Raw genomic sequence first — 70178 nt, 5'->3', positions numbered from 1 at the left:
CGTTGACTGTTCGGTCGCAGCGTGGTCACGTTTAGTGTTACTTGCCATGCTTCGTTCAGTTGTCACCCTGGACTGCAAACGTGAAGGGTAGTCCGCAAAGACTGACGGTACCGCGTCCTTCTTGAGTCGCCACTTTTCTCCTTCTATTAAGTCTTTTGGTTGAAAATGGCCAAATACAAGCTCATGTAGTTTGAGGCTGTGTTAGGCGAGCAATTATCCCGCCTAATTACTGCAAGCCACCTCTCTCGTACACCAGCAGCAGCTGGTATTTTGTCGAATGACAGCCTAACAGTCTTTTTCTTTGCGTTCTGTTTTCACAGTGGTACACAACAGAATGACATACTGGGGCATGGGGAGTGCGTGGTTGCAAAAGCCTGAAATAGAAAATAAAACACGAGTACTATCAAATTCGAATGCAAGTATTGCATCGGCAGCATGGCCAGACAGATTGCATGCGGAATACGTACCTGTGAAAGCCTGCAAAAAGTGTGAGTGCAATTAAACTCAGATGCAAACACGAACTCGTGAGCTTTGTAATATGCGCGGCCGTTCAACACCAGCTTCCCTTATTCTACTCACACAGCACCGCCATGCGGCAGCCAGAGTTCTTCAATCATACGAGTTGCGGAAATCCCCATAGGCCCCGTGTATCAAGTTCTGGACACCCCATTGACTGAAATCCTGGGGTTGTGCTAATTGTCACGTCATCTGTTGACCAAAAAATAAACTAATAAACCGTTGCGACAACGCCAGTGCTGCATGCGGCATTGAGTAGCTTGCGAGAAGCGCAGGCAGGGGCCGGCGCCACGGCGCTCTAGTGTTTTGTATCGCAGCTCCCAGATGGTGCGGCAATCTGCAGGCCCCCGCAGAATCGGCCACGGGCATGTCCGGGTTTCGGAACACAGTTTTGCAACTGGTATGATTGAAGAACTCTGGCAGCAGCGGCGAGTGGCGGTGCAGTCGGCGCTCGACGACCCGATGGAGCGTTCACCAAGGAACTGAAAAAATGAGGAGGTGCTGGTTAAACCAAACTTTTGGCAGACGCTTTTGGCAGAGTGAGGTGCTCTGCCAAAAGATCTTGCCACTCTCATCGGCCCACTCAAGGCTGGTGAAGAGGGGAATCAACAAAGTCGCAATCCACAATTCACTGTATAGATTGTGCCTACATGAGATCGAAATGGCCTTTGAACGCCAATTGCAATGGCTGTTGCAAGCAGGTTATTCGAGGTGCCTCTTGGTAGCTGTAGTAGAGGACAGGCTAAATGAAGCACATAAAAAAAAAAGGCCCGAAAAAACTGAAATCAACAAATCAAAGCCGGCTGTCATTCCATATATGTGCACAGGGTGTCCCATAGACTGAAGGAGGCGGCAGGCAGGTCAGGCATTTTGGTTATTTTCTCGGCTCCAGCCAAGCTGAACGCCTTATACAGAAAGGTCAACTGGGCTGACCCTCGGTTGACCTTTCAATGTTTCTGGGAATTCATTGTATTGTGGGCATTTATTAGGCACTTCATTATCTGTACATGATCATCATCACATGGGGTTCTTCATCACTTGTGGGAACTCATCTTGCACGTGATCTGCATCCTGACCATGATTGGTTCAGGGCCTAATGAAGTTTAGAGTAGCTGTTGTTTCACAGTATTAATGAGCAGTGATATAAAAAAATGCTGGTTGACGACGAGTGGAAGGACCTCGGTAATGAGAAGCAACATATTGTGATGGCATATGCACATTTAGGCCAGTACGACGGACATCTTGACCCTGCGTTATGGTGCCTTCAACCAAGTGTGGCTTCTTATCTTACACTGTGTCATTGCAGAACTGGAAAACGGGGCACGTTGAAGATCGATAATAAAGAAGTACACGGGGAATCTCTAGGTCTCCTTGTGATGCTGAACACAAAGGGTGACATCTTTATTGGTGAGTCCTTTCCTCGTGACAGGGGGACTTGTCAAATCAACAGGCTCTTTCCTAACAGGAGGTGCCCCTGAACCAAGAAAAATGACTGCAGAACGATACCATAAGGGCTTCACTGGCTCCATAATGAATGTGCAAATCCAGGATTCTGGTGTCCTGAACCTCTACGATGACTCAATCAGCTCAGCGAATGCTGACCAATGTGAAGAGTAAGATTTAATCTTATATTTATTACATGTTTGCTAACTCATAGCTCTGGAATACCAATACGAAGCCAACATTATTGTGTGTGGTTGGTTAGCAAAAAAAAAATTAAGTATACTGTTGCAGTTTGAAAATCTAGGCTCTGAATGCAGGAATGATTGTGAATTAGAGCATTATAAGTACATCTGAAAAGTACGCTAGTTGTGCCTGTTAAAAATATATGTTATGTCATGATTTTGCATTGATTACAATCATCTGGCCTGAATTGTGAAAAATGACACTTGCCCACGAATTGATGACATTCTTGCTTGTCTTGACGGTGCCAAATACTTTGACCAGTGGACCTTCTGTCCGGCTATCGACAAATTTCTTTGGATGAGCAAGACCAAGAAAAGACTGTGTTCTTCATTCCCAAGTGCCTATAACAATGTAAGGTTGTGCTGTTTGGTCTATGGTACTCTCCACACACCTAAGTTCTGCCATGGCTGTAATTACACGCGATCCTGGAGAACTCCTACAGCAGGATTTACATATGCCTAGTAATATTGTGGGTATAATGTTCACTATGAACAATATGCATAGCTGTCTTTCCCGTGACCTAACGATGATACTGGCATAAACAAGGCAGAATTATACAACTCTGACACTTCAGGACATTTTTGTCGAATCCTAAGCAATATACAGGGTGTTTCAGCTAAAAAGCACCAATAAAAAGACATATGTAGGCGATATGCAGCTCGAATTGGTGCAGTATTATTCTGAGCCATATAGAGCACGTCAGGATACTTTTTCCAATCCTCCAAGCTTGGTAATTAACAAAGATTGCCTAATGAACTTTTTAAATAGTACCTCTAGTGAAATATCTTCAGTGCGAAAGTTGTAGCTCTTGTTGAGAAACGTCGGATTTTTTTAATCTGTGCTAGGATAACCCCCCTGCTTAATTCTTTGCCAGTCTTTCTTTAAAGCGCGCGAATTTTAAAAAGTACCACGTGACTGCCGTCTAACGTGTGGTGCTTTTAGTGCCCTCAAATGTGAGTTGAATTAATTATCAAAACCTGCTCCACGCACAGAGGTCGATTGAACGGGCTGTCGGTGACTGTGGCATGGACGTTAAGCCAAGAGAGAGGCGTAGTGTTTTCAGAAAAAAAATTACTAAATGAAAAAGTGGCCGCCATGTGCAAATGCCTTATACGAGACCTTAGGCAGCTTATGGTGCAGCGTAGGCATTTTTTTCCTTTCCTTTCGCACCAATGAAGGAACACATTGGAAGGAGCGAGGGTGACAGCGTGATGAAGGAGCGAGATAAAAGATTCACTCACACATGGCGGTTGCTTTTTCGTCGAAGGCTTTTCTTTCTTTCTTTCTATGTTTTTTTTTTTTTTGAGACAGTTCGTCCCTGCCATCACTTAACGTCCATCGCAGTAACCGATAGCCTGTTCAATTGACCTCCATGCGGAGCAGCCTTTGATAATTCATTCAACTTAGAATTGAGGGCACTAAAAGCACCGCATGTTAAGTGGCAGTCACGTGGTATTTTTTAAAATTCGTGCATTTTAAAGGCTGGAAAATATTAAGCAGGGGAATTATCTTAGCACAGATTAAAAATTTCAATGTTTCTGAGCGAGCGCTGCAACTTCAGTAGTGAAGATTTTTCACTAGAGCTACTAATTAAAAAGTTAATTAAGCAACCTGTGTTAATTACCAAGCTTGGCAGACTGGAAAAAATATCCTGACGTGCTCTATATAGCTCAGAACAACACTGCGTCAATTCGAGACGCATAGCACCTATGTTTGTTTTTTTAATACTTGGTGCCTTTTAGCAGAAACACCCTGTATGTACCGAAAAGAAGGTTGTCTTGTCATGAATAGAGACATAAAAAGTGTGTTGCCTACTGCCCATGCAACTCGCTGGCTCCTCTCAGCTGGGCCCTGTCCATCACTTTTTCTTTCTTATTCTTCTTGCACTCATGGTATGCTTTCAAAATAAGCACCTGACAGAGGTTTCTGGGAGTGGCGACAGGACAAGCGAGGCATGTTACCAACCTCCGTTTCCCTATTTAATATTAGGATATGTCTAGATGGGTGTGGCACCGTTTGTTTGTGAATAGCTCGTGGTTATTAACAATAGCTTGGTGGCCGGAGCCTGCTCAGTGGCCATCGTGACTGCTATAATGTTACCGCTGGTATCACATAAACATCAAAAGCCACCATGGAGAGCAAGCTGCTTATGCAAGGTTGCAGGTTTCCTGCTGCATACAGTGGAGAAAATATTTTGCTTGTGTGTTCCCGAGGCAGCAATGCTTATAGATAAAAAATGTTTTCTAGTTATGTTGCAGTGCCCCTTTGATTGGAAATTCATTTTATCACAGAAGGTATTTTTTAGTATACTTGAAAATTCAGGATCTGCGGTTTAAAGCGTGAAATGTATTCCTTCTTTTCAGGCATGTGGGAAGTGGAGACTACTTCATGCACTTTGGGACAAGCAACAAGTGACCTTCTGCAAAGCAGCTATTTTCCCAGCCTTTCCATTAGCACTATTTTTTTCTCAGTCATCACACTAGAGCAAGACTGCTTTATTCAGTCAAGGGAAAAGAAAGCCCATTTTTCCTGGCCTAGAAACTAGGCATCATTTAGTGATGTCTTTTATTTTGCTTGCTTGATTTCTGCACGTGTGTTTTCTTCTTACCAAGGAGCCATTTTTGCAAAGGCAGTCTATTTTCTTATCATGTCATTCACTCTAGTCTCCTGTATTTATCAGTGCCACTTTGTTTTGGAGCAAGCAGCATTGTGTGTGTGATCATCCTTTTGTCCTGAAGTGGATGATAGTGCGCTGCAAGATCCAAGAAGAAAGGTTGCTTCTTACTCTCCATTCTGAGAGCAGCCTTGGAATCTGTGCTTCATCTATGCATTTCAGTGTTAGCGCACATGGAGTGTGTTTAGTTCACTCATCACAGAATCATTGCTTCTTCATTTTGTGTCACAGAACCTTCTTTTTTTGCAAGATAAGCACACAGCCAGTGTATCAACATTCTCGTTTGGCAGCAATACGACTCCCTGTTATTACGTAAACTGGCATGTGGGCTCAAGGGCATTTGCAGCCATGTCTCAAACTGTTTTCAGCAGCATGGTGTGACCACAATTTGCTTTTGTGCATAGCAGTTGTGCCAAATTTTTGTTTGCATGAAGGCATTTCCAAACCGGTGAATTCCTTCTTCAGCCTCATCCTTTAACACTTCTTTGCTTCATTCTCTTACTTACAAGATGAAAGAAAAACAATCGTAGCTTTGTGTACGACACCAGCACGTGACCCGGTTCAGAGCAAGTGCCAACGTGGGTACAGTCAGAATGTATAAAATGGCTTATTTATGATGACATACTTTTCTACTTTTTTTATGCAAGCCTGCAGTATGTAGTATGCGTGGATAGAATGCAATCAATCAAAGGCAGCAAATGTCTTGTCTTGGTTCGTGACACACAATTTAAGTGTAAGCTAATTTCACCACTAAATTGTACCATTCAGCTGCAGTCAAGGTTCTCATTTTCTGTCTGTCTTTTGAATGGTCAGTGTCACTTGTTTTTTATTTAGTATGGGATTGAGTATTCTGATATGACAAGTGATTCAGGTAAAATATTACTATGAGTGTGTACATATTCAGGGTGTTGACTGCAGCTTTGGTGGTGCGGCCACTGCCATTTACAACTATCAAATTTTGTTCTTTTTTTGTTTCAATGTGCTACGCTGCTTATTTCTAGGTGTCAGCAGCAGCTGCACTTACTTTGTTGCGCCTAGTTTCACTGCTCCAAAATTGCAATAAAGCTGATGTTTGTTAATGTTTGAGTTGGTGCAGTGTCAATCACAAACCCCGTCCTGTGCACATGTTCACCATCGTGAAATGTCATGCACATGACAAGAAGTTCACTCGTGCCATACTCTTTGGGGAATTTTACTGTTGAAACAGTTGCAACCTCTACACTTCGTTTGCTGTAGTCATTTTCAAATCATGGTTGAGCCACCTCATCATTCCCAGCCGCACACTTACCATAAGGTGAAGAAAAAATCCACGCAGAATTTCCTTTGGTAGCTTTCTAAGTGATGTGCAAGTGTAGAGTTTTGTTGCTGGTTGCAGCTGTCACTAGAACGCTGTTTTTGGGTGGCATCAGTAGGGCATCTTTCATCTCCCTTCCAGCATTTACCGGCATCTGGAACGGCCACCTCAGAAGGCGCATTACACGACCATTAAATTCTTGATAAATATAAATTCTCCTTCGGAGCGCTGTTATTCCTCTACCAGGAAATTCAACAAAGCCTTCATCGAAATTGTTCTCTTTGAACATTTGTTTTGTATCGCAGGTGCAACACATTCATACGGTTCAGATATATTCATATTCTGCAAACCTGGTTGTGTAGCTTAGTAATTAAGACAGTCGCCTTCAGAGCACGAGGGCCTGGGTTCAAACCCAGCCAAGCCATGAAAATTCATTGTTTTACAGCAAAAGCTGTTATGTGATCACAACAACAGCCAATTGTGGTGGCATAGTTGTCCGGCGCCACCGGACAACTATGCCACCACAATTGGCTGTTGTCGCCATCGCACACAAGGAGAAAAAAATATCTGGAATCGAGCGGGATTTTAGCCCAGGCCCTCTGCATGGCAGTCAAGTATTCTACCACAGAGCCACGTCGTTGCTTGGAACTCCTTAGAAAAAAAGACTAGGCAAGGGCAAATAGTAAATTTGAGGTTCGAAGCGAATAGTGATTTGGTCGAATAATTTCGAATCGAATAGTTCGAATAGTACTCGCCACATATTATTAAAAAAAATTGAGCATTTCCTTCATGACCCTTGCACAATATTTTTAAGAATTGGAACTAGGTATGAGTGAATGTCACTTTTGGTTTGAAATGAAGTGGAAGAAACCTTGAATGGGGTATCAAAATTTGAATAGCAATAGGGTGCGAGGTATAAGTGGTACAATACGTTACAAGTTAAAAATTACTATACTTAGCGCATATAAGCCCATATAACATGCTGTTAAATTAAAAAAAATATGTACACTTAACCTTGAAGTGTGGCTTCGCGGCAGTGCAGATTTCCCCTGGCAGGGTGGTTTCACGGTACAGCAACCAGACGCTGCAGTGAAACCACCTTTACAGGGGGTTATGTGCTGTCGTATACATGTATTCGTTCATTTCGAGAAATTTCGAATAATATAAATCTGTATCGAAGCGAATTCGAATACTTTAATATTCGTTCGAATATTCGAAACGTCCGAATATTCGCCCATCCCTAAAAAAGACGTCATGTCTTTTTTACAGGCGTCATGTCGGGCAAGGAATCACATTAACAGATGCAATATAACATGGCATAAGAGTAAAATAACAACCAGGCATCACACAATGCAAGTTGTGTAACGAGTGGGTGGTTTAAAGCTTCTCACCCACAACAAATGGCTCAGCCACAATTTTTCATCTTCAGCCACAGCATCAACAAAGTGCACACAATGCCTTACAGATGTGTAGTGGGTACTTCCCTACTTTGCAAAATTATGATGATTTATGGCCTAGTGGGTACATGGATACTCGACTTGTAGTAGTTACCACAAGGGGGTTTACAATCGGCTCTAGAAACGCCGCTCCTCCAGCTTTCGCTGCGACTGTGCTGTGTGTGCCGGCAGGCCTGGTGTTTTTATTCGTTTATTTCTTCATTATGATGATCGTCTAATGTGACAGATGGACAGTTTTTTGCAAATTCTAGCTGCCACCACCACCAATGCATTGCATATGCTGCAGTCAATCAAAGCTCCAACAAACCTGTTTATATAGCACCAATAAATAATTATAGACCAACTGTTGCATAGGCATATTTAAAGCACACAGACATACTAATAGCCAAGTGTGCAGTACTCAGCATGTTGGGGCATACTCGCAACCTAAGGAAAACATATGGAGGGCAATAAACAAATTTTTGTGCAATATAAAGGTACCTTTTTCTATGTGACATTGTACCCTTCAGAACAGGAAGCATAGTGCAGCATTCATTCTAGACAATTTGTACAAGACCCAAGTGTGCACTGGACTAAGAATTCTATGTTGAAGCTTGGCACATTGACCTTGCAGAAGCTCAGTTCAGTTTATTTACCTTAAGGGCCTCCCGAAGGAGACATTATATAAGGGCAGGTTTACAAATTTGTTTCACATTGATTAATTACATGATGTTGAAACAAGGACAGGCGGGTAATGGTGGCAATGTCAGCAGGAAGGCCGTTCTATTCTTTGGCAGTTCGTGGGATGAACGAGCTCTGGGCGTATTGGGTATTGTCACTAATAACGTGTGGAATAGCAGTCCATAATTAAAGTTTGGTTAAAGCCAAGAATGCAGGAAAAGAGTGGGCCCTCCAATGAAGTGAGGCATGCCTACCGTATTGTTCCAGTTTAATTCAATAAGTAGTTCCGTTGTGAAGGCTAACAGCCCAAGTTCAGCAACACTGAACACAATGTGCATTCACCGCTGAAATTGCCACATGAGGGAACAAAGATCACAGAACAAATGGTAGTTGGGAAAAAAAAGGCAATGAGAGGGAAGCGCTGACGGCTGAGCCTGTTATACATTTCATTGTTAGTTCTGAGAAGCGCTAGGCGATGAGACAGCAACGTACAATACATGACTAACAAGATTTTATTGAAGGAATGTATATATAAGAGAAATTGATCCACAAACAGGGTGGTCAGATGCAGCTGAACTCGAGGCACTGCAGAATAATAATAATAATAATAAAGTGTGAAATGCTGGACTTTTTTGAAGATTTTCCTATCTCGTGGGATGTGGGACAAAGCCCACAATACATGACAGTCCCGCAAGTCTGTGGTCACCCTAGGAAGTAGTAAAATAGAGGGGGCAACATAAAAGTGGACAAAAGAAAAAACTGCATGGGAAATGCCATAATACACACAATGAATGATAAGCAGGGCAGTATTATTGGCAACGTTCGATAACAAAGTGAAGGTGGAAAAAGGACTTATATTTTGAGCTGCACAGTTTGCAGATCAGTCATCCATTCTTGATTAAAATCAGAGTCAAAACAGATACTGAAGTTCCATGCGTGACTATTGAAGTTAGAAGGGTCCTACAAGACACGTCCCGCAGAATAGTGGCTGGAGAAGATGGTATAACAGGTGATTTGATCAAGGATGGAGGGGATTTTATATTGAGGAACCTTACGACTCTACACACAAAACTGTAGCGATCAATAGTAGAAATGCCAACATTATATTAATACACAAGGGTGACGTAAAATGCATGATTAAAGCAGCGCTAAAACATGACGTAGAACAGAGTGTACAGGACAAGCGCTGTCTCGCAACTGAAATATTCATTTTGAAAAATACATACAGGAAAACAAAGCCGAGCATGGCAGACATGCGCACAAGTAAGCAAGTCAAAGATGTCACTTAACAGCACATGTGCGCATAAGAAAATCAAGCATGTCACTCAACATTACACGTGCCACGCAGATATGCAAACTCCTTGTCTGTTAAAGATATTGACGCATGGCTCACGCATCATGTATGTCTTTTTTTCTAAATAAGTCTTTCAGTTGCGAGACAGCGCTCGTCCTGTGCACTCTGTTCTACGTCTTCGTGTTTTAGCGCTGCTTTAATCATGCAAGTATTCCAACTAGCCAAACTTTCCATTCTACTGCAGATGTAAAATTACTGAAGCATTATAGACCTGCGAGCTTAGTTTAAGCATTATGCAAAGTAATTATGAAGGTAATTTTAACCCTTTCAATGCCACCTATGAAGAACTGCCTGTAAATGCATCAACTCGACACAATTTTATTTCAAAGCACTCAATATTATATTGCAACAAAAATTCCGTAATACATTAATTTATGTGTTATAGTAATCACTCCTAATTACTTTGTAATTAAATATCTATTTATTCTGAAGCCATTCATGCTCTGTTTTCGCACAAATAGAACGAAATCTCAGGCTAGAAATATAGAGCAAATTCGGTGTCTGTTATGTCTTGGTTGAACAAAGAAAAATTATACTTTTGACGTGGGTTGCGGAAAGCGGCACGTCGAACGACTCGTCGAATATGGTGGTGCCTTCAGGAAAGTGATCATATGCAACAGTACACTGAAAAATGAAGTTAAATGAAGACAAATTTATTATGCAGGAGGTTCAATTCATCCAAAGCTCAAATGTATCTTGCCCTTTCTTTGCCCCTAATCGATACAAATAGCAAAGACAAGTGGTGCACACAATTGTGTTCATAGCGTCTCAAAGGGTTAAATAGGGTGAGAGATCACTTTTTTAGTGCACTGAACGAACAAGGATGGGAAAGAACAACGGAGACACATTTACCGTACTTGTTCAGTGTGCTAAGAAGGTGAACATGAATTACCAACATGCCCAAGCATAAGTGACAGCTTCATTTTAGCACTAAAAAGGATGAACACATGAGAAATGACAGGACAGAGAGCAAGCTAGTTTCTGGATGGGTACCCTACGATAGATCACAGCTTTGTGATCAATCAGGTAATTGAAAAATCTGCTGAGTGTAGCAAATCCACAAACCCCTTGATATGAAAAGGTCAGTGGCGTAGTCAGGGGAGGGGGGGCGTTCAACCCCCTTCCTAAAATTTTCAATTTTGCATGTGTATATAGCGCACACATACAAACACATGCACAAATGTACATAAAGTATGGTTGAGCCCCCCCCCACCCAAAGAAAATTTCTGGCTATGCTACTGGAAAAGGCATTCAACTCGGTAGATATACCAGCAATCTTGGAGGCATTGCGTCATCAAGGAATACTTGAGATCTCAGCAAACACCTGCGAAGGTCACCACAGCTACCTTGCTTCCCTACAAGAGAAGCACAAAAATAGTGATTGAGGCCTGGCAAGGAAACACAATCTCTCCATTGTTGTTCACTGCTCGCTTAGAAAAGGTATTCATTGTTTAGACTAGATTGGAAAGAACTAGGAATAGTTATTAACAGAGAATATCTGGACAACTTATGGTTCCCAGATGATATTGTGCTCTACAGCAATAGTGGTGACAAGTTGCAACAAGCGATTGAGGAACTTGACAGGGAAAATGTTCAAGTGGTCTTGAAGATAAATATGCAGAAAATAAACATAATGCTCAATAGCCCGGCAATAGAAGAATTCATGATTTGCAACGCGTGCCTCTAAAATCTGTGCAGGTGTATGCATACCTAGGTCAGTTACTAACAGGACAGCCTGCTTATGAAAAGGAAATTCACAGTGCATGCGGACGGCATTTTCAAATCGTGACCAACAACTTAGCGCTATCTTTAAAGTGAAAAGTGCACAATTGTAGTGCTCTGGCAGTACAACAATACGCTAATTCTACCCTTGTTCATTAAAAAACTGAATAATTTGAACTCGCTCTCTAGTCCTGCCAAGCATACGCATTATATATATAATGACATCCGACTCTTGTTAATACAGACCATTCTTGGAGCACACTGAGATCGTTACCCATATGTAAACTCAATCACATGAAAGAGGGAAGAGCAAACAACATTAATCTTGCAGCATACATATTTGACGTGCTTAACTTTCTGCACAGGGGAGGAGTGCTGGTTCTTATCATTGACCCACCTTTCAACTACTGGACAAATTGAACTTGATTGGCAAGGAGCAGAAAAAAAAAAACACTTTCACACTGTACTGACTTGAAGCCATGGGACAAATTATGTGCAGAGGCCATGACTACCAAGTTGTTATTTCCCAGTTTCATGAGCTTCCTTTTCTTCCCTGGCCTTCACCCAGCTGTGAAAAGTCAAAAAGAGGTCAGGGGTTGGGATCTCTGGTGCCAAACATCACACTGTGACTGCTCTGTGAAGGAACTTGCAAGATTTGCAGCTTGTGCAATAGTTTTATGCAAAATAAGAACAGGGCTTGCAGATTCATTCAATAAATAAAAGTGTGCTGTTGTGGTCGCACTTGTTTATTGTTTACTTGATACCCTCGATAACGTGACATTTGGTTATTTCGGACATTTTTTTTTGGTCCCGCAAAATTCAAATAGTTTTTCCTGTGCTAAAATATGGGATACAAACAAAGAAACTCTAGAAGAGGTTAAGGACTATGCAGTGTGATATGGAATGGAAAATTAAAGGCATAACAATAAAAGATGGCAAGGCAGCAGATTGGATCAGAACTAATGGGTGTAGCCAATATTCTAGCGGAAATTTAGAGAAAAAATGGAGCTGGGCAGGCCACGAATTGCATAGGACAGATAATCGATGGTCAGTATACCAAGGAATGAAAAGCACAGCCAAGGATGGCAGAAAGTTGGGTGGGATGAGGAAATTTGAAAACAGGCACAAAATGGAATCGGTTCAAGCAAGACAGGGTCAAGTGGAGACGATTGGGGGAGGCCTTCATCTTGCAGCAGGCTGATGATGACGAGCGAGAAGAGCCAGTTTGCATCTATTCGTTGCAGCCACAGTGCAGCAATATATAAAATTCTACCAGCCATATGTTTGCTCGCTCTGGCTTCAAGAACTCATTTTTCTCTGCCACTCCTACAAACTCAAATGAGTGTCAATGAAAAACATTTACAAAAGGTACTCATAGCTACTTAGTGTTACACAAGGCAAAAACAAGTTTGCTCGCTAGCACGCACACGCACATACTTGTACAAGGCACCCTGTGCTGGGAAAAAGAACCCTAATGCAATATATGCATACTTATATGAAGCATACTTATACGAAGAATGACATGTTTGTTTTCAACGTTTCAGCTGGTGTCCAGCCTTCAACAGGGAAAGGCTTTCAAATGTGTCAGATGCCGATAATTTCCCTAACAAAGGTCAGACCTCTGCTAAAATGACGGAAATACACTCTTCATTCTTCACAAGTTTGTCTGCTTCATATGAGAACTTGCCGAACAATCCAGGAAGGTGTTCAAATAAGCATAAATATGTAGACACACGCACACACTCCAACTCAAGGGTCCCATTGTCCATTACCAATTCTTGCTTCGTTACCCGACCACCTTGCATTATTTTTGTCTTCTGTATATTCATCTCCAAGCCTATTTGACACTCTTTTTGTGTAAATCTTTAATGACTTTTTGCAGTCCATCACCATCATTGCTTAAAAATTTGCTAAAGTATTCTCCATTAATCTTTATTCCCATTTATTCTTCGTCTAGCACTTCTTCCAGACAAGCATTGAATGAGAATGGTAAGGCTGTGTCTCCTTGACAGACCCCTTCCTTGAACGGTGTTTGTCTATCTGGGACAAATATTAACAGGGGAGCCTACTCTTTAGAGGAAACACACCGAAGGATGGGATGATGCACGTGCTGTAGCCATTCTTATCTCATGACGGGTAACTTACCTCGGTCACTAAAGTGAAAAGTGCACAATCATTGTATTTTGCCAGTTCCAACATATGGGGCAAAAACCTGGAGAATAACAAAGATACTCAAAAAGAAGCTAAGGGCCACCCAGTGTGCAATGAAATGAAAATGATAGACGTAACTCTAAGAGAAGGAAGCCAGCAGAGTGGATCAGAAACAAAGAGGGGTAGCCGTGTCCTAGCTAACATTAAGAGGAAAAAAATGGACTTGGCTAGGCGACGTCGTGAGGTCAGTTAGAACGTCAGAATGGATGCCACGAGATGGGAAGTATGGCCGAGGATGGCAAAGAGTTGGGTGAAGCAAGAAATGAAGAAATCTGGAGGCATAAAATGGAATCGACTCGCTCAGAACAAGGTTGGTTGGAGGTCACTGGAAGTAGCCTTAGCCCTGCATTGGACATAAGATGATGACTATATATAAATGAGAGTGAAACTGGCTGTCACAAGGGCTGTTTTGTAGCAATGCCTTCTGCTTGATACTATGCACCTTATAGGCCACCATTCATGGCCAGCTGATTCTGCTGACATGAGCAGAACATCGCCGACTACAGACAAAGTGCAAAAAGACATTAGCATGGGAAAAGGCATCGCTACTGAATAGTGGCCAAATGTAGCGCTTTGAGGATATGAAAGATGCTTATTTCGGCAATTCATAACGTAGCGCAGCTCAGTGTCACTGGGTAGGTGAAGGATAGCGAAAGATGAGAGCAAGAAAAGAGTGGTCACCATCTCATGATGCGAGTACCCACAACACAGAGTGCCGGGCCTAGGTACCTCTGTCCCCATTTAGAAAAACAGTGGGTGCCCAGCAGCACATGGAATCAAACCCAGTGCCTCCTGCATTAGAGGTGGATGCTTATTGCAGATCTGTGCAAAACTACAAGGTGCCAACATTTCTTTACTCTCGTCTCATCAGATACGTTACACAACAAAGTGCCTCGCACTACTTATCATCAGATGTAAGCGTGTCCAGTAAAAGTTTCTCCACCTTTCCCCTTCCAGAGAGAGCACGTGCCTTCCCTTGAAACTTCCGTGCTTTAAGAAACCTTTGCCATCTAGCAGCTCGCACACCTTGGGCCCAATGGTAGCCACTATGTTTTCTGGGCCAGAAACCAGAAACTGTCCACTGCCCTTCTCATCACCACAAGTCAAGAATAGCAAGACACTTTTGTCTGCCAGCTCGTTCGCAAATATTGCCATGAACTCGGCGTCTGCTTCTCGTCTATGAAATGTGTGGAATGTCCGGAAGCGGTTCCTGCTGCTTCAGAAGTTTTGCTTCAGCAACGGCTAAGTCCCGCAGTGCAGTGAGTGAGTTTTTGTTGGCGAGCTTCAGAGATTTGTTCAGTTTCTCAATCATCGATGCGTGATCATCAGGGCCACATTTTAACGTGGAAGTTATCGCTTTCCTCTCTCGAAACTGTTTTGTCCAGGTACCCCAAGATTCTGTTTCCGACTAGAAAGTAAAGGTTGTTTTTCCCTGCTTGCCTTTTTCCGTGTACAGCAACTTGATCATTTGTAGATGAGCCAGGTTGGAGACGTGGGTCCCACAACACGTGTTCGCGTCCACACCTTCAATGGTCACCACTCGAATTACATCTCCTTCTCCGTCAGGCAGCTTCAACCGGGTTCGAACCGACTGCAGCGTTTCGGAGCCAGGCTCGTAAGATTAACATGAACCGGGAGGCCCTGCCTTATTTTTTCGTTCACTAGCGACTCCAGATTCTGCAGGTCTTCATTCTTAATTCCCTTGGAGCGTCTAGTTCAATGAAGCTCATTTCTTCACCCAAGTTCCACGACGTCGTCAGAAAGCCGAATTCTTGTTCAGCCAGCGCAAGTGATCAGGTGTTGGCCGGAATGTTGCTGCATGTGGTCATAACGACGTTTCCAGTCCACGCTCATCTCCACCTCGGTGCCAACCGCAATGGCCGAGCACACGACATGGACCGCTTCGCCGGCTCTCCGGAAGACACGCAACACAGGCACATCGCCACCAGTCCACGGTCGTCGGGCTGCCCTCCTCCCTCGGGAAACAGCACGTGTCTTCAAACACCACTTCATAGACATCCTGCGCGGACTCCTCAACAACTGGGTTGCAGGTAACTACCCTTGTTTTCAGGCTCCTAAGGTAGCTGTCCTTTTGACATGCGAAGATCATTATGAAAGACAGTTTGTTCAGTAACCTACAGTTATAACGGTTAAACCACCTTCACCTTAAGCATAGGTGATCAACATGTGTATCTCCCTATCACAATCAACTCCTCAAATCACAATCCGATTTGCGAATACTGCAGGTACTGCAGGCCCAGACCGTCCTCCCAACCTCCTTGTCACTGGATGTATAGGGACTCGCGTGAATGGCTGTGATCAGTGACACAGGACCACGACCTCCTCTAAAGGTCGTGCACAGGACACAACATAGCCAAACATTAGCAATGATGGCTATGAGCACGACCTATGAGCGTACGTAGAGTTACAGTAACTCTAAGCGTACGGTAACCTGTGCGCCACCAAGCGCAAAAAGAAAATAACTTTTTTTTTTTGTCTTAACTAATGCCTTGAGGGTAGACCTCAGGTACTCAAAATTTAAAACGGCCTTATAGTTGACTACGCTCTTGGATAGCTTTGTCTTGCGCATAAGCTGAAGCTTTGGCTAAAGACGTCAGAATAAGCGCCGCAGATATATAGCTGGCCATACGAAAAAGTGGGATAAGCGGCGCGCGCTTGGCAGCTGCTCTGAGCGCAAATATACGATTTTTATGGTTCTTTGACATCGTCTCGTAACTCGAGAAACCCTCACGTGATAAAGCGGCATTCTTTTGCTCTCTCATCAACGGTTCTTTCCGCTGCTATCTCGACAAGACGACTGAAGAGGCTCGTCGAGTGGTCACATTTGAGCACTTGCTGAGCGCCTTCGGGCCACTTGTCGCATCTTGTAGCTTGTGTCTGCTGGTGGCGCTTGAAAGGTTGAGACCGCTGTGCGCTTGCTCTGCAATGGAAGGTGACAATGGGCATCGCTGGTAATGTTATTTCTCTGTAACACTTACGCGAGCGCAAGTCGTGCAGATGGCCTGTTTTTCCGACGCAGGTCCCACGTTGCATACACATTTATGTAATTCAATTAACAAATGAGAGAGCAGCACTCTCGTAGTGTGGAATTATAATCGAGTTGAATGGACGACGTTCCGAATTATGCTCTTCGTGCTATCCTTTCTCACCCATCCACATTTGTTCGTTACTACAGCAAATCTGTTTATGGCAAGGCGAAAGCAAGATTCGTCCGTCCTATGTGCGCAACAACTCCTAGCTTGCGCGTATGTGCCGCATAAATTGGGCACATCCGACTACTCGCCACCGGTCCACTGAAAATGAAGGGGCGGCAAATACAAATTAAGGTTTCTGGACTGATGTAATCGATAACTGAGAAAGACTTAAGCGAACCGTCGGGAATAACACAGTTATAAACACTGCAAGAAAGTACCAGCGCGAACAGACACCCACGAGAGAAACGGCACGTACACCAGAGTCGTATGTAACGCGTTTACAAATAATCAGTTACATTTTCTTGTTATTTTGTAATATAATTGATTATCTTTTCGAAAACTAACGTTCTGGGTAATTCAATTACATTTTCTTGTAATTGATTACCGGTAATCAATACCTCTTTTTTAAAAAAATAAAGTTGCAACCAGTCTCCTACGGCAGTTCTCGTCCCGAAAAATATGGGACCACTCTGTATGGACGCCCCGTCCTGTCAGACGGGGTGTCCCTACAGAGCCTATTTTTTCACCTTTTCCTTGGCCTTACCAAGGCCTGCAATGCCTTACCCGAGCGCCAGTAACAGTGAAGCGTGCCGCTTCATAGAGGACATGGACACTAGCATCAAAGCACTGCGCAACTACAAGCTAGTGCGCAAGGTGTTCATGATTTATAATACCGCCTTTCCCTCCTGTGCATGCATTAACAGAGTGTTCAGTGTAGCAGCTGACCCCTTAACGAGGAAATGTGGAAGAATCAGCAATTACAATTTTGAAAAACAACTCCTGTTGAAAGTTAACAATGTGTACAACTATATCACAGAAGCCACAGTAAGCCTCCCAGCCTTCAAGCAAGCCTCGAACCTTCTCTCTACATGCAAGCCACAGTAGTGCGTTGTAGTTTGTGTAAACTTGTGTAATTGTGTTACGGCAACAAAATTTTGAAGGAAAGTAATGCAAAAGTAATCGATTACATTTCGTAATTGCTCAGTTACTTTTCTAGGGCTGTAACTGACCACTGTGATCAATTACATTTTAAAGGAAGCAATTGTAGTCGGTGACTTATTTTTGTATTGATAAACACCGGGGCTGCACGTTTCTGCTTTGCTGGTTAACCAGCTGCACAGTGTGCTTGGGTTGTGTTTTTTTCTTTCTTCTGTTCAGGTAAGACGGAAAACACATGCCTAAAGCTGCTCTTGTGAGCAGCCAGACACACATTTGTTAGTTGGCTTGTCGTCCCACTTCGTCTGAGTGACTGCTGCTTGATTTTAAGCCAGTGTTTGAGTTGCTAGGGTAGTCAAACATAACCAATTGTGCACTGTTTCAAAACATTTACTTTCTTCCTCTTAGTGTTTACCTCGACTATAATGCAACTGCACCGGTGGAAGAAGAGGTCCAGAAATCCATCATATATGCCCTGCAGGTGGCTTGGGGAAATCCAACGAGCAACCATGATGGAGGTGAAGTAGTCTCTTCCCAATTCCTAGGACAGTTTATTTTATTTTGTGATGGAAATTCCCCTCTAGTGCTACACACTCTAGCTCACTAGTAAAGGAAAACCAGCTAGTGCATGGAGAAGGTAGTTTAGCCTGTGTGGAACCACCAGTGCATTTTCTCTTGTGAATATGTGCTCCTCACTGGTAGCAGCAGGTCAGCTTGCTTGGTCACATGAGGGGTAGCTCAACTCTGTACTTGAGAAGAAGTTTGTGAAAAAGAGACTGGCTTTGCCCTTTTTAATGATGGAAAGAACCATCTTTCTATGCGTAACTGTCACAGAGGGTGACAGTGCCAAGCAGTTTGTTTTTGAAACAGTAATGCATAATGGGGGACTGCCAAGTTTTGGGCTAGTAGTTTGGCCTATTAATGCCATTTCAGAATGTATATGGAGTTTCATACTATAAAAATTTGAAACTCCATGAGAATATAAGTTTAGGGTACTCAAATCTTTGCTGATTGCTGTAATTTGGAGGGACATATTTGATCGCTAATTCAGTTCATTGAACATCTCATGGCTCCTCATGCTCCCTACAGACGGTGTTTATCCCACCTGAGCTAGATTTACTGCAGTTCTTGGAGAATATTGCTCAATTGAGCTGTCTTGCATTTGTCATATTAAGTAATAATGTGTAACCAAACAAACATGCACTCTTGGTGTCAAGAGAGGGATTGAGCTCTCACCTAGAGTAAGCTGCCAGGTAGTGCATGTAACACTGGTAACTTAAAGAATCAAACAACTGGATCCTAAAAGCTGGCTCTTCAGCACTGGAATGTGCACTGAAGAGCTATTGGTAGTTACAAATTTTGCACTGCTTTTTGGAAGATGAAAAGTTTTGGCAATAGAAGAAAAAGTAGTGATGACATTTAGCAAAGCATTACTAGACAGAACGAAAAAAAAAAGTTGGGGAAGTCATGTAAATGAGGATGTTGTTATGATGTATTATATGGAATTTAGGCTTACTAAACTAATTCATAAAATGTTTCCATATATATTTTTACCTAACAATTTACCGTGCACTGAAATTAATGTGAAAAGAGCAAAGTGTTTGTGTTGTTGTACTACTACATGCTGATACTTCTGCACATGAATAAATTATTCAAGTACAGTCACAAGGATGCAGATATTTTTTGTCGCAGGTACTGAAGCACGTAGAATTATAGATGAAGCTCGTATGTCGGTCGCAACATGATTGGAGCATCGCCACCAGGTGTGTATAATTATTAGACCTTGTAAGTGCTTTGTGCTCTTGCTCTGTTGGGGGGACCTAATTATGCATTTTTTGTCACACTTTACAGAAATTGTCTTCACATCAGGAGGGACAGAGGTTTGCTCATTAAATTTGTTTATTTACACTATGCTGTGTGCTAATATTTGCTGCACCGAATTCATAATCTCTGATGCATTATCCTAGCATGCATTAACACTTTTACTATTCTAGCTCTTGTTTTTATGTAAACAAACGGGGTTTTTACTTTGTATTTTCAGAGCAACAACATGATTATTCACTCGCTTGTGCGTCACTTCAGGAAGACAAGGAGCAGCTTTGCACCCCTCTCCAACTGCAAGATTCCTCATGTTATCACAAGCAACATTGAGCACAATTCAATCCTGCTTACCTTGAAAGACTTGTGTGAAGATGAGCATATAGGTGAGCTTGTTCTAAATAAGTATGCTGCTTTGCACAGAGCCAATGCAGAAATTACCTCTGAACAAAATGTGCATCTGTGCCCCATCCTTTGCTGAAGTACCTTCTTTGCTGGAGCAAGGTCTGAGATTGGGTTAGTTCGTCATTCATCTTCAACAAACAGTGCAGAGTGAACAACGGACAAAGAAGGGAACAAAGACAAGAAGTTCTGTGCTGGCTGTGTGCCAAAGAGCACATTTATCTGAAATGAGGTACGAGCAGCTGGCCTTAATAGCAACTTCATCCAAGGCAAAGCTACTCAAACACCCAGCACTAGCGGAAGCTACAAAGTAAATGGGCACCCATACAGCTTTTGAAGATTCTCCAGCTACAAGCATTTTTGTTCTGTGAAAGTAATATTTCTGCTTTTTTGTAGCTTTGTGCAACCACAGCATAGTCTTTTTTTCTTTGGCTGTTTCTCCAAATTATGGATTTGTACAGAACCAGGTTTACAAATTGCAGACTTACTGTGAAAAACCTGTTCTTTAGACAGAATTGGTGCCTCAAGAGGAGGAGTCTAGGTAGGGGATTTTTTGCTGAATATTGAAACTGCATCCACCTGCATAGAAACAACGAACTTGTTTGCTTTTTGGTTTTTATGTAGTGTCCTCAAAAATGTTCTCCTGTTGCTATTTCTGCCCTTCTATTTTCTACAAAAACTGCAAATAAGCCTAGCTTAGTGTATGTTATTCAGAAACGCTTCACTTTGAACCTACAATCTTGAAACAGGTAGATTAATCAGTTAACTTCAAAGTAGCAGGGAGTGTGAAACAGGCAATTGGTGGGGAAAATGAGAGACGCAGTTTTTATTGAGATAGAACGACAGCAGTAAGTATCAAATTCGAGTAACTTGCATAATTTAGTAAAGACAAATTTTGCAGGAAGTTAGTAAACCATCAGTGATGGTTGCGGATGTGAGCAAGTGACAAACACTTTTAGAGAGATTCATTTTCATACTTTTATAAAGGAATTAGGCACTGTAAGGTGTATATTTATTGCAGTAGATGTATTTAGGTAAGTTGTTTTGGTGTGTAATTCTCTGGAGAATTGAACCAATAATCATCAAATTGGTATGACAACAATAGGTAACTTTACAGATAAATACATTCATCATGTAAGATTGTCTTTGAGTGTGACTGTGTTCCTCCTCTCCCACTGCCAGAGCCCTCTGTCCGAACGGGTGCAGGGAGTGTGGAGAGAACGGCTGGTCTTCTCGAGTGCTCCACCTCAAGGCTTCGATGTAACAGCCATGTGCATGTTGAAGAGCTACAGTAGTTGAGGATCTATGCGCCTTTTGCATTGGTGGCTTTCTGTTTATGGTGTAAGCCCTACTGGCCACCATGGAGATCATGGGTAAAAGAGTGATAAACATTAACAGAAGTGAACATGGACAGCGTCATGGGATTTGTAGAACAAATAATTTGTATCTGCTGACAGAAAGGGTGCCAAGTAAAATGAATATAGTAGTTGAAGGTGGGAGAAACTTGACTGCACAACCTTCTTTTCTTGCTTTACTAAGAATGAGTTTTCTTTTTATGACCTGTGCAGACCTCACAGTTGTTCCTGTCTCAAAAGTCACTGGTACTGTGTCTGCCGAAGAAGTTATCACTGCTATTCGACCCAATACTTGCTTCGTCACCATCATGTTGGCAAAACAACGAGACGGAATAATTCAGGTGGGTTTTTTTTAGGCACTTTAAAGGGACACTAAGGCAAATATTAAGTCGACGTTGGTTGTTGAAATAGCGGTCCAGAAACCTCGTAGCGCTATTTTTGTGCCAAGGAAGTGCTTGTTTTGAAATAAAATCACGTTTTAGTTTCCGCATCGCGTTAGCGCACTTCAAATCACCCCCTGAAATCAGACTTTCATACGTCACTGCTGCGTGCCCAACGTGCCCGCCTTTACTGCGCAGCCGCCGACACTAGTAGCAGCAGCGCGAAAGTAGCGGGACCCACATCAGCAACAACGGCCATGAAGCCATCGAAGCTTGCCGCAATCGCCGCAATGGATGTGGACACAGAACTTGACAACTAGACATTGGCTCGCGACGCTGGGCTCCAATTCAGCAGACTAAGCCACTTCGAGCGTAAGGGTTCATTCCGCGGCACCCAGTGAAAAGACACATCGGTTTCCTTGCTGCAGCACTGGCGTTGTGCACCATTCGGGCATCCGGCAGCATCACATGCATGTGGCATTTTGTCGAACTTTCTGTCAGAGTGACTTTCACGAGCGTGCAAAACACACGCGGCAGTACGCGATACCGAAACTACCACTGAGACGCGACCGCGTGAGCGAAGCAGGGCGCCGGCGAAGCGCAGTTCGGCGAAAACGGGACCTTTGAATCGCGCGCTGTTCCCCATGGCAACGCCACAGAGGTTCTTTTTTCCATGAATCAACGGAAACAAAACAAACAGCATTTTATTACGTCTTTTGATGCACGGAAGGTTCTTTTTTTATTGCTGCTGGTTTGATTACTAGTGATTTATTGTTGGCAGACTCTCATATGTCATCGGGATCACTTCGAAAATGTCCCTCTCGTGCGCTCATCATGTGATACATTTAGCTTAATTTCTCGGTAAGTAGGGCACTGCTGTTGATAATATTGCCGTTTTAGACGTTGTCATAGATTGAGCTGTCACTCTGACATAAATTGTTATTTGCCTTTAGTGTCCCTCTAATAAGGAATATTCAAAATTAAGAGCGCCATCTGTCGACAAAGCTACAATGCTGTCTGCCATCTTTTCTTAAATGCAAAAGCAAAACCAGTTGCATATTGCAGCATTTCAGCTACTGGCTGCTAGTCTTTTGCCTTCATTCTGAGGTGCTTTCTCACTGTTTTCCGCACAGTGCCGGTAGCGAGAGAGTTGTGACAATAAAAGAAGTAAAAACTTGTTAATATATGTACCCATTTTAAATATTCCCGACACCTTCCTTCCAACCTACCAGCATCGACTTTAAATACATGGAAAGAATTTCTAGAAAAGCCCCGGTAGAAACGCCACATTTATCGGTGAAAACTGTCTCGTGCCCTTTTCGTTAATACATTCATTAACACATTTTAACAAGTCCTCATGCAGCAAGGAGTAATAAAGGTCTTCAATATCCATACTTAAGGCCTTACAACAGCCGGGGTTCTCCTCTGAGAGGAACTGAACTAGTGCCTGAGAATTACGCATACGAAAAGGGCCTGAAAAACTCAGAGGTTAAGCAGTTCTGTAAATAACTAGACACAGCGACTTGCCAGGTGCCTTGCTCTGAAACAATTGCTAAAAATGGAATCTCGTTCTAATGTGTTTTTCGCTGAAAAAACATTTCTAAGGTAAGTGATTTAGCCTTCTTGACATTAGAAGCTTTTCTCTCAAGGTTATGTCTTAACAAAAGGTCGACAGCATGTTGCCTAACTACCGAGAGTTTAAGTTTTACTGTCCTAAAATTCTTTTTAGAACATGCCTATCTGCATGGTTGCATATTTCTCAAAAGTAAAGCTAGCCTTATTGTACTAATTTAGTTGCCTTCATGTGTAGGCTGACACCAAGTTCCTTGTGAATCCCATTTCTTTGGATTGTGCTTAGATACTGGCACTGTGAATGTGCACATATCAATATGCATTGTAGGAGGTTTTACACACTACTTCATGTTGCTTTACTGCGGTGAATTATTTATAGTGCTTGGGCTGTACTGTATATGCTGTTCCATGTGTTCAGTATGGGTGCAGGTTCTGTGCACAAAATGGAAATATACATATGCTTACACTGACATGAGGACTGCTTCTGTTTTGATTCCAATAAAATAGTGCAAACACTGTTTCTTGTATCAGTTGAAGTATGACTATTTGTCGTGCATGCAAATGGAAGAAATGAACGTCTGCAGCAATACAAATTGGTGAAACACTGCTCGCTGAATGTAACGGCCTGTGTTTTATTACCAAACAAGTATAACATGATTTACACATTAGAACACATTGTGGAAGAGAAATAGGTGACAGGAAGTTATGCAACAAGTCACCACTGTGTTCTAACGTAGGTTGGGTGATAATTCATTAATCGTAGCATAATTGAAGGTATCTGTTGTATAAGTGAACTTCAACATAATGTGCAAGAGTACGAGGGCGTGCACATATGACCGAGTTTTTCCAGTTTTCTACCTACTTGCTATAGTCCTCGTGTTTCTGTTATGTATGTAACATTCTGAATTGTGAACAAGCCAACCTGTCTACTGCTGTGAATATAGTATACTAGCAATTCAAGCGAACTATTATTTTCTGGAGAACAGCTGTTTCATTGAGGAGGACTGTAATACATATTTTTTTAAATTCGTTCTGCGTCATCTGTGCACGGGGAACGCCAAGTACACATGGACGTTCACAAGGCTGAAGTCCAAGTGCATTAACTTTTTTATTTGGTGGGAGACATGTCACTGGTAAATTTGTGGATGTTGTGCTTGACCAACGTGACTAGATTAGCCTGACATCGGGGCACGCTTTTGGCATTCGCTTTAACGCGGTGGTGTGATGCTTAACAATAACGGTTAATTAGTAAGATAGTAGGTAGTCTACGAGTATGAAAGCAACTAAATACAAAATATCAGTTATAGAGAACCACTGTATGCCATGCTAAAGCGCGAATTGCAAATAAGTGCTCATTGCAGAAATAGATTATTGTTCAACTGCTCAGAAGGGGCTGTTGCCCCTGCATGCAGCTCGCGACAGTAGGCGCGCTTTAAATGCACCTAATGTAGGCCCGTTACAATATCCTTGTAAATGTGGTGTCTGCGTGTGTAACTTTTGTATGCTATGGGAGCGGCAGCCGCGAGCGCGCCGACGGTAGAAGAGAACGATGGACACAGACACGCTCGCGCTCAGTGGTCGTTGACAGTGAGTAGCGGCCGAGTCTTGGAATGATAAAGACGTGTTGCTCAGTGCATGGGGAGATCGAGCGGCCGTGCTCAGCATCTCGTCCTCATCTCTGAGAGGTTCTGCGCGGCGTCTGGGCCAGACCCCTACAATGCAAACACAGGCGGTCTTAGAACAGCTCAGAACACGCTGCTGCCACTGGACGCGTGCAGCTCGCAGCAGAATGACTAAAATTGCCCCACAGCATACGCCCATGAAATGCAGATACGTTCGGCCAACTGAAGATACCTTTGTCACGCTGGTAGCCACGAATTTCGGGCGAGCGAAGCATTGTCGATATATGGAGAAGCACTCAAGAGGGCACACGTTTATCATTTTTATAACGGCACGACACGATGAACCGAAGAATTCGGAGCCGAACACAGGCCGATGGTTGTTCTTTGGAGATGACTGGAAGCAAAAGTACTCTCAGTGAGTTGACAGTGAAGTTCAGGTTGTATTATTTCAACCTTACCACTGAATCCATCTTGGGGTACCTTCGACGTGAAGTGTATTATCCAAAGGTCAAAGGATCGTGTGCATTCTCTGTCAACAAAATAATAGTTATATCCAACCCTCGTGGTTCACGAGGGGCCGCTCTCCGGTCTGTTAATTAAGAACCTGCTTGCAACTCAATCTGTGCACGCACTGATCAAGTCAGCACGAGATCCATGTCGTTAGAACTCAACGCACACACAAGTTTTGTAAGGTTTGAGGCCAGTTATGACGTACAAGACTAATCGAAACAAGCGAGGCACAAGAAACTACGATACCGAAAAAACCGTGCGGCCAAATTTGAGTTAGCTTGAACGTGCGCGGGCGCACCGAGTTCAGCAGACGACAGTTGGCTTCTACCGGAAGTGAGTCATCTTTTCGAAAACTCGCAAAGAAGTTTTCCCATATTTCAGCCTGTTTATTTAACTACAACAACTGTTATACACAGTGTCAACGGGAACAAGCACATCTAATCCAAACACCGCTCTTGATTCATGCCGGCTATTGGCCAATAGTCATGCTATGTCTCTTGCAACGTAAACAGGCAGATCCGCGACGTCAACGGGCAGACGCCCCACCCACCGACGAGAGTGAGAACCGGCCTCTGTTTGAAAAGAAGGCGCCTGAGGAAACGGCAACTTTGCGCTCCGCTTGTGGCCTTTACGCGGCGCGCATGACTGTAATATTTGGCAGAGCAGTTCATAGCCGTGTCAGCTTTCCACAGGATGTGTTTTTTCAACAAGCCCAAGGGGTGCTTCATGACCCCTTCAAGGTTGCTCCGGTTCTTTGGGATTTATACCTTAGCAAGATTGACAAACTTTTGGAAGGCGCCGTAGGTAATTCGGTTATTAAGGTTTTTCGTTATGTGGACGATTACTTGATTTTTTGTAGTGGTGAGGACTTTGAAACCGTGGTAACCTCAGTGCGTGAAAAATTTGAATTAAGTGTAGGAGGGCTGAACTTTACTAAAGAGGTGCTTCAGAATAATGGAATACAATTTCTAGACATTTCCTTAACGTTTCAGAACCACGTCTGCTGGCAGTATTCTCCTAGATCTTTGAAACTGCTGTTAAATTTTTCGTCGAAGCACTCGAAGGTTGTAAAAAACGGCATCGCCATTTCTTGCCTTAAGTCAGCCTTCACCAAGTCGTGTGAGCACAAAATGAATGATAGCTTTAACGCACAGGTTACGCGTCTTTTAAATGTAGGGTACCCACGTGATGCAGTGGCCACTGTCACTGAACGTTTAAAGAAGTCCATTATGTTAAAGGAGCACTGACACAAAATTTCGAAGGCGAGATAATGAGTGAAATAGATGTATGTGGAGCCGTACACAACGTCTACGAAATATCAAGGGCCAATATAGCCTAGAACATATTTAAAGTCAATTTTAAAATGCATGCTGCGCGACTGAGTGAAATGCGAGCGCTTCGCGACGCCGACATCAACGCGGCGGATGTGTAAACAAACCTACGTCACGAGTTTGTGTTGGCTGGTGGCTGGTTGTGTCCTTGCACTTGTGCCGTGCTACCTGCCATTTCTTCCTCCGTGCCTGTGGCTTTGCGTGTGCTGGTTGTGTTCTCTTCCACTGTTCGCTCGTCGTGCCCGGTGGCAGATGTTATGGTCCGCTCACGCTAGCGGCAAGCCTGCCGCAACGGCGCGGTGCCGCAGAACGTCGGCTGTCGCCGCACGCGCGAGAGCTTTCCAACTTGCACGGCAAGCTTTGCCGGCGAGGCATTCGCGCCTCCGAAAAACATGGCAGCACTGTCAAAAGCGGTTGTCGTCCACTTCGAATCTATCAAGTGGCCGCCGTGCGCTCTGTAACGTGTAAATTTCGAACTGATGCTTCCATTTGCTTTAGATTCATGTCCTTAAGCTTCGACAGCAATATATTCGTCCAGATTCGGCGCTGGTTTTGAGAGCCATAGTCAAATAATCGATGCTGTAAGCTTAGCGAGTCGAGATGGGCGCTTCCGAATGCTCGGAGGACATAAATTATGCGTTTGTTAGTTGTTTCTAGTCCTCCATAGCTGGCGCCACTTGACCTGGTTCGGCGCCCACTGCACCCACGCTTGCGCGCCGCCTACGTCACAATTTTGCGTGTTCACATGGCCAGCTGTGTTTTCCCGGGCCTCCGAAGGATGCTGCCTAGCTCGGTGCTCTTTGAAACCGAAACTGCGACTGGGCGCTCTAACAACGCCTCTAAACAAATAACCGTCACGCACTCGCGCAAACGAGGTTTGCAGCCCTGATAAGTGGATCATAAGCTATCTATGTATTGCAACAAAAAAAACAAGGTGCAAAATTTTTGTGTCAGTGCTCCTTTAAGTCCGAGCATGGTTGCAGAAAGCGATAGGAAGAAACGTGTCGTAGGTATTCGCAATGCCCACGAACTATAGGTGGCGCGCCGTGCTTCTCAAGATGGCGCCAGGAGGAGGGTCAAACCGTTTGTTAGCATAGGAACAGATAGTACGTGCGGACGTATGGCCCGTGCCGCTTTCACCGGATGAAGTCATGAGCTGTGCTGAATTGGATATGAGACTAAACTACTTTCCCAAACCATGGAAAGTGCTAAGTACTCGCCACCTAATTATTTGCTGTGGTGTGAAATCTTATATTTCAGCTCCGTTACCGTGCATAACGATTCTTTGCGAAATCCTGTGCGTGCTACATAAAACTGCATGAACTAAAATTGACATATGAGCAGGACGGCGGTACGAGGTAGTACATACCGAGCCAACGTTTATAGATACGTTGTACCGAACTTGCCTTACGGATTTGCCGCAGTAGTAGGCCGCCAGCGAGTAGTGCCATCGCTGCTGCACGGGACTGCGTGTTTAACGTGGTGATGGTTTGCAAACATAATACGCCGTCGTCATTACTTGTGCAGTCGGGAACGCGGAGTTACTTCTTCAACGGAACACAAGCATTTAACTTCCCATTCAGTAGCGCTTGTGCCACAGCCATGCTGAAATGCCGTGTGTAATTCACTTCACTCGCATGTTGCAGGCTCGATCAGCACGATCGAAACACGAATATCGAAAAGAATGCACACGTATCCTTTTCGCAACGTCGAAGAAGTTAGCCGAGAGGCGTGGATTGTGGCTGTGACTGCACGTTCCAACGCTCTAACCATTTCGCTTCTCTGGTCGAGCTCGAGCGTGTTGGCGGCATGCGGCGCTCCATAATATCCACAATAATTGATACATGCAATGCACAAGAGGAACTATGCTTTTATTTTGATCTCGCTCAAGGATGTTATACATTAAATACAATCAAAGTGACTTACGAGCGTGGAAGAACAATAACGCACGAGGGGACGTGAAGTGCAACTCGCTCCTCGTGATTAGCAGCTGATCGTTCACCGTCGCTGTCACTCTCGGTGCCTTCACAGTCTTCTACGTCCAGTGAAAAATCCTCGTCGTCAAGATGGTTTCTTTCAACATCACTGCTGAAAGCAATCTGAAGAATTTCCTCCGCCGAACAACTTCGACCATTCCGCGTCACCACGTTTACAATTACAGAGACGTCTGGGCCTGGGCGCGGAGAACTGCGAAGAACATTTCGCTCTCAGATCGGTCAACGAGCAGACCGCTTGCAGTGTGCTGCCACCTATCAACAAACGTACAAAAACAAGCGGCACAGCGCTGGCTATGAAACCAACACACTGGCGGAGGACGGCGTGGAAAGCGTTCGCTCCACGAAAGGCGTGGAGCAGACGCGTCCTCGAATGATTGAAACGTCGCTCGCACGATTAGTAACAGCGCTTTGCTGACAAAGGATAGAGGCATATTTTAATGTATCAACAACTTGAGATCGCTCAGTTTTACAAGAGCACATCGCGAGCCGGCGCGACCTCCCACGTACAGTGTTATGGGATTCATGCACTACAAGAAACACTGACCAATGCTATATAGTACAAGTAAAACAGGGTGAGCTTCAACTGAATATGTCAGACGATAACATTTAACTAACCTACGTGGCTACAGAAAGCCTCGCGAAGCTGATAGTGTGCGTACGCTGTGGGCTAGCATTGAAAGCGCGAGTCGCCACGTATTTTCACGAAAACTTCGCGCCTCGCAAGAACGAATCAGATTTCTCGTGTCACGGAGGGCCCGGTTTGTTCACTGATGCAGGGAACATGCCAAGTCGTAGTGTTCCTTCCTTGCCAACGCGTTAACACTGAGGTTAGCACAGCCGAACAAGGGAGGGACTGCGTAGTGCTGCCATTTTGTCGTCTACTAACCCTCCTCGAGAGGACGCTCCTGAATTCCGCTTGGAGGCGCGACAGTCTATGGGCATTGCGAATACCGTACATTCATTGCGTATTTCACAGGCTCAAGAAAGTAGGAAGTAGATACGGCGTTAATGTTGTTTTCGTGGCTGCCAATAAGCTAGGTAAGATTTGTGCCGCTGTGCAGAGGAAAAATGAGCGTGTAAAAGACAAGAAGCGGACCAATATTTCTTTTGTAAAAGACACCAGCAAATTCACTGATTGCTGTACAAGTGTGGTATATAAAATCCCTTTCTGCAGCGGCCGCTTCTACGTAGGACAGACGGGCCTATGCATTAACCAGAGATTATTAGAACATAAGAGATCGTTAACCGGAGGCTCACCTTCTAATCTATCTTTACATTGTCGGGAGTATAAGTGCATGCCGAAATTCGATGAACCGAAATTCGAAATGCCGATGAACCGAAATGCCGAAATTCGATTGTACCGGCATAGAAATGATGAAACGCGCCTGATGATTGAGGCATGGCATATCGAGAATAGTGGTAGCGCATGTGCGAGCCAACCGTCGATTAACTTGCATAAAGATGAAATTAAATGCCTTAACAGTTATCTTCCACTTAGACCCCCCACGTGTGCCGGATTGATAGGTTCGTCTATTGCATGGGCATGCGCAGATAAGTTTTGTGCCTTCTTTCTTTTCCGCCGTTGTGCCTCTCTTCAGTTGTTAGTCGGCGTTTGTGGTGTCCCGACTTCTTTCTTGTGTCTGCGTTTGCATGCCCTGTTTTGTTAGTTTAGAATATGCTTGGTACCAACATTGAGGTGTATCGAACGCTGTTAGTGGGTTCAAAACAATCCAAGCACGTAAACAATTTTTAAGAAAACAAAGTGTGCTACATTAACTTCAATATAAAAGTATTGGCTGCAGTCAAGTATAGGCTGCAGTCTGATGAGTGTTTACAGAAATGCAGGGACGCTTTCATTAGACATGGCCGTGTGCTAAACCGAGCATCGGTTTAAAAAACTACACTGTCTTACCATTCGTAATCTCACTGAAAAGAGAATACTCAAAGTGTGCATCATTTATTGTGAAGCTGTGAGTTCCCCAAGACAGCAGGATGACAAGATAGGTGCAAAGTGAGCAGCCGTCACTTCAAGGGTGCCGCCTTGTTTTCCACACTAAATAGTTTGCAAGCACTTAGTGTCTCCAACTAAATTCCAGAAAAAGTGGATGCACCCACTAAGCTGCCATAGCGTTGTGCACATGCACAGTCTGGTCCCACTATCTTTTAATGTTTAGCATGGTGCCACTTAACTATACTAAAACTATCTACTATCACGCCAAAAGCTTGTGGTACAGCAAGCATAGTGCTGTTGTCAGTGCACTGCACGCTTTTATTAGGGGATGATACAAACGCACTGCGCCTCCATCTACTGCTGACCTCTCGTGCAGGACCGCTAGGGCATCGTAGTGGCATGCAGTGTGCGTCTCTTCCACGAAGCCCGTCGCTGCTGCCTTGACCCAACAAACTACTCGCCACACTCATGCACAGTCTGGAGCAGAGTGGCACGGGGAACACTCGTACGGCGAATGTGCGCGTGGTACAGCAAGTGGCCTGGCAGTGACAGTACGAGTGAAGTAGGCGACACGATGCATGCAACTAGCCAGGCATGATCGGCACTACACGGTGGCAGTGCACTTCACTGAAGCTTGAAGCGGTGTCATTTTTCGCTCAGTGGGGCACAGATGTACACATGTGTATCACAGAAAGCCAATACATATGTCTGCCTACTTTTTTGCTATGCCAGTCGCTGTGCGTTCTTGGACAGTCATGTGGGAGAGCTGGAATAGGCACTCTGGCAAAAAGGAAGAATAGGCTTTGTAGTGGGTGCATTAAAGGGACACTAAAGGCAAATATTAAGTCGACGTTGATTGTTTCAATAGCATTGCAGAAACCTCGTAGTGCTTGTTTCGTGCCAAGGAAATGCTTATTCTGAAAGAAAATCACGTTTTAGTGGTCCGCACGGCGTTAGCGCACTTCAAATCACCCGCCTGAACGGACCTTCTGACGTAGCAGTTGCCGTGCCCAACGTTGCCCGCCTTTACTGCCCAGCCGCCGAAGCTACGGTTTCTTGCGTAACAACCTTGCCAAGAGGCAGCCACGGGCCACTCCGAAACTGCATAGTTCACTGTAACGGAGCTTAGCTTGGCCAGCAGCAGCATAAGTAGAGTATCGACAGGGCGAAAATAGCGATAGCCAAGCACATGCAGCAGTACGTGATACCGAAACTACCACTGAGATGCGCAGCTCGGTGAAAACGGAACTTTTGAACCACTCGCACCGTTCCCCATGGTAGCGCCAAGAGGTTCTTTTTTCCATGAATCAAACAGAAACGAACAAGCAGCATTTTATTACGTCTCTTGATGCACGGAAGGTTCTTTTTTTTATTGCAACTAGTTTGATTAGTAGTGGTTAGTTATACTTGAGACTCTTTTGACGTCATCGGGATCATTTCCAAAATGTCCCACTCGTGGCGCACATCGTGTCCTACATTTACCTTAATTTCTCGATTACTAGAGCACTGCTGTTGATACTGTTGATGTTTCAGACGTTCTCATACATTGACCTATCACTCTGACATAAATTATTATTTGGCTTTAGTGTCCCTTTAAGAAATATTTGCTGTGGCATTGCATTTATTCATTTGTTGATTGGTGCCAGCGCACACCAGGAGATGCAAATTTGTATTTGGTGGTTAATGCGTGCCACTGTTTAGTGTTTAGTTATGCTGCCTTTCTCACAGGATTTATTAGCAAGAATAAGGAAACAATGCTTTTAATCGAATTTACTGATTACTTGAGCAAAGAAAAAGAAGTACCGACGCAAGCCGGTTTTGTGAATGAAATCGGTGCAGCGTTTTGGTTCAGAACAGCGATTGGTGCATGTAAAATTGCTGCTCAGCCTCTATTCTCATTTTCCCTGCAGTATAAGTTAGACTTGACAAATAACCAGTGATAGATTTTCGACATGCGCATTTTTTTTAACAGACTGACATCACACACGTCTGAGAGAGCATGATTGATGGGGTGCATTTTCTCGTTCATGTTGCTTATCCACTCTACAATGTGGTTTTTGTGCAGGTAATTCTACAAATTTCGCACTACTCTATTTTACTGGCTACATTAAGCATGCGCTATACTTGGGATGTTTTGCCGGTGCCTTATTCGTTGACCTTTCCTGGTCCTTTGGCTCTGTAGTTGTCATTTCTAAAAGAGTCACCCTGTACCTTTATTAATACAGTGTATAAGGTCAGTTCTGAAAGAATAACCCTGTACCCTTATCATTATAGTGTAGATATGCACGATATTCCTAGTCAGGAGAGAGAACCTTGAGACATTGAGGAAGTTTATTTGTGGTGCAATGATAGAATGGAGATGTGCTACTGTTAATATGCCTGCTGCTCGCTCTTATGCTCTTGAAAGAGTGTGCAACTATGAACAACCGAAAAATTTCAGTTTATTACTAGGTAATCTATGGGAGTGTTCCTTTTACTTATATTTATAGCCAGTTAATACCATTGGGACTCTGCTGAAGGACGTCAACCAGCAAAGAAAGAAGCACAGCCTCCCAGAGGTTCTGTTTCACACGGATGCTGCACAAGCACTTGGCAAAGTGGCTGTGAATGTGGATGACCTGAAGGTGGACTATTTGACGATTGCAGGGCATAAGGTAGGTGGAATCGACTTTTTTGCCTTTATTCCGCTATTCTTTTCTTACACGTACTGTTGCAAAGAAATTGGGAAATTTTGGTCAAATTCGGAGGGCTTTGTGTAGATGAGAGCAATGACCGTAAAATTTCACATTTCGTGATTTTCTATGCAAAAGCTAAATTTGACTATGTGTTGTTGTTTGAGCATGTTTGTGTATTATCTGTGTAATGCCTCTTGCTTTAGTGGATGTGTTCATGCCAGACACATGGACACGTGTTAACATGCAGTGTATGAGGAGTACAATAGCCTGGATGCCTTACATGTACACAGAAAACGATAGGCATAACATTAAGAGATCAGAGGACAGTAGGATGGGTCAGAAAACGAACGGGTGTAGCTGATATCCCAGTTGATACTATTATTTAAGCGAAGGGAGGGAACTGGGGCCGGCCACGTAATGCGCAGGACAGATAATCGGTGGTGCGTTTGAGCAATGGAGTAGATACGTAGAGAAGGAAAAAGAAGCCGAGGACAGCAGTGAGTCAGATGGAATGACGAAATCAAAAAGTTCACTGGGATAAAACTGAATTAGTTCATGCAAGGCTGGGTAAATTAGAGATCTATGGGAGAGACCTTCATCCTACCGGGGACATGATAGGCTGAGAATGACGATGATGATGAAAAAAATGTTAATCTCTAGAAAGCTTGAAGGTTGATTTGGTATGTAGCACACATTCATGTTGTACTGAGTACTGAGCATGGGGATAAATTTTAAAAGCTAAAGGCAAAATCTTTGCTCATGACATAACATTAAAAGCACATGTTCATGTTCTTATACGTGTCAGGGTTACTGGATATAGAGCCCGACTGTCACTGTAGAATTTGCTCTCTAATAATTTCTTTCATTGATGGGTCACATAATCTGGTGCGCCAAATTAAGCAAAAAGCAGTGAAAAACAATAAACTACAGCATTGACTCCTTTTACAGTATTTGACCCAATTGAAGCATCCCTCAGTTGAGCGTGCTCCAATATGTCATGTGGCCAGAGTTTTAGAAAGTTAATTTCAAAATGACATTGAAGTGCCTAAACTACATAGAAATCTAACACACGCCCACCTTTTTGCACAAAAAACGTCGTCACAGATTATGGCTGTAGCAAAAAACAAAATCAGTGTACTTTACCTTCAGAGAGTGGAAAGGCTGAATTTTTATTCACTTAATGTTCATCATCATCACTCTTAGGCAGCATTTTATTGTAGGGGTGTGTGAATAGTCTAAAATTTTGAATAATAATCCAATAACGTTCCTATTGATTAGGTATTGAATTGAATAGAGCATATTCAAAATACCATTAGAAATATCGAATATTTTTTGTATACTTTTGGAATAATCAGCACCTGATGGAAAATTCCTAAGGAAGAACATGTTGGAATGGCGAGGGATTGTTTTTCTTGTTTTAATATTGAATTAACCAGATACATGCAGCCCAATCTTTTACAGGACTATCGACATTATATTGATCACCGGATGAAGGCGTTTTTCACACAAGACACGCTTTTCCAGTATGATTAAACACTTGTTGCTGTTATGTATGCTTGTTACTGTTTAGGGTTTTTTTACCATACTGTTACACTGCTCATCATGAATCCCATTTCTCAGCAACCTGTCTCAATGCTTCCAGTATGTTGTGCCAGATTAAAGTAGCCCTGCTTATGCCTCTGTGCTTTTTCATTATTTTGCCCAGTTCTATGGACCTAGAACAGGAGCCCTCTACTTTCGAGACTCTAAGCCACTGTATCCTCTCCTGTTTGGTGCGGGACAGGAGCGTGGTCTCAGGCCAGGGTGAGTGATTCTGCATATTGCTCGGCCACATTTTGCTTGAATACAGGCCCAAGCTTTATAGTATGGGCACAGAAAAGCAGAATCAAGGATGCCTCTGTGGCCTGTCTTAGGTGGCTGGCTTTGCCCATTAAAACAGCACATTGCTCTGAACTTGTTTTCATATACAGTGTAGCATACAGTGCAAAACCTTGAGTAGTCTAGCTAGCTAAATTTAATATGGACAAAAAAATTTTCCTGAAGGAAATTTGCTAGATGAAAATAAAGAAATAATGAGGTCTGGGGCGTGGGCAAGCATAGTGTAATATGCCGTGGCAGAATTGTGGTTGCTTAACCATGTAAAGGAAAACCAGGAATGGCAGCAGAGGCTTAGAGCGACCAAGAAAAGAATAGTATAAAGGAATAATAAAATTTCAGTTATACACTGGAAAGCTTTGGTTGTGGGAAATACAAAACGGAAACGGAAGTCAAGCGTTTTACAATGCTAACAATAATGCATAAGGACATGAATAAGACTGACAAACTCTTGGTTGAAAGAAAGACAGAAAGTTCACGAAAAGTTCACGAAATGGGATGATGCATACAGTCTATGGATCAGTATGAACTGCATTTTATTTTAAAATAGCCTAAGAATGAACTCAACAAAGACTCTTGCTGAGCCACACTGACTCAAATAGAATAAAAATACATTGAAGTCAGTGTTTTCACTTGGTACCAGTGTCTTGACATGAAAGGACGTATTGAACTTTTACTTTCATTTTTTTATCTAATAACCAATCTCTTGCCATGAACATACAATGCTTGTTTTTTGCTTCAAGATTGACTTTGTACAGAGGTTCCACTGTATATATGAGTTTGTAAAATATAATGGCATTATGCAGTAAGTGATGAATACCAGTACTTGTCTTGGCCGGTACTTTGCATTCCTTATGAAGAAAATCTAGGGGCAGCAAATTCCTTTAATTTGTGCAAGCGTTCTCACTTCACTACTTCTTTGATCTTGAAATCCGGATTCGTGTTCGCATCAGACTCGTGCTCGCATTAGATAACACAAAATGGGCTTACTGTGGAAATGCAGGGTACCCTGTACTTCTTAAAAAATTTTTCAAATTGTGCGTTGTCATCTTGTACGATATAGTGATTTGGCACTGCTTTGTTTTGCAGGACACCCAACACTTGCATGATTGCTGGAGTTGGAACAGTAAGCAGTTCTGGCCTGTAAAAATTACACTATACTGCATATTTGCTTGGGGCATGTGCCTTAACAATGTGCCTGTTATTATTTTCAGGCAGCAATGCTAGTAGCCAAGAACTTGGGCACATATCATCAGCTTATGAAAGACTCGAGAGATTACTTGGAGGAAAAGCTGAAGGTAAGTACTGTAATAAGTACACTGTTAACTCGAACGAATTAAAACTGAAAAAAAAAAAGGAAATCCAAGGTAAGCACAGTCTCAATATAGCCAAATTCACGAAAATATAAGCATAACCACTTCGTGGTGCCTTTCCAATATGATGCCAGTAGCCGCTAACTTCCTCACAAAAGCTAAATATACCAGGAGCAATATTTTCAGTAGATCATTTTTGTGTTATTTTATGCGACCTGGCAACCGATATGTTGGTCACATATAAGCAACGACGAACCTCACGCATATAAATACAAGCTAAGTGGCGTGTTGACACCAATGTGTTCAAAACCAAGTCATGCTAAAATCTTGTAGATGGGCCTCGAATCCCCTGATTTTTCAACCGAGAATAACCAACCCAGCACATTGCTCTGACCACTGATGAAGCGCTGAAAATAACGGCACTGGATAAGCCATCGCTACAAAATTGCAGCTAATTAAAAAAAAAAAAGAGGGGGGGGGGGATATGCTAGGCATTTGGCACGGGTGCATTGCAATTTCAATAATTCAGATTAATGCTGTTGACTTTTGAGCCATTTATTTTCCACAAAAGAAACTTGTATTGGTTGTCTGCTTGGTGGTTGCACTTAGTGCGAGAAAAGCGTTCTCAAGTTTCCCGACACACCTCATCAGTTGTTCGCCACCGCCACTGCACTCATTTTCGTTTCTGAGCATATTAGCTGAGACCAAGAAGTTCCTTGTTTCGGCTAATATCGGAATGTCTCGCGGCTTCTCGTTTTCTTAGTCAACCCCTGTTCCTCTTTGTTGACAGCTGTTTCTGCAATTTTAGCACTGGTCATTTCACCATTTACAGGGGCATCTCACCTTTATAGAGTGTATTCATCGAAGCACATATCCAATCTATCACTGCTGTTGCTTGCAGAGCCTGCAGGTTGGCACACTTCTCCACTGGGTTGGTTGCAGTGACTCCCTCTTTGCTGTGGTGGAACCGTCTCCCGACAAAATGCAGTATGAGCAAAACAGTTAGCATTTGACAATAGCAGCACTTTTCTCCAGGTGTCCATGAGAAAGTGGACTGTGCTAAGTACTAGACCAATTTCATGGCCCTTCCCATTCTCATATGGCAAGAAGACTCGCTGTAGAAGGTTCATCTCGTACAGCTCGTGGGGGATCTCGATGACACATTGATCTATTGGTTGTAGGACGAACATTATGTTAGCTTGGAGAAACTTGAGTGTGATAAGTTGCAAGTTTTCAATTTTATTATGCTCTGGGCAGTTATTGGCTATGAACACAACCTTGCGATTTTGTTGCACCATCTTGTGGTCTAGCACCAGGACGTAGAACTTGAAGAGCCCTGTGGTCACCCGTGCCTTACAACTATGCAATCGGTCTCTGCTGGTGACATAAGAAATGGTCACACAAGGCATAGAGTTTCCTACAATATTTACTAGAGGGAACTTTGGTGCTGCGATCGTTGAGCCACCATGGGAATGATAGGTAGTACACGGATTTGCCTAATCTTTGTACTTGCGGCTTCTAATGCACTTGTGGCTTTGTTTATTGTTGGGTTTTGGCGTTTGTTTCGGATGAAAGAATGGATTGTTGTGAACTTCGTGACCAGATTTGAATTGGTGAGCCTCAAAAGATTAAGGTGGTGAAGTGGAACTGTGGGACGTTTGTTGAACTTCGTCTTGAGACAAAGTAGATGCAGGCCACACAGAGCCAAATGGAGCCGAAAGAACAAAGTTTAGACAAATCCATGTACTGCCCATAATTTCCATGCTGGTTGAAGTGCCATGCATTGCAGCTCCTATAGACACTAGTGTCAGAGTTCCCTCTAGTGTATTTATAGGAAACTCTATAACGCAGGGAGCTTGTGTCTTCAGTTTAGAAGTGCCGATTTTTTTTACCCGTGATCGCAGCTCGAGGAGCTTGCGCACTAAAACGAACGCGCCGCGCCACCTGTCAGGAACCAACGAAACAGCCCGTGAAGCAGGTTCCTGTACATGCGAGTACGGCGCGGCCACACGCTGCTGGTGCGAAATGCAGCAGGAGCTATTCAAAGCCGAGCGACGCCCAAGCGTGCCAGGAGCTGTCGGCCACGTCGGCGGTCAGCCGACATAGGACTATAGAGGGCTGTGTTTTGATGACGTAACGTTGCCGTGACGTGCGCACTTGTGTGCGGACATTGCGCTGGAGTATATCAGCCCCTTAAGGTCCGCATCCTCAGCCGGTACCTTCGGCTCGGCTGCCAAAGAAGAGCAAAATAAAGGTGGACGGCGTGTGCTCGAGAGCCTGGCACGCACAGTTCGGTTCTGAATGTCTGCGTCGTTGGTCCTTTTGTCTGTTGTTCCGCTGTGACCTTGCGAATCTCAACAGAGGCATTGTTGAAAGCTCACAGTTTCACAAGAACAAAGGAGATTGTCGAATTCTCGGTTATTGTGAGGATACCAGCCACACAGAGGATATTTTCTAGGGACATTTGCGAGAACTTCTGACTGTGTTATGATATGCACTGATGTTTATGCACCGATCCTTGACTTATTAGGCCCGTACACATCTGCGTGTAGTTGCATTACGATAAAAGCGAGTACATAGCTGACTATCTCTTGCACACAGCGCTAGCCCCTTAAGCTTAATTTATTGGATTTAAAAGAACAATTACAATGCCCAAGTTAGGTCCATAAACGTGGTGAGTATTTATGGTTTGATAATGTTTATATAAATTGGTGACATGCCGGGGTAACACTCATGTGGACCCACCATGGTGGTCTAGTGGTTATGGTGCTTGACTGCTGACCCGAAGGTTGTGGGATTGAATCCTGGCCACAGCGGCCGCAATGTTTTGATGAAGGCAAAATGCTACAGGCCTGTGTACTTAAAAATAGGTGCACATTAATGAACAGCAGGTAGTCAAAGTTTCGGGGGCCCTCCACTACGGTGTCCTTCATCATATCGTGGTTTTGGGGGCATAAAACCCCAACAATTATTATTTAACGTGGGTGAAGCATGTCCTATTGCTTCAATAGGCTTCAGTCCAAACAGTGCCTCCTCTATTTTTCTGCTCCTGGGCGAAGGAGCGGAGTGCAATGGGAACCAACCGTCAGCGTTAGTGCGGCTTTTAGCCGCCAGGCGCCGCCACCGTAGTAGACCCGCCATCGCGTTGTCGCGCGCGGAAACGAATGCCGTGGCTGCATTCGAAGCTGCTATATGGTTCAGTTTTCGGCTGTATTCGCATTGTTTAAAGTATAATGAAAACTTGTAAACTGGAATCATGAAGCGCTTGTCGTTCTGGGCAACCAGCCCATTTCGAAGGCACGTATCTTTTGCCGCTATTTGATCGAAACGCTCGCGCGTCGTCTGCTAGCCCGATACCAGAGAGCGCATGCCAGTGATGCGCGGAAAATTGTTTTGTCACCGTTACGTTCGCTTCACTGAGAGTCGGTTTTTGACCGTCTGAAAGTCGATTTTCGAAAGCAGCATTTGCCAAGAGCTAACATTGAAAGCTTGGTCGCTTAATGTTCCCCGATGCGTGCTGCCGTCTACTGGTGTAGCACACCATACGCAAGCCTGGAGTTCATGCGCTAAAGAGCATGAAATGTCACTAGACTGCTTCCAGGGATATACGTGATCGCCCGTTCCTTTCGTAAAGCTTTTGAGAATTGCATTTGTTGCCACCGAGAGAAAGCAACAGCCGGTGCCAGAAAAGAAGGACTATGCCAAGTGATTCCACCATTTCAGAGCTTAAACCAGTTAAATCGTGGTGGTACGAAAAACAAACGAAAACAGCTACATATGCCGCGCGCTTCCTGCAACACTGACTGATGTGTGTGAACAGACGCTGTCGTTCAAGTATAAAGTCATAGTGCTGACTCTCAACTTGAGCCGTGTTAAAATGCGTGAAAAATGGCGCGGCCTATTGTCAGTTGCTTGAGCTTTGTTGCTTGTATTTGTCGACGGATTCTTGTAGCCTCAGTATCTGGCTCCTCAGGTATCTTTCTTTTCTCTCCCATTTGCCCTTTTCGGTAGTGAGCAAAGTGTAGAGGCTAAATGGCTGTCGACGTGGGCGCTTTCGTCGCATGGGGCACCCTGCTCAGCCTTATGCACTCATTTATTGTGGCACTGTACATAATGGTTGTCGGTTGTTTCGCCGGTACTGCATGTGGTGTCCATGGGCTCCAATTCTTCAGCTTCGGGACCTAATGTCAGCGCTGCATGCACATGGCGGCGATCGCGAGGCAGCGTTGCTACTGGTACTACATGCATTCGTTGACTGTTCGGACGCAACATGGTCACGTTTAGGGATACTTGCCATGCTTGGTTCAGTTGTTACCTTGGGCTGCAAACGTGAAGGGTAGTCTGCAAAGAGTGACGCTAGTGCATCCTTCGTAAGCCGCCGCTTCTTATATTCTATGAAATCTTCGCGTCGTAAACGACGGCTGCATATTCTAGTGTAGTTTGAAGATGTATTAGGAGACTGATTATCTCGCCTAATTACTGCAAGCCACCTCTACCGAACACCAGCGGCAGCTGGAATTTCATGGGACGACAGCCGAACAGTGTATTAAAGCGAAAGCCTTAGATGCCTCATCAAACGTGAAAATTGACCGTCGGCGGCGTCAGCACGAGTGATGCAAAAAATAATTACCTGATGCGTCATCATATGACGTCACAGATCATAAAATTTTGTGACATCATTGTGACGTCACATGTGACGTCGTCATATTACGTCGTCGCTTGGTCAAAATGGGCCGATCACGGAGGCAGTGCATGCCTCCGCTGATGTGCAGAAAGCTCGCACTGCCTCCGATTCTTGAGGCTGTAAGAAAACCACGTTAGGCGCAGAAATATCTTGGAGGGAGGCAGGGAATGTTCAATACATTGACTGGAAGAAAAAGAAGATGGCTTTCGCCTTTCAGTCGTCTTAGGTGAATGCATAAGTGACCCTGTGAGATTTTTTTTCGTTATCAATAAAGGGAAATAAAAAAAAGACAGTCGTGATTTCTTTCAGTTCCATTTGCAGAGTGGAACACAACAGTATGGCATACTAAGGCATTGGGACGGTTGCAATAGCCTGAAACAGAAAATAAAACGTGAATACTATCAAGCTCGAGTGCAAGTATCGAACCGGCAGCACGGCCTGACAGACTGCCTGTTGAATACATACAGTGGGGATGGAAAGACACGCGAACATGCGGCATCTGCATTCCTTGCTGCTTCGCATTTATTTTCAAGTGGTTATAGCCTGGACGATCGATGAAAAGACGTCATCCATGACACAATAAAACACCATCTAGCATCTTTTTATTGCCACCACGGTTAGAGCGTGATGAAAACAGTGCGCCGCTATGTTCGCGTTTCTTTCCATCCCCCCGTACCTGTGAAAGCCTGCCAGAAGCATAAATGCAATTAAACTCGGATGCAAACACCAATTCATGAGCTTCGTGATACGCGCGGCCGTTCAGCGCCGGCTTCCCGTAGTCTGCTTGCACAGCGCCGCCACGCGGCAGCGGCGAGCAGATGCGGAGCGCGCACTCCACGGCCCGAGGAGAGTGTTCGCCCAGGCTCTGAAAAAATAGAGGAGGCGCTGGTCTAAATGATGGTGGCTGCTTTTCAATTGACTATAAGTTAGAGCACTGCGTGGGCCGATTTCTCATCCCAGGCCTGGTGATGTGTTTTGTAATACGGATCAACCTGGCCCCTTTCTCTTTTTGTTTCAACATTTAGGGTGTTATGCATTAAGCACAGCTCATGTATGGCATAGAATAGTCTGTCTATTCCTTTGTATAGAAAGAGTCCATCAAGCTTAGAAGCAGTACTCGTCTGTTACAAATAACCAGTGCTCAAAGTCGGGGGGTGGGGAGGGGACTAAAGAGGGCAAGGCCTCTCTACCAAAACTAAATTAGAAGCATCTTGTTGCACCTCATGGCGGCACGTTGCACAGTGCTATTGACCATTCAAGATAGACAGTTTTTACAAGATACCCAAAAGCGTCTCTGACTCAATGCATATGCAAAAACGGGAACTTATATTAGGTAGTTTCCCGATGGTACATATAGCATAATCACACATATTGCCAACTTTATGAGATCCGGGCCTATAATAGGACTGACTCGGGCTTGAGCCTGAAGCTCATGGGCCTGAGCCTGGCCCAAGCCCGATCCAGCAATTCCTTGCCCGGCCCGCGCAGTGCTCTAGTGAGAATAACAAGAGCACACTTCAGAGCCAGCATTGCCTGGGCATTGAACTTCATGAACAGAGCTGGCTTAATGATGACTCTAGTGAGGACATGTAGTCAGTCCAGCGAGTAGTACAGGGGTCTCAAACAACCCGCCACGGTGGTCTAGTGGTTATTAAGGTGCTCGACTGCTGACCCGCAGGTCGCGGGATCGAGTCTTGGCCACGGCGGCCACATTTTCGATGGAGGCGAAAATGCTAGAGGCTCGTGTACTTAGATTTAGGTGCACGTGAAAGACCAGGTCGAAGTTTCCGGAGCCCTCTACTACGGCGTCTCTCGTAATCATATTGTGGTTTTGGGATGTTAAACCCCAACAATTATTATTATTATTAGGGGTCTCAAACACACGGCCCACGGTACTTTCGCTAGCGGCCCGGCCCGCTCATGACTGTCTTCGTCCCATGTTTTTTTCTTAATAAGTATGTTCATGATCTACTCAGACGTAACTGGTCTCAAGCATTTTTTTCATGAGGCACTAAAACCATATCTTTGACCGGAACGAAAATGTAACTGAAACATCCATTATTTTGTTCCGAAGCGAAACCGAAATATTTTTTATCGTTTTTCGGTTCAAGGGAAAAGTTGGCAATCCGGAACAACCAACATCATGCAATGTGAGCATTAATGCGTGTCTCAGGAGACAGTATTAGTACGTATCTCAGGCAAGGATTTTAAAGTAAAGCTGTGTTGATATTTCTTTTTTGAAAAACGAGAATAGTGGCAGCTGGAGCTGTTTATATTAACACAAGTGGACCTTGGTGTGTCAGTCACACAGGCCAGTGTGGAGAGGGCATTCTTGGCACTGAAGTTCATGTTATTAGGACAGCGGTCTCGCATATAAGAGACTACACTCGATGACAGGCTGCTTCTGAAATCATGCTTACTCCCTTGACGCAAAGCACCCAGCCTGCTCAGAAAACTAGTAATCAACTTATGAGAAAATTAAATACTATGTTTTCATTGTTACTTTAATTTAAAATTTTTGGATACAAATAAAGACCGTTACGAACCGCTATGAAACTTTTTTTTTTCATTCCAGAACAGAAGAGAAGGGAATTTTTTTTGGTAAAACAAAACTAAAGCCGAAACGAAAAACATTTCATTCTGACATCCTGCGTGGAACAAGAACTGTACTTCAGAATATGTCCAGATTTCAGTCAACATTGACATGTTTCTCGCAACCTGATGTCAAATCCCCTTCAAAAATGACCTATATATGAGATATGGGAAAGGCCTGCTGTCAAATGGCAACCTTAGCTGACATTTCGTTTAAACATCCCCCCCACACTCCAACCTCCTTCATCATCCTGGCCCACAGGAGAATAAATTTCGTGACTGCTAGGTGAGGTGAGTTTGAGACCCCTGGACTGATATGTTAATAAATTTTCATTGTGTAATGTGCCCGTGTGTATGGTGTTATATTTTTTTAAATTTGGGATGGGGGGGTCAACTCACAATTGTGCAAATACAGTGTTTTTCAAATAAAGAATTGCAAATCTTGAAATAACTTGAACTCAGTATTTCCAGGCTACGCTCAGCAAACCTAGCTTGACATTAACACTGCATTTTTCTTTTGTTGTTTTCAGGAAGCGTTTGGGCCTCTGGTATCTTTCAACCATAGAAAAGGGGCCCAGGCTTTGCCAAACACCTGTAGTGTATCATTTGCTGGAATGAAGGGTCCTGAAATCTTGGCCAAGGCTAAGTATGTTCTAGCCAGCACAGGGGCTGCCTGTCACCACACAGCAACGTAAGTGGAGCACTCTGCAGGGTTTGTTAAAGTGCTAAGATTCAGGGTTCCTTTAACCTAGCCTTAAGGTGCGAAAGGTTACTATGCTTTCTAGGTGTGTTTCAATTCACGCTTTACATAATTCTGAAAAAATTTATATGTTTACCAAGGTGGTTGTTTATGCGTGCAAAGGAAGTCGCAGATGTACTTGGCTGCCCAGTCAACCAGCTTCCCTTATTCCTACATCAGATATCTGGCAGGGACGTAGCCAGAAATCAGTGTATAATTCACATTTTGGGAAGCAGCTTAGCGTGCAGTACCTTTTTGTGATTTGAAGCGAAAGGACACTATGGCCAATTGCGACTCTCCAGCAAGGTGCAGAAAAGGCACCACAGGCAGATCATAGAAAAACGTGGATTTATTAAATAAGTCCAGGATGAGGTACAGTGTGGAAGTCATGGATTGCGGGCAATAGAAGGCTCACTGCAAGGCCAACAATGTGTGTGCACCTGTGGCACTATTGCCTAACTAAAGGAAGGGTTCACCGAGCATGTGCTGGAAGTCATTGCCACTTGCCGCCATGGCTACTGGCTAACACTCCCAGGATTACACTCCCAGAAATACACAATAAAGTTAACAATGGAACGACTACCGTTGTAGCTCATTGGACGCGTAATCCAAAGATTGTCAGTGTGGTCGTGACCAGTGGCAAGTTATTTTCTTGCTGGCCTTAATTCTTTTCTCTTTATGTCATACTTACTACACTACAGTTCAATAACGACAAATTATGCCCTCTATGCTTTCCTTGGCTTCACTAGGCTGTGCCTAACAAAGAAATGAGCCCCTTGATACATTCCTCTGCTTTCATACTGCCCTGAGGGCGTTTGCACCATGCATACAGATTTTTGAGCACTTTTGCAGTAAGTTTTCGAATATTCTAGGCGTACACAGGCACTGTGAGCCGTAAAATCCTACCTACATTCTACGTAAAAACTTGGGCACTTTTTTCCATCGCACAACCTTTACACATGATACCACATCAGAGTTCACCTTCGCTTACAAGAGCTTGGGCGAGTTGGTTTTGGTGCATGACCATGTATAGGTCAGCGTTGCAAGCGTAGGAAAGAAGGACAGTGTAGAAAAAAGGGCTGCTGTTCAACTGATGTTTATTTTCCAGAAAAGCACAATATTCGTATATATGCTCAGAAAATGATAAATACAAGCCTTTCAGAATATTGTTGACAAGTCAGAACATTTTGAGCACGTGCCCACGTGCTTGAAGTGTTTTGACTCAACAACCCAGCAAATTCGGGATTTTTATAATGGACACAAGTTTAATGAACTGTTTATTATTGTCATTATTGCTCCTTTTCATAGTGTTGTGTTAGTGAACATACCTCATAGTCATGTTATGTGTAAGTGCATAGAAAACTACTATACGGACTGTATTCGTGATAATCTATGTGACCACCTTGTATATATTGGACTCTGCCCTTTGACTCTGCTCATTCTTTATGCGCCACATATTGTATATGTACGTAGGGCTTCTGATTATTCTTCTCTTTTCTTATTCTTTCATTCGATCTAGTTCTTGTTCTTGTGTGTTTCTTGAATATACTACTATCATGTTGATGGGATAGCTGGCTCTAATGTAGCCTACCTTCCCATATTTTTTTAATATATAAGTAACAACATCAACGACAACAACAAAAAACCCAAGTTGTATAGCATGATTGGTGTGATATGCCCCATTTCTTTTGAATGGGGCATATCACACCATAGCAAGGGAATCACACTTGAGTGTGATTACCTGGCCAGGTAATCACACTCTAGTTGCGATAGTGCAACAGATGGGGTGGCAGTGAACCCGTGAACTAAGAGAAGTATAAAAGATGTACGAGCTAGGTGACTGCTGCTTAGGCACCCCCATCTGTTTCATTATCATGGCTTGAGCGTGATTACCTGGTTGGTTTATAACGCATTCATGGGTACATGCTGGAAATGTTCTGACATGTCGAAAATGTTCTAATTACACTTGCATTTATCATTTTCTGCACATATTTATTTTGCTCTTCTGCAATATAAAGATCATTTGGCAGTCTGTGCTTTTTTTTCCTATGTTCACGCGCTGTGCTTTATGCCATCTTCTTCACTTGCGTAGTTCTTGTTCATTGTTCTGTTGATGCAATTCGTGCTTTTTCACCAGCCCTTCAAGAGTGCTGTTGAATTCTGGAGTCCTGGAGGACAATGCTCGTGGAACGCTTCGACTGAGCACAGGAAGGAAAACAACATGTGCTGATGTGGATGCTGCCGTCAGGATGCTTCAAGATGCAGTATCAGCAATACAGGAGGAACAGTCTTCTGGGTAGTTGTACTGTCAGCATGTGTTGCAACATTATCTGGTGAACGTAAACTAAAACATCAGATACACATGCTTGGCTGGTGTGCAAGGCACGTTTAATATTACAGTGCTACAGTTCTATAGCATTGCTTTAGTAATATCGCTAAGTTACTATAGTGATCTGCTGGTGTGATTTGTGGCAGTATCTCATGAAGTGAGGTAAGGCCTGCAAACACACAAGGAGAGGAGAACCAGACAACAGCTATCAACTGAAATGCTCAGGAGTAGCAGCATCCCACATCAGTCAGGCACATGTGCGGGTCTATGCGAGTGATAACTGTTAAGGCATTCCATTTCTTCTTTATGCATGTTAATTGAAGGCTGGCTTATGTGTGCATTTCCACTACTATTGATATGCCAAGCCTCAACGGTAAGGCGCGATTCTTTGTTCTGTTGTCCGCGTAAAACTGCATTATTTAAATTTTGCCGTGCATTTACCATCGCGACTATGTGACGGAAGGTGATCATCTGGTGAGTGACCTTTGGTGCTCAACTAATCTCCCTTTAATGTCCTGCCTGCGATACGTAGAAGTGGCTGCAGCTGAAAGAAGCATGTACCACACTGCTGTGGCAGTCAGTAAATTAATCAGTGTGTTTTACGAAACAAATGTCTGCCTATGTTTTCTCTTATACCTGCTCATTCTTTCTTTGCATGGCGGTGCATATTTTTCCTAGCTTTTCGCAGCTGTAGAAACGTTAACACTATATCTACTTTCTACTATTTTTAACCTCTCCCATAAGGAATGAATATGTGGAATACCTACAATTCTTTTTTTGTCCTTATTGGTAACCATGTTCAGACTTGATGAAATGGACTTTTTAAGGCGTTCAGCTACAGTAGCTACTACAACGCGGGGATAACCTACTTTTAAAGGGACACTAAAGGCAAATATTAAGTCGACATTGATTGTTGAAATAGCGGTCCAGAAACCTCGTAGTGCTACTTTTGTGCCAAGGACGTGCTTATTTTGAAATAAAATGTTTTAGTGGTCCGCATCGCGTTAGCGCACTTCAAATCACCCGCCTGAAAGCGGTGCTTCTCACGTCACTACTGCCGTGCCTAACGTTGCCCGCCTTTACTGTGCGGAGGCGTGCACTGCCGGCGTGCGCCATTCGGGCATCCGGCAACATCACATGCATGCGGCATTTTGTCGAGCTTTCTGTCAGAGCGACTTTCACGAGCGCGCAAAACACACGCGGCAGTGCGCGATATCGAAACTACCACTGAAATGTGACCACGTGAAAGGAGCAGGGTGCTGGCCGAAGCGCAGTTTGGCGAAAATGAAACCTTTGAACCACGAGCGCCGTTCCCCTTGGCAACGCCAAAGAGGTTCTTTTTTCCGTGAATCAAACAGAAACGAACAAGCAGCATTTTATTACGTATCTTGATGCACTGAAGGTTTTTTTTTTATTGCAGCTAGTTTGATTACGAGTGGTCAATTGTAGTTGAACTCTCTCCCGTCATCGGGATCATTTCCAAAATGTGCCGCTCGTGGCGCTTATCGTGTGATACATTAGGTTAATTTCTCGGTAACTAGGGCACTGCTGTTGATAATATTGCCGTTTTAGACATTGTCATACTTTGAGCTTTCACTCTGACATAAATTGTTATTTGCCTTTAGTGTACCTTTAATAGATGCATAGCCTGCTTATTAAAGCTGGCACTCATTTTGTGCATGCAGGATTTAATGAGAGAAGACTTAAGGCACCATGTGGCAGTTCAGTTTCTGAACACTTTAGAGTGCCGAGCTAAAATATTCAGAAATGGTTTCGAAGATCTAGGGGAATAATTCTAGTACTACACATGGTTCTCCTAAAATGTCACGGAAATGGCTAGTAATTGTATTACACCACTCTGAGGTGGTAGTGGCTTCATTATGATGGAGACTGATTCTAAGAAATGCTCAGGTGTTTGCTTGCCTTGGGTGCACATCAGCATTATGTCATTGTGTCTTTTCCAAACACTGTGTTGCTTTGGGATGGTGAAGTGAATTGAATTGAATTTATTTACAACAATGTAACAATGTTGAGGGAAACTAGAAAAAATAAGCTGATAAAAACAGCTCAAGAGTGATGTGGCCAGCCTATACACACGTCTGCATAATGGGAGTCGCAACACGAAAAAAATTATAGAATGCATTGTATGTGGCTCACATACAAACAAAGCATATTTGTGTATGCCTCGAGCCTGGAACTTATACAATATTTCCAATAAACAGCAGAAATGAAATGAACAATCAGCATAACTTTTCAAAAATTTGAATAAGTTTTTTTTAAAGATGTTGTTCCTGGCAACATTCTCTGTAGTTCTTTAAATGAAACTTGTAGAATGTCAGAGAGCTGTTCTCTGCCACTTGCATTTAGTAATGTGAGTCGCAAGAACTGTAGCACGTTTTTGCCATAATTTGTGCAACATTTTTTTTTCTATTTTTCCAGTTAGGCATGTTATATTTTGTTATGTTGGCTTCTAGTCCAACCAGCATTACTATAGTGCTTTATTGTTAACTAAACCAATTTCGTACTGCCAACATAGGTTGTAAATGTACATGCAACTGACTATAATAATACTATGTCTTATAAGGAGGGCTCAGAGTGAAAAAGGTATGGAACATCGCACACTAGTCAACTGACATGCTTTTGCAGCACTGCAAGCTTGTTGATACTATTTTCATTTTTAGTTTACCCCAAGCAATCAATTTTTAATAATTGGGGAAAAAAAAAGAATGTATAAAGAAGCGTGTTGGCAGTTTCATGACATTCAAAAGAAATGGGGCATATCACACCAATCATATTATGCTAATAATCTGGTCTATGTGGTCATCCCATCTCATGTGTTTACTGAAGTGTGCTCCCAGTGTTTTTGTTGATGGTACCAGCTCTATCTTTATGTCATTTAACTTAGTTAGAGCAGGCTTAACAGGCTTGTTATGACGTTGAAATAGGGCTGCCTTAGTTTTGTTGGTGTTATTTTTTAAAGGGGCCCTGCAACACTATTTCAAGTAATCGTCGAATGGCTTCATTGAAAGAGCTTATTGCCTCACGAATCAGCTGCTGCGAAAATTTTGAGAATCCATAAAGTACGGCTGGAGTTGCAGGGATTTGTTGCATGCTTCAAGCACTTTCTCTCTCCGTTAGTATCCGCAAGCATGCTGAAAGCTGTGCGGGGGGGGAGGGAATGTTGGCACGCATATTGAAGTGCTTGGCGTATAAGCTGCTCTTATTGGAAATTATTCTCTGTGACAGTCCAACTTATCGCATTTATTTTATGCTATGCATCTGATCACCACGCATTTTTTTAGCCTGATTTTTGCTGTGACCAGTGCATATATACTTTGATAGTTTAGTTGGTTGTGCGTTTCAGCTTTGTGCATTTGTTTAGAACTTTACATTTTTTGTAGACTGGGAAATGATGGGTAGTCGTATGTGCTTTGCTGTTTACAATTTAATGCTGCTCCAAGTGATGCTGAGCTCTAATTCCAGCTTCCTTTGTGTCTTTTTTCTTTGTGTTTTATATTTAACTATTATTTGCTGCCAGTTGCCAAGAGTTTTGGTGTCATAGTTGTTGTGAATGGCCTTATCGTTTGTAACAAAAGCCCAAAAGAAGCAGAACGCTTAGCCCACACTATTCGTAAAGAGGACTGTCTGTTTTATTAACTGCAGGGGTGAGACAGATGTGCATATTGCGCATTTTTGACACGATTCCGTCTTCCTGCGCCAAGCTGCTTCAAAAGCATAAAAATCACAAAAATTGCGCCAAACTGCGCCAAAACAGCTTCAAAAGCAAGAATTTTGATGCCCATGTCAGCTTCAGTGAGGAAAAAAGGCCGAGTGATGCGATTTTTCAAGCAGCGCCAGGACTACCAAGAAAATAAGATGTTCACAGAACATAGATGCGCTCAAGTGTGTTTCTTTTATGCACCTTTCTAATAAAGGCTCCCATGGTGCTGCCATAATGTGCTCTGGTCTGGTGTAATAATGCGTGACCCCGCAAAAATGTGCTGCCGTGCCCCGAGCATGCTGCTTCTACTTGCTAGGCCATAGGCGGAGAGTTTTTATTTTCCCGGACGGGGCGGGGGTCCGACTTGTTCTTCCACATTTCTCTCTCACTCTCCCCATGTATATATATCATTATGAAGATCTGTGATGGCAGACTCCAGATTCAGTCTTCAATTTACACAAAGAAGTCGATCCACCTGTAATAAAGTCCCTAGATTTTAAAAATCTAGGGACTTTAACCTGTAACGCTTGGCTCAAAGCGACAAAAGGTGCATAGGCTGCTACTCGCTGACTGCATCGCATAAAATCAATTCCCACAATGTGTGGGATCTGCCGAACTTTTTTTTATTGACATGCTTTACTTTGTTGTTAAAACATGCACCAGACAAGAGAGAGTAGGCTAATGCTGGCACAGGAAGCCTTAATTATGCCAGTGGATTCAATTTAAGACTACCACAAATTGCCACCTTGCGCGAAGCCGGGAGTACGAATTTTCCCGTTGTTTTGTGGACGAGTACTCGAGTTGCTCCAAACTGGTGCTGAAACCTTTTGCTGATAAATAAAAAATGCGTATCATCTTTTTTCGACACCTTCATAGACAGGCATGTAGAAGGGTACCCATATGTAGGAAAACAAAAAAATTACACTTTTTTTCATTAGCTAGCAAGTCTGTGCGAAAGCAATCATTGACTTTGTCGGGAGTGCTTTGTATTCTCCGTAGCATTTTTGTGTTCTGAAAAGCAGTCGCTACGCGGTTTACGACTTTTTAACTTGCCATAGCTTAATAGTGGTCGCTTCAGTTCATCAACACAACGTATTCAGCCCATACAAATCGGCTTGAGGGGCCGTTTCCACTGAATGTTTGACTTAATTTTGCCACTGGCCCATGATCCGAATTTTAAAAGCCAGAAATCAAAAAGAAGCGGGCATAAACAGCCCCCTGTGAAATAGCTGCCATACAGGGCGGCCAGCAGTCCGTTGTCAATGGACGGGGACCTAAGCCAAGCACTTAAAAAATTTCTCTGGGCCGGCGCGAGAGGGGTCTGTGCCCCCCATGAAGCAGTCCGGGGGGAAGGGGGCGAGCCTCCCCCCCCCTAAAGTCCCTATGTATAGGGGCTTTACCCCCCCCCCCCCCCGTACACTCCACCTATGCGCTAGGCTGTGTGTTCTGGCGCTACTGTCGCCTAGCGAAAACTGCCGAGTGGCATGCGTAGCGGGGTTGACTCTCAGGTTCTTTGTTGCGCGTAGCGTGTTCCTCCGGTCGCTGCGGTTTTCGTGTCGACGCTGCTGTGTGTGGTCACCTACGCGCGCGTTTGCCGTGGGCGAGTACCCTTTGCTTCAGCTTCCTGCATACCAGGGGCGTAGCCAGAAATTTTTTTCCGGGGGGGGGGGGTGGGGTTCAACCATACTTTATGTATGTTCGTGCGTGCGTTTGTATGTGTGCGTGTATATATACGCAAGCAAAACTGAAAAATTTCGGGGGGAGGTCGAACCCCCCCCCCCTGGCTACGCCCCTCCTGCATACGACGCGTCTCCGCGATTCTGCAGCGCATGGGTTCTCAACTGGGTTCCGCGAGCGACCAGAACGAATGCAACCCGCTCCCGTTTTACCCCCATTAGCAACTAATTTATTTATTTAGACAAATAAACTTGCATTGAGTTTTGCATTTAACGAAGCCATTCGCATGTCGAGTAGCGAGAGGCCCACGTGGTAGAAGCACTTTCGTCGTCTAGTGCGCGCCATGAAACTTGCATGATTTGCGGACCCGTGGTGACAGAACGCACGGAGAGCTGGTAACTGATGCTCGTGAGCGTTCAAACTAGTTCAAGCGACATTAACGGGCACATCGGCGCTTTATTCGTGGCTCATGGCGCGTCGGCGATCACGTGGCAGTTTTCATACATGGTGATTTGCTACTGCTCTGTCAATTTTGTAAATAAAACGCGCTACAAGCGCTTTGATACGCATACGAAGCATCGCTTCGCGCTGGCTGTGGGCTACACGAGCATTTAGGCTTAGCTTTACGACCGCTGTATCGGTCGACGGCCGTTTCGCCGTGCGACTGCCATGCCACCTTTGTTGTTTTGCAAAAAATAAAACAAATATGTACGTCCAGCGCTTCGTTTGCGTGAACACGTTGTTACGCTGCGCGGTGCCTGAAGTATGTGACTCGCGGAGCTGCGCGTGGAGGAAGGGGGGGGGGGGAGGATCGCAAGTCTGTTCTGCATCAACGGCGATGGCCTTCGATATTAATGACACAAAAATTTTGGCCTCGCGTTTTTTTGCTGCAATGTGTTGCTGCAGCAACACATTGCATATTGAATATGCTACCTTGCATATTCAGTAACTCTAGTGCAGCGCGCTTTTGTTGTCGTCTTTTAAAAGCGTGCAGTACTCTTGACGCTATGCCAACCGCGCTGCCGAGCAGATAGCTGAAGGCGCTTATTGCAATGTCCTCCTGACAAAGAGCAACACTGACCTACAGGAAGCTCTTCGGAAGCTTGAAAAGCTAAATAAGCAGATGAAGCAGTAATCTGCTAAATCATATCATTGATCTTAAGGTAAGGCCTACTGCTATGTAACTACAATTCTTCTGCAATGACAATTCTTTTTCAAATTTTTGATAGGTGTGATGCTTTTAAATGCAAATGCATTTCTTAGTCGGGCTATGTAAGGCATCCGGCGTTGTCCGCGCGCCTCCGCTCTCACTCCCTCTCCCATAGCAACAGCTGCGGGCGCGCGCGCTTATCCTCGCCCCTAGCAACCGGAGCAGGTGGTGCGGGCGGAGAGTGAGTGGAGAGGAGGCGCGCGCTCTGGCGTGTGAGGGCGCTCGCATCGTGGGAGCTCGGCGGAGCTCCCGCGTGTGTGGAGAGTGTAGGAGAGGGTAGGTGCAGTGCTTCACCGCTCCTTCTCTCGCCGTTCGCTCTCCTCCCTGCGCCACCGCCTCAATGAAGTGCGTTTGAAACGCGTTTGTAGCGTTTGTGCTGCCTTGGCACAGCCTGAAAACAGCGCGTTCTAAACGCGTTTGTGCTGCATTGAAGGCGGTGGCAACATCCCTGAGGTGATTACGAACGCACGTAGGAAGCGTTCGTTGAAAGAGGCGCCCAAAAGGGAGACACTTGAGCGCGTCGATGTGTCCAGCTTTACGCCATTAAAATTACTACGCCGTGTACTCTCGGCGCAAGAAATGCATTCGCATTTCCTCACGATTCCCTTCGGGGAGGTGGGGGCATTTTTTTTCGTTTTTTTTTTTAATGTTTGGGGTGAACCTAGTTTCCAGAACCTTTTTTCAATTATTTCATACGTTTGTTACATGGGCTAGATAAGTCGCGTGGTATGTATAAAGGTAGTGTAGTTCATGCCTGGCGATAATCTTAAAAAAAACTTTTTTCAAAGGCTGTTTCAGTGTTATGTGTACGCTAAGCCAATTAAAATATGTACTTGTCCCCCCAAGCTGCTGCAAATTAGTCTTTTTTCAAGCTCCTAGGATGACACAATAAATGTTGCTAACTTCCAAATCAGGGATCTTCTGCGCCAAAATCGAAATTTTGCTGCTCCAAAAACTGCTCCCAATTCAGTTTCAGCCGTCTCACCCCTATAACTGGAATAACACATCTCGAGCTAGTTGGTTGATCATAACAAGGTGAAAACAGCACACACTTGACGAGGATACAGACAGAGGGAACACAGAGCACAGTGCCTGTGCACTGTGTTGCGACTCATTCAAAATAGTATTCATGTATGTGAGCTCACAGCGCTGTGATAGCATTAATATTGCTATCGCTTACCTAATTTGAATTAAGACTAAAGTTTTAGGTCAGATATACTTGCTTTTCTGGTGAAGCAGCACTGCACAGCTTCTGCAGCTGAGGATGGAGAAAAAGGAAGTTATACAGAGTCTGTGAGTGTCAAAGTGTTGGTGTTGGAGAAAGTTTACATGCAGTGTGTGATGTGTGACTGGAACATTTGACTGCGGCTGTTTCATAATGTGTGGCAACGTTGCCAAGAAAAACCAGTTGCGAAACTTTTACATGGTTTGTGTACCTGATTTTACATAAGCCTCTTTAGCAGTAGGCATAGAAATATTCTCTGTATAATAGTTTTAAGAAATTTTGTTGCAGTGTGTTACAGGTTCAGAATAACTTTGTGAAACATTTTAATCACCAAAGCTCAGAAATATTGGTGGTTGGCTTAATCGGAAAAAAATGCAATTGTGAATCTATTACAAAATCAGTCCTTGCTTATACTGTTATTGTTCTTCGAAAGAAAGAAAATAATAAAAAGTACCATTTTCCTAGCACCTCGAAGTGTTTCTTGTTTCTCATGCTAAACTTCCTCAAATTGTGGGATGCCGTTTATGTATGCATGGTCCCATATACATACAAAAGTGCACTCACTTGCTATTTTTCATAACTTTACAATGAAATATTCTAATGCATTCGCCTTGTTACCACCTGTATAGGGTGCAACGGTGCGTTCTTCAAGGTCACATGGTATTCAGCAGGTGATTCGTGCTATTGCCCTATGCCAATTAGCTACATGCCGTGCCATTGCCTCTTTTCGGTAAAGACGCGGCGCAACAGCTCATTTTCTGTGGTTCAAGTGCATCCCACTGCCAACGTCGTAACCACGAGTAAGTTGTGCTCATGTGTGACACCATACGCCCTCTCTAATCATCTAAACAGGGCGCCAAGTGTTATGGTCATGCGGGTTTTTGACGGTAATGGGGGCAGAGCAGCCCTGATGTTGCAGGCCGTTTTGAGAAGCACACCATCGCTTCATTTTAGCATCCATTTCGAAGCTTGTTTTCTTTCGGAATTGACCAATGGTTTGAGTATTCATGTGTTATTTTTCATATTTCGCGGGCTTTCTGTATCAGCCGGAAAAAATAAGCACACCACCCGGGTATTCCCTGCGTGTTCTCTCTACCACAATAACGGTGATTCCACTCCTGCGCCAAATTGTATTACTGCGCCAACCTGATAATATCGACGAAAATTGCGCCAAACTGCGCCAGAGTCTCGGGTTTGCGGGCGTCTATCACCGGCAATCGCACCGCCGGCGCGTCCAAAGATGTGCAACTTGATCTTGGGGCCGTCAATGTTGCAACCACGGACCAAGAATCATTCCGCTGAATGAACAGCGCTCGCGCATGCGTGCCGAGTAAGCCATGCACGGTGCCGACGCAGCTTCTGTTGTGCAAGTCGGCTCGACAGCGAAACGCGCTCTCCGCAGATGCTCGTGACGTCTAGGCCAATCGGCAGCGTGAAGTGTGGCGGCGATTAATCGGCGGACGTCGCCTCTTCTAGAAACGCTGCTGATAGCTCGTTTCAAGCGTCGCACGGCACGTATAATGAAAGCAATGTTCAGTAATAACTGCACGCGTGCCGCTAAAATGTCTGTCACTTATGTTTCTGGACATCGCGGAACGAAATCTGGGATCGCTAGCAATAGATATTACGGAACAATATCGAATTTTCCGTGTTTCGCGTCCATGTAAGAACACGTGAACGGGGGGAACGCGTTGACACTTTTCCTCAGATATGCTTTATCCATGTATCTTCATGCAGAAGAGCTTTTTCGTAATTCCTACCACCAGCACATCCGGCTTTGTAATCACTCTGCGGTAAATACCCCCTAAAAGGCCCTGCCCTTTCGAGCCGGGAGTGCTTGCTTTTTTAAAAATGTAATCTAAATAATAAAAGCATGCCTCTTAGTCGAGCAGCCGCAATTGCGTTTTAATGTGCGCAGTTGTCAGTAGCGAGCCTGTCACGTGGTGACGTCATCACATGACATCGTCGCTTTCCACTGCTTCCGTGATCGGTGCGCCGATCATGGAGGTAGTGCAAAATCAGGTCAGGTGCAGAAAGCTTGCAGAGAGGGAGGATCAACACATCGATCGAGAAGCAGAAGAACCTGGCTTTCGCCTGGGAGTTGTCTTAGGAGAATGCATCAGGCACAGTGTGACTCTGGCATCCAGGCACTGTTGTGAGTCACGGCGTTTGTCTACTACGTCTGCTGATGACCACATAGATGTATTCAGAGTGTTATTTCATAAAATACAATTTTATTGATCCGGTATTCTATTTCCTAGTGTCGAAAATAATCACCGAAGAGGTTCATCCAGAACACTCAACTGCATGAGCCCTTATTTTTGCATTATCGAGTGAAATATGGAGTTCTCCTCAGATTATTTTTTCAATGAGATTTCGCAATTAATCGAAATATTTCTAGCTCTTCATAAGAGCCCCATAATAATTATTCAGGTGCTTGAATCTTAATGCAATTTGCTTCTCTAGTGCACTCCAGGATGTAAAATTATCTGCTCCAAAGTTCTCCAAGATGGAAATTTTTGCTGCTTCAAAGTGCTCCAAAATGGAAATTCTGCTGCTCCAAAAATTGCTCCAAATCAGAAGTCCTTGGTAGCATCAATGCAATAAAGTCAATTCAACAACAACAACACAATTAGTGTGTTGTTGAAAATAGCGCAGTTGGATGTATTTGAGCGTGCATACACATGCCTCATTGACATTTTGATCATTACGTGAGTACTCGAGTTATCAACACAATTATTACTAATTAAACCCCATTAACGAAAAAAATAGTGGTGGCTACTCCAGTCTACTGGGAATAATATGTACTAAGTTTGCTTCGCGTAACGCCGTTCCTCTTTTTAAAATCATGCTGCGTGATAGTTGGGACGCCCTGCATCTATCGCCTGAAATGCAACGAAGTTCCACACTAGACGACGTCTCGCAAAACATACTCCATGTGCGGACTTTGTCTTTTATTCCACTTTCTAAAATATTGCTCAAGTCCATTTCATAATGGAAGGCAACATTATAATTTGGCTAAAAAATGTCTTGGCAAAACAAGGCATGAAAGTGGGATAAAGGATAAGCAACATCACCAACATACCTGTTCATGACGGCATTTATAAATTTCCATACTACGGTGCCGTGAGCAAGCAAACAGATTAGCAATACACACCAAAGCAAAGAACAAGGTTGGGCATTTGGGACAACTTGCCGTTATTCCTGACCACATTTTGCTGCGACGCGCCTTTTTTTCAAAGTTCGTCAGGTGGGCTTCTGGTCTGACGTGTCAGGGATGACGGATTTCCTGCGTTTCGATATCGCCGGCATCGGGACGTTGAATTTCGATTATTAATATCTCAAATTACGTGCATTTCGCGGGATTAAAAAAAAAAAAGCGTATGCCGTAAATTGTCACGTCCTACAACTTTCCCATGTAAACAACTCCCTCAAATTAATAATTAAAAAATTAAGTAACGAGTTTTGGTTAATTGCTCATTTCAGTGTAACTTCAGGTGCGGCAGCTTTTCCGTTTCGGCGTAGAGTTCGCTTGCTATGACGACAGGGGCCTGTCTTGTTTTTCATGGGAACCGGAAAAGAAAACGTAACATGCAAAACTCGTATTAACCAAAGAGGTTAAAGAAGGAAGAAAATATGGATACTGTGTCAGCAACTTACTTTTAATGAGCAACATTGAAGTAGCTGGTCAATTTGCACTGCACTTTCTTCTTTTCATCATTGGACGCAGCGGCCGCGCCTGGCAGCGATCGTTTCACCGCAAAACCGACGCTGCTGCTGGCTCAGCCAATACCACCTAGTGTTGCCTCAGCGGCTCTGCAACGTGCAGATCGTGATTCGCAGGAACGCGGTCTAAGCTAGTATACCGAACAATAAACGTAGGATTTCTAGATATATCGGTCAAGAACCAAGACCCACTTTCGCGGTTGTATTATCCAATTTTGGGCAAGAATGTGATCGTACTAAACGCATGAAAATGCATTATTTCCAAGGAACGTTGGCCGGGAATAAAAACGAAAACATATTAGGCCGAGAAACGTATTATGCAGGATCGTATCAACGAGATTCCACTGTATATATAAATATATAAGTTCACATTCACTTTATTGGATCCGGTGAATAACAAGTAATATGGAGTGCAGGCGCACTTTCTTATATAGAAGTAGTTCTCTATCCATATATATATATATATATATATATATATATATATATATATATATATATATATATATATATATATATATATATGAGGCTTATTTAAATAGTAAGGGCTGTTTAGTCCCCGAAAAATAAGTATTCGTTAGTAAAAGTTTTTATTGGCTGGTTTAATTTAGAACAAGACTACTCCACTTTTCTACATAATCACCGTTAAATTCTAAGCACTTTTCATACCGCTGCACCAGTTTCTCTTGTCCCGCTGCATAGAAGATCGCCGCCTGGGAATTCTTTGCTGTTTGAGTTGGTAAGCATTTTTAGTACCCACCTTGCACACACTGTGATATCTGGGCTTTTCAGTTACAATCGTGCAAATTGTAGTGCGGCTGACAAGAGGAAATTCATCCGCCAAACGACTAACTGTTAGTCGTTGATCGAATGGCATTGCCCGGTCCACTTGTTGAACAGTTTCATTGGTCTGGATTCTGGCCCTTGCACTCCGCTCTTAGTCGTGCACGTTTGTGTGGCTATTTGTGAAGTCTCGACACGATTTTATGACCTTTCCTTACTCACCACTTCATGTTCATAAACTAGGCACAATTCCGCATAAATATGAGGAGCTGATGATCCTTTTGCTAGCGAAAATTGAATTACAACTCGCACTTTACAACAGGCGCGAGCAACGATTTTCACAGACATCGTTTGCTTTCCCCGACAAGCAGACGACTACTGAGTCAGAACAACAATTTCAGTACCTTCGCGAAGAATTAACAGATGGCGCTGGTCAATTAAATCTTCATTCTAAAAATGTCTAATTATTAGCAAACGGCCCTTACTTTTTGAATAGGCCTCGTATATATATATACTAAATAAAGAAGACCCTCTTGGAAAAACGCAGATCTTCAGCGTTTCGGCCGGGGTCCGGCCTTCATCAGAAATGTTAATGCAGTGTGTTCGCGTGCCTTTTTATGCAAAAAGTTCGAGATAAAAATAGAGAGAAGAAACGAGAGCGAGAAGCACATGGTGGCAAAAAATCCGGCAGATCCCACACACCGTGGGAATCGATGTAATGTGAAGCAGCCAGCAGAGAGCTGCATGCATCGCCTTGCTTCTCTCTGAGGAAAATTAAGTCATTCACGTCATGCCATCTAGTCACTGTATATCCCACGTTTGTCATGCATGCATGTATGTACAATCTTTTATATAATGAACGTATATTCTGGTATATACAATGCATGACATGTCATTTCTGTTCGTCGTACACTTACTTCACGCAATACCAGTTTTGATTATATCAAGCCAGGAAAACGGCCGCGAGCGCACCATGAGCGTGGTATGTAAATCATGCTGTACATGAAGTGCAGTGCATGTGATGATTGTCATGTCACCACTTGCCATTAGTGTTCATCATACAGTCGCGTCGCGCAACACCAGTATTGGTGTATGTCAAGCTAGCGAAACAGCCGCGAGCAGACCATGAGCGTGGCGTGTAAATCAAGCCCTCCACGACATGCATGTCATAATTTTCACGTTACCAACTGTCAATTATGTTCGTCATACCGTCACGTCACGAAATACCATTTTTGGGGTATACCAAGCTAGCGAACCGGCCGCAAGCGCACCATGAGCATGGCATGTAAATCATGCCCTACATGACATCATGTCATGATTTGCATGTTACCACCTGTCATTTATGTTCGTCGTACAGTCATGTCACGCAAAACCAATTTTGGCGTATATCAAGCTCGCGAAACGGCCGCGAGCGGACCATGGGCATGGCATGTAAATCATGCTGTACATGACATGCATGTCATGGTTTTCATGTTACCACCTGTGATTTATGTTCGTCATACAGTGACGTCGTGGAATACCAAATTTGGTACATGTCAAGATAGCGAAACGGCCGCAAGCGCACCATGAGCGGGGCATGAATGTCATGGAGTAAATGTCATACGTCATGATTTTCATTTGTGAAGTTTGAAGGTTATTGCAACATCATGAAAATACAAGTGACATGGTTCGTAAGTATTACAGAAGTAGGTCCCAAAGTAAACACTGTCAGGGGGACCTCCTAGCTAATTGTATTAATCGAATACAGGGAAGGCAAGTGGCGAGCAAAAGAAAAGCATATTGGAAACACGAAATCGAAAAAAAATCAAGAACAGAAACAAAAAAACAAAAACAAAAAGAAAACAAAAGAAAAAGAACAGGAAAGATAATTCAAAAGCATGAAATGTAACAATAGTACAGAAACCAATACAATAATACACGTTAAGACAAATCGACTCGAATTCTAAGTTAACAAGGCGTAGAACAATCCGCACAACTCAAAAGAAAGCAAAAACGCAACTCCTATAAAAAATGACAAAGAGAAATGAAAATGAAAGAAAGAAAAACAAATATGAATTAGGGAAACGAGAAAGGTGGTACCAGGAAATGTTAGCAAAGCTGTTGAAATAAATGTTTCTTTAATTGTGCTTTAAATGATTTTATATTGTGGCAGCTTTTAATGAACGTAGGTAGTAAGTTCCAAAGGTAAATACCAGAAAACAACGCTGTCTGTTTACCATAGTTTGAGTGAACCACCGGCAACAGTAAGCTATGTTGTAAGGAGAATCTGGTCAAATTTGCATTTATTAGAAAACGGGATGGAATACTGTTTAATTCAATATCATGATGACGCGCGCAATATATGAGCTTACCTAGTTTCAGAGATATGGAATGATGGCTGTGGAGAATGCCGAGATTACTGTAGATAGGCGTAGCGGAGTCTTTCCAGTGACTAAAGGTTATAATTCCTATAGCTTTATTCTGTAAATGAGCAATCTTGGACAGATGAATCCTATAGGTGTTTCCCCAGGAAGAAGAACAGTATGTTAGGTGACTATGAATGAAGGCGAAGTATAAAGAGCGAAGAATGTGCAAAGGGAAGTATGTGCGGCTTTTAATCAGAACTCGAATTCCAAAAGAAATTTTGGACGAGATAGCGGCAATGTGCTTATCAAACTTTAGGTGAGAATCAATGGTAACGCCAAGAAACGTGGTTGCGTCAGAGGGATGAATAACATGCGCGTCTATGGTTAGGTGTGGCACGAATGGTATAGTTTTACGTGGGGAGTGAAATAGCATGAATGTAGTTTTAAGTGGGTTAATTACGAGCTGATTATTACGGCACCACTGTACAATACTGGCCGCGGCTTTATTTAATTCCCTAAGTAAGTTATCTAAATCACTATCAGAGGAAAATATGGTGGTGTCATCGGCGTATAGAACACATTTAGATGAATTAAGACATTTGGGTAAGTCATTAATGTACAATTAAAACAAAGCAGGGGTCCTAGTATTGAGCCTTGAGAAACACCTTGATTTATGGTATTAGAGTTAGAATAAGAATCGCCGACTAAAACAAGCTGAGACCTGTTCAACAGGTAATTACGTATAAGCGTTAGCGTCGGACCACAAATGCCAGAAGAGTCTAATTTTGTAGAAAGGATGGCATGATTAATAGTGCCAGACGCTTTTGAAAGATCCACAAATACGGCCCCGGTGAAGAAGCCTATGTCGATGGAATGTTTAAGGTAATCTGTGAATTCGATTAGTGCGAGTTCAGAAGAAAAGTTGGGCCTGAAACCAAACTGATAAGGTGTCAAAAGACAACTTGTTCAGATAATTTGTCAGTCGAGTAACCAGCAGTTTCTCGATAACTTTGCTAAAAAAAGGAAGAATAGTTATCGGACGATAGTTATTGATTAGAGTGCGGCCACCTTTTTTGAACTCTGGAACTACTCTGCCTTTGGGTTCCTCAGGAAAATCACCATTCTGAAACATTGAATTAATTACATGGGCCAGAGGAACGGAAATCTCCGAGGCAATGAGTTTTATTTCAAAGGGATGAATGTTATTTAGGCCTGCACCTGTGCATTTTAGTTGCTTAATTGCTTGAGTAATTTCGTGCGGGGAAGCAGGGCTTAAATAAAAAGAATGCGAGCATCGAGGCAGAGAGGAAACAGCAGAAGAAGTAGGCGCATTGGCCTTAGAAAATTGTCGGTTAAAGGCATTAGCAATGTCGGAGGCATTGGTGAGCACCATCAACAACTTTTGAAATCCCCGGCTCGGAAGCCTGCTGGTTTAAAAATTCCTTAATTAATTGCCAATTTTTGCGGCTGTCATTTCCATTGTTAAGGATACGGTTTTGGTAGTAGTTGCGCTTTGTGTCCCTTAAAAACATGCAAAGCGTATTGGAGTACTTTTTAAACCGCTGCAAAAGTGATAAATTAAATGGCTGCATTTTTGTCTTTTTACGCAAGTTATTCTTTTTTTCAATGCTGCGCAGTAGACCATTGGTCATCCAAGGCTGTCTGGGAGCAGAATATTCTTTTACATATGATGATTTACTGCAACATTTTTTTATTGCATCAGTCATTTATCACAAAGCTTATGGAAGGCTGGAATAGCAGAACTATCGTTTAAGACATCTGTCCAGTCAGTCTGAGAAATGATGTTACGGAATTCGTCAATCGAAAATACATCTTTAGTTACAGTCTTCAGTTTATGTTTCACGTAACTATCCACCAAGAGAAATACAGGAAAGTGGTCAGTAAAGGGAAAGTCGACAACACCGGCAGAGTGATCAGTAGTATGATTCGTTAGAATGTGGTCAATGAGAGTGCTAGAACCACCAGAAACACTGCGTGTGGAAGTGGTAATTGAGCACTCAAGCCCATTACCTTGAAAGCATTTAACATATTCCAAGCACGAGGAGTCAGAAATATCAGCAATGTTTATATTGATGTCACCCATGATGATTATATTCTTATGTTCGTTGTTAACTCGTCTGAGCGTTTCATCAAGGGCATAGCAGAAATGGTGGTAGGGTGAGGATGGCGAACGATAAATGCATCCCAGAATTACTTTTTTACCATGAAAAGAAGAGCCATCATATTCTAGCCATACAGATCCGCAGTTATCAGTGGAAAGGGCTAAGTCATAGCGACGGGTGTACGTCATGGTAATGCGTACAAAAATGGCAGAGCCACCATGCCAACTGTTAGCGCGGTGAACAAACTCGGCGAGGTAACCTGGCGGTACAAATAGTACGTCATCTGATGATGACAGCCAAGTTGCGGAAAAACAGATGACAGAAAAACTATGATCAATGAGCGTCATGAAGTTGATAAGATCGTCAAAATGTTTCGGTGAACTACGCGTGTTGAAATGAACAAGCGAAAGGTGAGACTTCGCGAAACGGTGTAACAGTTCCTTTGCTTGTTGAAAGGGGTAGAAAGCCGATTCAGATGTGCACTGTCAGCCTAAGTTACGAAAAAACAGATAGATCACTGAGCTCGGAAATGCGAAAAACACGACTGTCGGCTTCCTTTCTGGCCTTGATCTGGCAATTATCAACCCACAAGAATTGCCACTTTTTTTCTTTCTTTAGCGAGAGTGCTTGAGCAAACAGGCGCTTATTTTCTGCGGTCAGATGGTAATTGACAAACACTGGTCTTTCCTGACGTGCAGTGAAACCGATGGCGCCTGTCGTAAGACGAGCTTTCTTTGACCTGTTTGCGAACTCTGCTTTTTTTCACACGGGAGTGGAACCTGGCAATTATGTTTTTTTCGTCCGGTCCGTTTTTAGTTGGCACCCGGTGAACAACATCAATGTCAGCGGAAGTGATAGCACAACCAACACTTTCACCGATGCCCTGAAGAACTGCGATACAGTCCTCACTCTTTGTAGTAGGCACACCTTTGATTTCAACATTATTCTGGCGGGAATATTGCTCTAGGTCAGCATCTCGTTGGCTCAGTACCTCATTTTTTTGCTGAAGGTCCTTGTTTTCATTCTGGAGAGATTCCTGTTTTAGTTTCATGGTTTCAAAGAGGTCATTGAAGACGGAGAGGCTATTACGCAGCTCTTGAACTTCGTTGCACAATGCATCTACATCTTTGGCAAGACCTGTGTTAGCTGGCATCGTGAAAACAGTACACTCAAAGGGGCAGCAGGTGGCGCGGCAGCAATAAAACAATGTAAACATAAATCACAAGAATACAAATGAAACGAACCTGCAAATACAGGAGGCGTTTGTCAGGCGCGTTGAAAATTCTGCCGCGACCACTGCTGCCAAAATGAAGGGCGCCGCGGGAATCTTCGTCTTATGTAGTCGACATTGGATGATGGGCAGGAGAGGAGGTGATGACGTCGAAGATGATCGATGATGCAGGTGATAGCCCGAACTGTAGCTGCTACGTCGCCGGGCAGTGCGTGCAGAAGTGTAGCATAGGGGTGATCCTGCAAATACAGGAGGCGTTTGTCAGGCGCGTTGAAAATTCTACCGCGACCACTGCTGCCAAAACGAAGGGCGCCGCGGGAATCTTCGTCTTATGTAGTCGACACTGGATGATGGGCAGGAGAAGAGGCGATGACGTCGAAGATGATCGATGATGCAGGTGATAGCCCGAACTGTAGCTGCTACGTCGCCGGGCAGTGCGTGCAGAAGTGTAGCATAGGGGTGATCCTGCAAATACAGGAGGCGTTTGTCAGGCGCGTTGAAAATTCTACCGCGACCACTGCTGCCAAAACGAAGGGCGCCGCGGGAATCTTCGTCTTATGTAGTCGACACTGGATGATGGGCAGGAGAGGAGGCGATGACGTCGAAGATGATCGATGATGCAGGCGATAGCCCGAACTGTAGCTGCTACGTCGCCGGGCAGTGCGTGCAGAAGTGTAGCATAGGGGTGATCCTGCAAATACAGGAGGGGTTTGTCAGGCGCGTTGAAAGTTCTACCGCGACCAATGCTGCCAAAAAAACCACATGACCTAAATGACATGTTACCACATGTCATTTATGTTCGCTATACAGAAACGTCTCGTCGTATAAATTTTGGTATATATCCGTCTAATTAAACGGTCGGGAGCGCCCGGAGACCATGTCATGTAAATCACGCTGTACATGACATACGTGTCATGATTTGCATGGTAGGACCTGTCACTCATGTTTGTCATGCACTCTTGTCACGTCATACCAATTTTGGTATATATCAAATTAAAGAAACTGCCGCAAGATCACCAACGCCGTGGCATGTAAATCATGCCACTCATGACATGCATGTGATGATTTTCATGTTATGACCTGTCATATATGTTCGTCACACAGTCATGTTATGCCATACCAATTTTGGTATACATACCATTAACGAAACGGCCAGGAGAGCACAAAGTCGTAGGCGGCTAGATAGATAGATAGATAGATAGATAGATAGATAGATAGATAGATAGATAGATAGAGAGATAGATAGATAGATAGATAGATAGATAGATAGATAGATAGATAGATAGATAGATAGATAGATAGATAGATAGATAGATAGATAGATAGATAGATAGATAGATATGTCAGGGAAATAATGAAGGAAAGAATACAATTTTAAGATTTAAAGCAAACTGTATTAAAACAAAAGGTTACATGTCGTTCTTGTGGCTGGCCCGCGGTCCGTCCCAGTTCGTGCCTCGAAGCTAACTGCCTTGCCAGGAGGTTCCGGCCTGGCGCCTCGGTCGAGATGGGCTTTTACAGCGAAAGCTGTTATGAGATCATTTCACCGGCCGTTTTTGGCGCCGTGGTTGTCCGCCGCCGCCGGTGTCCGTAACCAGTATCGCTCGAAATAAGAAAAAAATTCCACGATGGAACGAGGTTCGAACCTGGGACCTCTGCGTGGGAGCCCAGTATTCAACCTCTGAGCCATGCCGGTGCTTGAAACTGCTTTGCAAAAAGGCCCTATACAGGCTTCATGTCGGGAAGGAACCACATTAGCATATGCAATATAGCGTGGTAGAAGAGTAGAATAAGCACCAAGCGTCGCACAACGCGAATTCTGTAACCAGGTGTCACACAATGCGAATTGCGCAACGAGTACGTTGTTGAATGCTTCCAACCCATTACAAAGGGCTCTGCCATAATTCTTCATCGTCATCAGGCACAGCATCAACAAAGTGCGCATAATGCCTTACATGCGTTTAGCAGGTACCAACGCACTCCGTAGAATGACGAAAAATGGCACAGTGCCTGCTGCCCTACTTCTCAAAAATTACAATGATTTATAGCGTAGTTGGTTCCTCGCACACTTGTATTGGTTGCCGAGGAAGCCCATAAGCGCATGATCCATTTCCTCGGGGTCTCAGTAAAGTTCTTCGACCCACCCCCCCCCCCCCCCATCTCTCTCCCGCGTCAACGTATGTTATACAGCATGACGGGAGAGGGAAATAGCGACCGGGCGTCACCCAATGCAAATTACATAACTGGTGGGCCGTTTAAAGATTCCAACCCATTACAAAGGGCTGAGCCAAAATTCTTCATCGTCATCAGTCGTCGCGTCAACAAAGTGTATATAATGCCTTACAGACGTGTAGCTCAGGGGCGTAGCCAGAAATTTTTTTCGGGGGGGGGGGGGTTCAACCATACTTTGTGTATGTTTGTGCGTGTGTTTCTATGTGTGCGTGTATATATAGGTAAGCAAAATCGAAAAATTTCGGGGGGGGGGGGTTTCAACCCCCAACCCCCCCCCACCCCCTGGCTACGCCCCTGGTGTAGCTGGTGCCTCGCTTCTCCGCAGAATGACGAATAATGGATTAGTAGGTGCTTCCCAACTTCACAAAAATTGTGATTTATGGCGTAGTGGGTAGGCTTAGTAGGCGCTTCCCAACTTCACAAAAATTGCGATTTATGGCGTAGTGGGTACCTTTCTAGTGTACTTGTATTGTAGCCCCAAGAGAGCTTAACGGGCTCTAGAAACGCCACTCTTCCAGCTTTCGCTGTGACTGTGCTGCGGTTTCAGCGCAGGCCTGGCGTTTTTTGTCCCAACGGGGACCACACCACTGCAGGCAGCGCTCAACACAGAATTCGTCGTATTCACTCGTAGAAAGCCGCGAGTTCGAACGTCTCGAATTTCAGCGGCGCGTCGCACAGGAAACGTAAACACTGCCCCACGCAGAGCTCGAAGACGAAAGGAGGTACACACACACGGAGCGGCAGTGCTCCGACACTGACAGATAGATAGATAGATAGATAGATAGATAGATAGATAGATAGATAGATAGATAGATAGATAGATAGATAGATAGATAGATAGATAGATAGATAGATAGATAGATAGATAGATAGATAGATAGATAGATAGATAGATAGATAGATAGATAGATAGATAGATAGATAGATAGATAGATACGCTCAAAGTCGCAGAAGTTCGCTGAGAAATGCTTCGCATTCAAAAAATTGGGGGACTCTTGAGCTTCGTCTTCAAGAGAACGCGATAGCATAATGGGGCCCCGCTCGCATCGCCTACATCGGTAGCCTCGCTTCGCTTCTCAGTGGACACCTCCGCCGTGTCGCTAGGAAAGGAACGTCTGTGTGCGCAACACAGGTCCTTTCAAACTATCCTATAATGCCTACTCTAAGTACAGTTGAGAATTGCCCACTGCGCCGTAACTTTTCCTTTTACCGATTCGCAATGTACACACGTCCGTAAGGCAACACGCGCATTTGCCTACTTTGTTAATGCTTTTACTGATGATGATGATTAATTATGCCTGAGCGCTTTGTCATGGACAGACCTTTAAACCAGCCACTCACTGTGCAACTCATGTGTTTTGACGCCTGGTGAAATTCTACGCTTCTGTCACGCAATATTACGTGTGCTAATGACGCTCCTCACACTACATGACATTCATTATAGTGTTATTTTCAGCGGCAATTTCGAGCACAGGCGTGGCGTTGTGGTAGAACACCTGTTTGCCACGCAGAAGCCCCGAGTTCCATTCTCACTTGAACGGAAGATTTTTAACAGCGAAGCTGTTCTTGGTCGAGCCTTTCATGTGCGGATCCGTGATAACGCTTGTGGACATCATAAACGGGTATGCGTAACAGACATTGGGTAAATCCCACTACTCACCACTGGTCCACTAAAAATGAAGGCAACAGTTACGTATGTGCCAAGGCAACAAACGGGTATGTGCCACAGAGATCTGTGCGGCCTATCAGAAAACTAGCATGATCATGACCGTTTATGTGCCACAGAAATTGGGTCGATGCCACTGTACACACAACTTCCACTAAAAAAGAAGGCAACAGTTAGCCCAACTAATGGCGTGCGCGTTGCCACAGTCAACACTGTCACGTGATACTTTGGGGTTACAAAAGATACTTTGTGGCTACACTGCCACCTCAAAGCTTAACAAAGAGTGTTCAATAAATAGCAGTGATACAACATAGCTTCTTAAGCGAAGGCTTCTTTGTAAACCTGTGTAAAAGAGTGGCAAGGTCAAGATGCAGTAAAGCTATAATACCACCTCAAAGCTTAACAAAGAGTGTTTAATAAATAGCAGTGATACAACATAGCTTCTTAAGCGAAGGCTTTTTTGTAAACCTGTGTATAAGAGTGGTAAGGTCAAGATGCAATAAAGCTATACTACCACCTTAAAGCTTAACAAAGAGTGTTTAATAAATAGCAGTGACACAACATAGCTTCTTAAGCGAAGGCTTCTTTGTAAACCTGTGTAAAAGAGTGGTAAGGTCAAGATGCAGTAAAGCTATACTACCACCTCAAAGCTTAACAAAGAGTGTTTAATAAATAGCAGTGATACAACATAGCTTCTTAAGCGAAGGCTTCTTTGTAAACCTGTGTAAAAGAGTGGTAAGGTCAAGATGCAGTAAAGCTATACTACCACCTCAAAGCTTAACAAAGAGTGTTTAATAAATAGCAGTGATACAACACAGCTTCTTAAGCGAAGGCTTCTTTGTAAACTTGTGTATAAGAGTGGTAAGGTCAAGATGCAGTAAAGCTATACTACCACCTCAAAGCTTAACAAAGAGTGTTTAATAAATAGCTGTGATACAGCATAGCTTCTTAAGCGAAGGCTTCTTTGTAAACCTGTGTAAAAGAGTGGTATGGTCAAGATGCAGTAAAACTATACTACCACCTCAAAGCTTAACAAAGAGTGTTTAATAAATAGCAGTGATACAACATATCGGAGTATCTTAACCGAAGGCTTCTTTCTAAACCTGTGCATAAGAGTGGTATGGCCAAATGCAGTAAAACTATACTACCACCTCAAAGCACGTTGCCTGTGTCCGCAGCTCCATGAATATGGCCCCGGGCCCCTCCAAGCGTCACTTCCAGCATGGAACCTCTGCGTGAGCGCAACCGAAAATGCGCACATTTTCTCGAACACATGACTATGGAACACGCAGCCGACGCAACGCACTTCATGAGGCAGCGGGAGAACTGCCCCTATGTGAATTAGTTGGGTGGTTGTATTGCACAAGACATG

The 70178-nt window shown here is 43.7% G+C and overlaps 2 protein-coding genes and 1 pseudogene across 2 annotated transcripts in view; 2 read left to right on the top strand and 1 right to left on the bottom strand.

Moving 5' to 3' along the window:
• The window catches only part of LOC119389360 (basement membrane-specific heparan sulfate proteoglycan core protein-like), a gene marked incomplete in the record, with an annotated part of 213331 nt that extends 207369 nt beyond the window's left edge, over window positions 1–5962 (top strand). Inside the window, 2 exon segments of the mRNA XM_049414410.1 lie at window positions 1982–2129; window positions 4566–5962. Of these exon segments, the coding sequence (XP_049270367.1) occupies window positions 1982–2129; window positions 4566–4617 (200 nt within the window).
• A 7801-nt stretch (window positions 5963–13763) lies between these two features.
• On the bottom strand, window positions 13764–15776 carry LOC119389359 (alanyl-tRNA editing protein Aarsd1-B-like; annotated as a pseudogene).
• Window positions 15777–16448: 672 nt separating this feature from the next.
• On the top strand, window positions 16449–49920 carry LOC119389358 (selenocysteine lyase-like). Its single transcript, XM_037656578.2, is given in 13 exon segments — window positions 16449–16546; window positions 18134–18243; window positions 19418–19465; window positions 19468–19488; window positions 19577–19605; window positions 19767–19929; window positions 21514–21641; window positions 33153–33317; window positions 35044–35141; window positions 36303–36339; window positions 36428–36511; window positions 44333–44493; window positions 46679–49920. Coding segments are annotated over 13 exon segments (1233 nt in total). The 5' UTR covers window positions 16449–16520; the 3' UTR covers window positions 46842–49920.
• Window positions 49921–70178: the final 20258 nt, after the last annotated feature.

Source organism: Rhipicephalus sanguineus, chromosome 4 (assembly GCF_013339695.2).
Source record: "Rhipicephalus sanguineus isolate Rsan-2018 chromosome 4, BIME_Rsan_1.4, whole genome shotgun sequence".
Classification (NCBI taxonomy): Eukaryota; Metazoa; Arthropoda; class Arachnida; order Ixodida; family Ixodidae; genus Rhipicephalus; species Rhipicephalus sanguineus.
This window is presented reverse-complemented; position numbering and strand designations above follow the sequence as displayed.